Raw genomic sequence first — 61,775 nt, 5'->3', positions numbered from 1 at the left:
GGAGGACGCGATCATCTCTGGCATCATTCACTCCGGCACCTACACAACACCATGGACCCTGGGTGATCCCACAGCGGAAGACACGAGCCAGGACCAGAGCAAGAACCTCTCCGCCCCTCCCGGTCTTCGAGATCTCCACCCGGAACCGCTTCTCCCCTCTTCGCGAGTCGGAACGCGACGACGCCGTGATCATCGGCACTTCCATGGTCCGTCATGTCCGTGCTACCTCAGGTAAGGGTAAGGTGCGCACTCACTGCCTTCCTGGTGCTCGTGTTCTTGATGTCGCCGCACAGGTTCCCGAGATCCTGAACGGTGAAGAGCGCGTCGGAGCTGTGGTGCTTCACGCTGGAACAAACGATATCAGGCTGCGGCAGACGGAGGTTCTGAAGAAGGACTACAGGAGCCTGATCGAGACGGTACGCAGCACAGCGCCTGAGGCAACGATCATCGTGTCTGGACCGCTTCCCACGTACCGACAAGGACAGGAAAGGTTCAGTAGATTATTTGCACTAAATGAATGGTTAATGTCATGGTGTAATGAACAGAAACTGCTCTTTGTAAATAATTGGAATCTGTTCTGGGAGCGACCTAGGCTCTACCGTGCTGATGGCCTGCACCCCAGCAGAATCGGAGCGGCTGTTCTGTCGGACAACATCTCCAAGACGTTACACACCGTATGACTAGAAAATCAAATTCCAAATCACAGTCTTTGCTGTGCCAATTTAATTGATATAAGTAGTGTAGAACATTATATAGAAACTGTGTCTATTCCTCGTTTAGTAAGGCCAAATAATAAATCCACTGTAGGATCTAGGAAAAATCTTATTGTAATTAAACCTGAAAATCTAAATATCAGTGAACAAAAACAATTTCTAAAACTAGGTCTTCTAAACATTAGATCGCTCACACCTAAGGCGGTTATTGTAAATGAAATGGTCACAGATAATAGCTTCGATGTACTTTGCCTTACTGAAACCTGGCTTAAACCAAACGAGTATTTCGGTCTAAATGAGTCTACCCCGCCAGGATACTGTTATAAACATGAGCCCCGTCTGATCGGTCGTGGCGGCGGTGTTGCAACAATCTATAGAGATATTATTAATGTTACTCAGAAAACAGGTCACAGGTTTAACTCGTTTGAAGTACTTGTGCTAAACGTTACGCTCTTAGATGTAAGAAATAAATCCCTATTATCTCTAGCCTTGGCTACTGTATATAGACCTCCAGGACCATATGCTGATTTCCTAAAAGAGTTTGCAGACTTTCTCTCAGATCTATTGGTCAATGCCGATAAAGCAATAATTGTTGGAGATTTTAACATACACGTAGATAACACCAACGATGCGTTAGGGACTGCGTTTACAGATTTATTAAACTCCTTTGGGGTCAAGCAGAATGTCAGTGGTCCCACTCATCGTCTAAATCATACACTAGATTTAATTATATCATATGGAACCAATCTAACTGATATAGATATTATACCGCAAAGTGACGATCTCACCGATCATCACATGGTAACTTGTATAATACGCACTGCTGAAATTTGTCATGTTGCTCCACGTTATAGACCAGGCAGAACAATCCTTCCGACCACTATAGATAGATTCTCAAATAGCTTACCTGATCTATCTCAGCTGCTCAGAGAACCCAAACAAACAGATGAACTAGAGGAAATGACTAGCAGTTTGAGCACCATTTTCTCTAGTACATTAGATATTGTTGCACCAATTAGATCAAAAAAGGTTAGAGAGAAAACTAAAGCACCATGGTACAACAGTGCTACGCATGCTATCAAGAGAGAAACTCGTAACCTAGAGCGTAAATGGAAACAAACTAATTTAGAGGTCTTTAGAATCGCGTGGAAAGACAGTATGTCACGTTATAAAAAAGCTCTAAAAGCAGCCAGGGCTGAGCATCTCCGCAAACTAATAGAAAATAACCAAAATAATCCAAGGTTTTTATTTAACACCGTGGCTAGACTAACAAATAAACAGACATCACCCGAGCAAATTATTCCGTTACAGTATAGCTGTAATGATTTTATGAACTACTTCAATGAGAAAATAGAATGCATCCGAAACACAATTGTAAATGTACAATCCTCTATGGTGTCTTATGATTCAGCCTCAATTATCGCCCCTCAAGAACAACTACACCGCTTTACAACTGTAGGACAGGAAGAGCTAAATAAACTTATCATTGCATCTAAACCAACAACATGTTTATTAGATCCAATACCAACTAAATTTCTGAAAGAAGTGTTACCCGTAGTGGAAGAGCCTCTTCTTAATATTATTAACTCGTCTTTATCTTTAGGTCATGTTCCAAAAATATTCAAGTTGGCAGTAATAAAACCTCTCATTAAGAAACCGCAATTAGATCCAAATAACTTAGCAAATTACAGACCGATTTCAAATCTTCCATTTATGTCTAAAATACTAGAAAAGACTGTGTCCGCTCAATTGTGCTCTTTCATGCAAGAAAATGAGATATATGAAAAATTTCAGTCAGGATTCAGACCGCATCATAGCACAGAAACTGCGCTAGTTAAAATTACAAATGATTTACTTTTAGCTTCTGACCAAGGCTGTATCTCAATATTAGTTCTACTCAATCTTAGTGCTGCGTTTGACACTATCGATCATAAAATACTCTTGGATCGACTACAAATCTACACTGGTGTTCAGGGACAGGCATTAAGCTGGTTCAGATCGTATTTATCAGACCGTTACCATTTTGTTTGTTTAAATGGGGAAAAATCGAAGATAACGTCAGTAGACTATGGAGTGCCGCAAGGATCGGTGTTAGGCCCTCTGCTATTCTCAATATATATGCTGCCACTTGGTAATATTATAAGAAAACATGGAATTAATTTCCACTGTTATGCTGATGACACTCAATTATATATTTCATCACGGCCAGATGAAAACACTAACTCATCAAAATTGACAGTGTCTTAAAGATATAAAATGCTGGATGACGCATAATTTCCTGCTACTAAATCCAGATAAAACGGAGGTATTACTTGTTGGTCCAAAAAACTATCCACAAAACCACTTACAATACAACTTTAATATAGAAGGATGTCCTGTTACTTTATCCTCTACGGTAAAAGACCTGGGAGTTATACTAGACCACAACTTGTCTTTCGAAAATCATATTTCATATGTTACAAGAACAGCCTTTTTCCATCTTAGAAACATTGCTAAATTACGTAACATGCTATCTGTTTCCGATGCAGAAAAGTTAGTTCATGCATTCATGACCTCGAGACTAGATTACTGTAATGCTTTATTAGCCGGTTGTCCTGCATCCTCAATAAACAAGCTACAGTTAGTGCAAAATGCAGCCGCTTGAGTTCTTACTAGGTCAAGAAAATATGATCATATAACACCAATTTTATCATCTCTACACTGGTTACCTATCAAGTTCCGTATCAATTACAAAGTACTATTACTGACCTATAAAGCCCTAAATGGTTTAGCTCCTGTGTATTTAATGGACCTTCTATCGCCCTACAATCCATCGCGTTCTTTAAGATCCCTAAATTCGAGGCTTCTAGTCATTCCTAGGATATCTAAGTCCACTAAAGGAGGGAGGGCGTTCTCACATTTAGCTCCTAAACTCTGGAATAGCCTTCCTGATATTGTTCGAGGCTCTGACTCGCTGTCCCAGTTTAAAACTAGATTAAAGACGCATCTCTTTAGCCAAGCATTTACATAATGCTTACCTTTTATAATACTGCTGAATCAGATCAAATGCATTTAATACTATAAAACTTGAAGAGACTGTAGGTTATCTGTATAGGTTGCATAGTATTTGCAGTCATTACGTTCCTGTGTATATTGCGTGAATGACGGGTGGTTGGGCAGATACTGTGTTGCGGTAGGTAGTATGCCATACGGAACCGTTGTCCACTGAAACTGCCTATTCACGCACCAGTGGGGCTCGACAGCCTTAGTCAACGGGTTGGCGCGTATGGTTGGGTTGCGGAGAGATTGTGAGATTGTGGTTAGGTCTCAGCAGCAGGAGGGACGTAGAGGTCAGTAAGCTGGGCTGAGTTGAGTGGGGGACGGAGGGGGGTGATTTTGGGACGCAAGAGTCACTGTCTTCATGTTTTGTCATTTACGCCTGTGTTATGGAAATCATCATTATGAACAGCAGCTACGCTAATTATTTTCCCTTTGCTTTTCTGCTGTTATCTCGGGACGCGAGTCCCGAGAAAATGGCGTTCGTCAGCCCCAGTTTGTATCCAGCCTCTCACGGAGACTTCAGATGCTCCAATCGCAAAGCCTATGAAGTGACGACTCAACACGGGCGATATGGACTCTCTATGGTGGACGGCACTGATCCTCAACAACTCGTCTTAAGACCGGCGTGCATACTTGGACTTCCAAAAAATACTCTAAATGTTCCGATCCAATCTGACTTGTAATGCTGCCCGAATCATGCACTGTTCCTTCGTTGGCCAGAGGAGAACTGGCCCCCCGACTGAGTCTGGTTTCTCCCAAGGTTTTTTCTCCATTCTGTCACCTGATGGAGTTTTGGTTCCTTGCCACTGTTGCCTTGGCTTTTGGCTTGCTTAGTTGGGGACATTTAATATTCAATAATATTATTGATCTGCCTTACTTAAGGTGGACGTTGAAGCAATTTCTTTTAGAAACAAACTTTGTTATATTGTTTTCATGTTATCACTGTGAAGCGCTTTGATACAATCTGTATTGTAAAAAGCGCTATATAAATAATGGTGACTTAAAAAATAAAGGTGACTTGACTTGACTCTCTGTGTGTGCGCGCGTTGCAGGGAGAATAAAACGATTCGCGGGACTCCCGCAAACTCGAAATATCTATGAATAAAACATATAAAAACAAATACATTTTTGCAGAAAAGCAACAAGAACTGAAACAAAATAGAAACGATTTACAGGCCAGAGTTTCCCTTTAAAACACGTTTGCAGCGTTGAGCGATGTAGCCAATCACAGACATACGTGTTGATTTCTTTAACGCAAAGGCCAATCAGAAGCATTTAAGATAGACTGCTTTTGAAGAAATGTCATAGTATCGTGCATTCTATCAGTTGCAGTTCTGGCGCCTCCGTCACAGCATAGGCTACAACGCGACGTATATTCACATCAAATGTTAACGCAGAGGAACGGGACAATGCAGTTCACATAAGTTCATTATTTGCATGTGCTAACAAGTCATTCACGTGTTGATGCGCGGTTCTAACGAGCGCTTTTCTGAGCGCGTACACCCGAAGCGCACGTGCACTAAGCCTGTCTAACAACAGCGACAGGTTACTGAACTAAGTTATCTTTCTAGTCTTATTGCGCGAATACTGTCAAATACACACAGGGTTTACATAAACAAAGTTGGTTATGTATAAAGTGAAACAAACAGAGAAAATCTGCTTCCTAGCTAATGCGTCAGTATTGTAGACAGTACTCGACAGGTACTCAAGATGGCGGCAGTCAACTGGAAAAAGAGCGGATGACGTAAGAGGTCATGTGACTGATATTCATGTATAGTAGACCATCCGGGTCTCTTTGGGACACTCATTTCAACATACTACGATTTGGGATGTACTAATTCTTTTTTCGAATACTATTTAGGACGGATAGTATGCGAATTGGGACGCAGCATCTGAGTTTTCGGTTACAGAACAGCTGAAGTGAGTAAGTTCAATCAACTCTAAGTTGACTGACTCTGAGTTAAGCGCGTGCACCACAATACGGGTGCACTAATATGCATTAATTCATGTTTAACTAATGCACAGATAATCATGAGTTAATGTATGACTCATGAAGAACTAAGCCATTAATTAATTATTATTGCATCAGCAACTAATAAAGAGTCTATGTGATTAATAGATTAAGTAATACATGAATTGCTATTAATTCAATGTGTCATTGTGTATTAATTCCTTAATAACATATTTTATTAACAAATAGTGTAAATTAATGTGTTAATTACCACAATTAGTCAAAGCTATGCACTTCAACTTCCAGTTGTCTGCTTTAATTAATCATTAGCTAATGATTTGCAAAGGTATCATTATGTTATGACTTTACTAGTTGAGGCACATGACTATTAACTAATAGTTAAGTAATATGTAATTATGGTTATGTAAAGTGTTACCGTAATATTTTATGGAAATGTGTTTTTGGAAAGTGTTTAACAGCTTTTATAAACTCTAGTGATGGTCATTAATGATAAATTAATCATTAGCTAATGGTTTGCAAATATATAATTTTGTTGTGACTTTACTTGTTGAGGCACATCATTATTAACTATTTAGTAATTGTAATTTACACATGAATTTGCACTAACAATGAATTAATTAATCATGTATTAATGCATATTAGTGTACCTGTATTATCTGGAAGTTGAAATACAAGGCTTTGGCTCATTCTGGTAATTAACACTTTTAGTTAAAAAATGAGTTATGGGGAATTAATCCACAATTACATATTTAATTAATAACAATTCATGTATGAACTAATACATTAACCATACAGACTCTTAGTTCCTAATGTGGTAATCATAAATTAATAGCTTAGATAATCATTAGTTACACATTAATTCAGTATTATCTATCTGTGCATTAGTTAAGCATGAATTAATGCTTATTAGTGCACCCGTATTGTAAAGTGTTACCAAAAGCCATTATCAATGGAGCGCAGATACAATGAGTCACCATGGTAACAGCGCCAGACAACAAGAGGTCTGCATATTTCTCACCAGCAGTACGCAAAAAAAAAAAAAAAAAATTAAGTAACACGGCAGCAGCGGCGATCGAGAGAGTTAGTTTGGGAGAAAATAGTTGCTCGAATAAATGCGTAAGTTTACATTTTAATTACTGTTATACAGTGTTGGGTGTAATTACCAAGTAATCTAAATACTGTCATTTAGTTAAAGGGATTACTCTTAATTCTGTAATATAAAGTAAAATATGATGTCATTGCATTAAATACTGCATAGACTATAGAACAATTCTGTTTAAAACAATAGTGGATTTAACATAACATTTTTAAAAGGTATATTTTTAATGTAACCTTCACTCTCTACACACTTTAGTCAATTCAAGAATAATTCATGCAATTGTATATTGTTAATTTGAAAGCATTAAAAGTGCAGTTTTGTCTCTTTTTGTATTGTTCAAGTGGTTGAGGTTGATATGGGATTTAGAAAGTAATTAGTAGGCGAATAAGTAGACCAATACTTTCTAGAGATAGTAATTATTACATTAATCTAATTACACTGTTGAAGATGTCATTTGTAGTTAGTAACTAATAACTATTTTAGAGTAACTAACCCAACTGTTATTTCAGAGGTGAAAGTGGAAGAACAGTATGTTATTCAACCTAATTTTAATTTTCATGTAGGTGCAATCCTGCAGGCATTAAAAGAACATGGCAGCAGCTGAAAATGAAATATAAAAACATAATTCAATCAGGTAAGGCTTGAGCATATCATGGATGTAGGGTACCTGACTTTAAAAACATTTGACATATTAAATAACTAAATAGCATCCAGTGTTAGCAGTGCAAAAGCATTTTTGACATAGGTCTAATTAACACAATTAAATGTTCATTTTCATTTGACTTCTACTCAGCCAACAGAAAGAAGGAAGAGGCTCACAAAGATGGAGATGAAGATGCAGAGGAGATGGAGATGAAGATGAAGAGGAGATGAAGATGCAGGGGAGATGGAGATGCAGAGGAGATGAAGATGCAGAGGAGATGAAGATGGAGATGGAGATGCAGAGGAGATGAAGATGCAGAGGAGATGGAGATGCAGAGGAGATGGAGATGCAGAGGAGATGGAGATGAAGATGCAGGGGAGATGGAGATGCAGAGGAGATGGAGATGCAGAGGAGATGGAGATGCAGAGGAGATGGAGATGCAGAGGAGATGGAGATGAAGATGCAGGGGAGATGGAGATGCAGAGGAGATGAAGATGAAGATGAAGATGCAGAGGAGATGGAGATGCAGAGGAGATGGAGATGCAGAGGAGATGAAGATGAAGATGCAGAGGAGATGGAGATGCAGAGGAGATGGAGATGCAGAGGAGATGGAGATGCAGAGGAGATGAAGATGCAGAGGAGATGAAGATGGAGATGGAGATGCAGAGGAGATGAAGATGCAGAGGAGATGGAGATGCAGAGGAGATGGAGATGCAGAGGAGATGGAGATGAAGATGCAGAGGAGATGAAGATGGAGATGCAGAGGAGATGGAGATGGAGAGGAGATGGAGATGAAGATGCAGGGGAGATGGAGATGCAGAGGAGATGGAGATGAAGATGCAGAGGAGATGAAGATGGAGATGCAGAGGAGATGGAGATGGAGATGCAGAGGAGATGGAGATGAAGATGCAGGGGAGATGGAGATGAAGATGCAGAGGAGATGGAGATGGAGATGCAGAGGAGATGGAGATGGAGATGCAGAGGAGATGAAGATGCAGAGGAGATGAAGATGCAGAGGAGATGGAGATGCAGAGGAGATGAAGATGCAGAGGAGATGAAGATGGAGATGGAGATGCAGAGGAGATGAAGATGCAGAGGAGATGGAGATGCAGAGGAGATGGAGATGCAGAGGAGATGGAGATGAAGATGCAGGGGAGATGTAGATGCAGAGGAGATGGAGATGAAGATGCAGAGGAGATGAAGATGGAGATGCAGAGGAGATGGAGATGGAGATGCAGAGGAGATGGAGATGAAGATGCAGGGGAGATGGAGATGCAGAGGAGATGGAGATGCAGAGGAGATGGAGATGAAGATGCAGGGGAGATGGAGATGCAGAGGAGATGGAGATGAAGATGCAGAGGAGATGAAGATGGAGATGCAGAGGAGATGGAGATGCAGAGGAGATGGAGATGAAGATGCAGGGGAGATGGAGATGAAGATGCAGAGGAGATGGAGATGGAGATGCAGAGGAGATGGAGATGGAGATGCAGAGGAGATGAAGATGCAGAGGAGATGGAGATGCAGAGGAGATGGAGATGAAGATGCAGGGGAGTTGGAGATGAAGATGCAGAGGAGATGGAGATGGAGATGCAGAGGAGATGGAGATGGAGATGCAGAGGAGATGGAGATGAAGATGCAGAGGAGATGCAGATGGAGATGCAGAGGAGATGGAGATGGAGATGCAGAGGAGATGGAGATGCAGAGGAGATGAAGATGCAGAGGAGATGGAGATGCAGAGGAGATGGAGATGAAGATGCAGGGGAGATGGAGATGAAGATGCAGAGGAGATGGAGATGGAGATGCAGAGGAGATGGAGATGAAGATGCAGAGGAGATGAAGATGGAGATGCAGAGGAGATGGAGATTGAGATGCAGAGGAGATGGAGATGAAGATGCAGAGGAGATGGAGATGGAGATGCAGAGGAGATGGAGATGCAGAGGAGATGAAGATGCAGAGGAGATGGAGATGCAGAGGAGATGGAGATGAAGATGCAGGGGAGATGGAGATGAAGATGCAGAGGAGATGGAGATGCAGAGGAGATGGAGATGGAGATGCAGAGGAGATGGAGATGCAGAGGAGATGAAGATGCAGAGGAGATGGAGATGCAGAGGAGATGGAGATGAAGATGCAGGGGAGATGGAGATGAAGATGCAGAGGAGATGGAGATGAAGATGCAGAGGAGATGAAGATGGAGATGCAGAGGAGATGGAGATGGAGATGCAGAGGAGATGGAGATGAAGATGCAGAGGAGATGAAGATGGAGATGCAGAGGAGATGGAGATGGAGATGCAGAGGAGATGGAGATGAAGATGCAGAGGAGATGGAGATGAAGATGCAGAGGAGATGGAGATGAAGATGGAGAGGAGATGGAGATGGAGATGCAGAGGAGATGGAGATGGCCCTGAGCCTGAATGCTGGAAGGCCAATGGCTGAGGGAATTCCTGGAGGGACTTCATCAGAGCCAGTCACTCCCGAAGATTCAAGTGCCTTCATAAAATGTATAAGAGGTCTACATATGTGTTATTTTTTATATAGGCTGTTTTTGATATTTCCATATATTTTACTTTGGGTTGGGTTTTTTGTTGCTCCCAACCGATTCTGATGGTAATATCTGTCTTTTGGAGCCTCCTGTCCCAACAGAACCCCAGACAGTTGTAAGTAGCCTACTCAATACACCAGAAATTATGACAAATAGTATTATAAAATGTGCTCAATCAAATGCTCATCTTCACAGGACAATGGGGATGAAGAAACAGTTTCTGCTGCCACAGAGAGGCCTGCTAGGAAATGTTAATATTGTCTACACATCAAACAATCTACACATTCAAATTTCTTCACATTATTTATGTAGAGTAGCCTATAGAATCTAAGTTTATTTCTAAGTATAAACGGATATTCTTATCTCTCCCCCTGTCCCCAGAGTGTGGAAGAACAGCAGGAGGAAGGTCCATCAACTTCTGGTGCACAGATGAACACACTTCAGTGATTTTCAGTGAATGCCACAGTTTAATTCTGTAGAATGTGTTTAGAACTACATGATGTAACTCTAATCTACTGTATTTTCAGTTGCCAGTTAAGAAGTTATATTGACTTCATCTTATTAAAAAAATTGGAGAAAAAAAAACAGCAATGAATAAATGTACCGAAAGAATGAATGAGGTGTTTAAACACCGCTTCCTCTTTAAAAAAGGGGAGGAGACCGAAATAAACTCTGGGTTTAAGGAAGTAAACCTGCTCCCGACCAGGTTAGGTTCACAGAGTAAGTTACCATGGTAACTGACTCTGAGTATAAGTTACCTCTCTTTCAGAAACGGGCTTTACTTACCCTGCTTTCTCAGGTTTGACTTACCTCCCATTCTGAAACAGAAAACCCAGAGTTTCCCTCATTTCAGGGTTAACATACCCAGAGTTTTCACTTAACCTCCTTTCTGAAACAGGCCCCTGAAGTTCAGCAATGGCCTACCTAAATACCTTATGTTTAAACAATAAGAAAGCTGTAAAATGTGTTTCCATTTGTAAACATTTTAATATTTTTATTTAACTTTAAGTTTGTCACTGTTGTTTTATTTATTTGTCTTATTTTGTGTTTATTCAAAGTTGGAATTCTTTAAAACCAATAAAACAAAAACAAAGTATAAAGCGACATCTAGTGGTGGAACGTTGTAGTAACATTTTTGCACAAAAACAAGCAGCAGACTGTAAACGATGGAAATAACTGAATAAATTACAAAAATAAATTTACTTACAAATTTAGAAGACAAAACAAACTTTCAAAATCATATAGGCGTAAATAAAGTAATTTTCATAATGTAGGCATTATTTGGTGTTGGCTATAGCGTGGTACTGACTGTAAACAGTGCGATATTTATGGTAAATAAATAGTGGTAAAGTAGAACAATGGGTAAAGTGGGACAGCTAAACTTCATAATTTCTATCTGTACATATGCTTTCATTACATTACTAAAAATCAACATTGAGCTCATCATAATTAAGTATGTGATATATATATATATATATATATATATATATATATATATATATATATATATATATATATACATATAGGTTATATGGCTATGGCATCACTTGGCATAACAACAACATAACAACCTTGCAGTGAACCATGATGAAAAAAGTTTGACAGTAGCGCCTGGAAAAAATGTGGTTTGGGGTCAGTGTGTGTGTGTGTGTGTGTGTGTGTGCGCATGTTGTTATAAATTAAGCCCCCAAGTTGTTTGTGCTTCTGGAGACTATTAGCCTATCTGGTTTTGGCACTTGCCTCAATTTCTTAACAGCATGTTAAAATATTTTGTAATTTTAGAATTGCTAAACATGTCCTCTAAATACCAAAAGAAGTGGAGACGACGAAGGGCAAGGGTTGATGCCTTGTATATTGATGTAATTTTTAATGGTACCCTTTATCTATTCAGGGGACATCACAGCCCACCTGTCTTTATCAGAAATGTCCTGTTCACTTTCTCACAGTTACACACCTCTTTCTTAATGGCACCAAGGTGGTATTGAAGAGGCAGGGGGCAAATGCTATAAGTGCAAGTCATTTACCTCCAATTTTTTTTTTTTTTTTTTTTTTTAAGAAATATATTCTCTTCCCTTATATGCTGTGAAGAGGTTGAGCCCAAATTCTACTCTGAAATTGACGCAGCAATGGCAGGACACCTGAAACACGCTCCAGGAAGAGCTGGTGGATACAAAAAATGAGCCAACTAATGTGTTTAAGGGATAGTTCACCCAAAAATGAAAATTGTCATCATTTACTCAACCTCATGTTTATATACCTTTCTATGTTATGCTAAACACAAAGACGTTTGGAAGAATGTTTGTAACCAAGCAGATGTCGCTTCCCATTAACTACCATCATCATTTTTTCTCCAATAACGGTAGTCAATGGTTGCTCTATTTGCTTGGTTACAAACATTCTTCAAAATATCTTCTTTTGTGTTCAGCTGAAGAAAGAAACTCAAACAGGTTTGGAACACGAGGGTGAGTAAATGACAGAATTTTCTTTTTTTTTTTTGGGTGAACTATCCCTTTATAATTTTAGTATTTTGTCATTTTAGTTTGGTTAACAAATGTTAAAAATTAAGAGACATTTTGGCTGTTCAAGATCAATAAAATGTTGTGCTTAATCAGAACATGCTTCTTTTTTGCTTATGTCCACAAATAATGTGTTCTTGTTTGTGATGCACAACGTGATTAAAACGGTTTATTGACGTTCAGGTCTCACTGGACCAATTTTTGACCTTTTTAGAACCTTTGTCAAGATGTGTAAACCTCAAGACGTGATTGCCTTTTACGATGTTACACAATAGGTGTGTGATATTTTATATGCAGGTTTATATACACTTAAATTATGCAACAACACATTTAAACACACGACGACGCATTTAGACGTCCAGGGACGCGCAGAAGAGACGTGGAATTCACGGTCAGATGACGTCGAAGACGTCCGTTCAACTTTCATTTTGGAACTATTTTTCAACCACGACGGGACGTGTCGATCGGACGTCTTTTCAACGGTCATTAAACGTCCAAATGTTTGCTGGGAAGTAGCAAGAAGATGTGGAGAAATCTGATTACAGTCACCGACGCATGTAGGCCTACTGTATACAAGGGTAATGTGCTGCTAACCACATTTTTTTTAGTTGTGTTGCAGGAGTTTTCATGCCAAGAATAGGCTATGGCGTTTTTTGAATGTCGTCGCTGCAGACTCCTGACACACGCCTGCATTGAGCGAACTGCAGTTTGAAGTGAATGACAAAACACAATTATGTTATGTTTGTGTCTCCAAACCTGATCTATCCAGCGAGAATTATGTTATAAAAGATGAGTTATAAAATTTTTAAATTGTAGGATATTTCTAAATGTATAAACAGTTTTTTGAATGTTGATGCATTGAAGTAGCAGAAGTAGTTGAGACAAACCTACACTGTAGCCTATGAAATGTAGGCAGGACTGCAACCTTGCGGCCAGAATGAATATTTTACATGCGTAATTTTACACCTGCTTAAGATTCTTTTAATCGAAAAAAAAAAAAAAAAAACCTGAGTATCGACCTTTTTATAATTGGCCTACTTTATGAAGAAATTAAGAAGTTAACGTGTAGCCTACGTAGGCCTAATGGGAAAAACTAAAGTTAAACATGAGGTAACGAAACTTGATCATTACAGTACATAATCATTTAACTTAACGGGATCCCGTTAATCTTTTTTTATCTTTTCTTTGAAAATGCTTTTTGACCGTTCGGATTTCTTTGACCGTTACAATGAGGTCTCTACAGATTAGCGTCTCGCACCAGAGCTTCACGTTCAGCAATAAAACTTAATTTCAATTTGCTAAAAGTTCTACTTTTTAAAAAAAACACGTCTCTTACATTCTACTCCTGTGTGTGTCTGTGTTGCTTGCCCTCAGTTTTCTTAATGCTGCTGCACTAAAAAACTGTTACTTTCTTAAAATGCAATGCGGTATTTTGTAATGAATTGCACTGTATTAACACATTATATATATATATATATATATATATATATATATATATATATATATATATATATGTTGTATAGAAGCCTAATTATATTATAGTTTTCAATGTGAAGGGGTTGGGTTGGAATGTTGGCTCTTATCCCCAGCTCTGGGCCCCCTAGTACTCAGTCCCACTTTTCCCCCATTAGCGACGCCTTTCTCTTGATAGTTGCTCTTATAGAGTTACTATAAAGTGTCAAGATGGGCAGCTGTATTAAAACCATTATTAGTTTGTCCTTACGAATTATACGTTCAAGTAGTATTCTTAAGGACACAAAAGTTTAAAGAAATGTTTTGTATTATTTTAGATTTACGATGCAGCTTAAAAGAGACTGAATGATTCATGGAGAATACTCAAACATTCAGCGACAGACATTTTCCTCCAGGATGCAGGTACATCTTAATATGATCTTAATGAAAATACATTGTATGCTTTTTAACAGTGTAGGTATGGATCAACAGAAAGACAGATACAGGGTTCCCACACATCCTGGAAAAGATATACAAACTGGTCTGGCAATCAAGCCGCTCCACTCTCAGCTTGGTTGTCCGATAGAAAAGTTTATCTACATGTTAATTCAGATATATGAAGTCTAGCCTCTATTGCACAGGGCAAGATCAAACCCACTGGTGTCCAGCTGTGTGTCCATGAAGAGTGACCAGTCTATGGGCAAGCCCATACAATTTAAAGCTGCAGTCCGCATTTTTTCCTTTTTGTCGCCATCTCTGTTCGAAATCTACAATTGCAGTCATTCGCGGAATTATCAACTTTACGTGAGTTGTAGTTCGACACCGCACAGTGCGGATGAACACATTGAGGAGAGTGTGCAGCTGTCAGTCACCGTGCCTGTGTCGATACTGGCATTCAGAATCACAGATTATTCTTTTTGGAAGTATGACCAACATAATAATTTTCACCAGAAAATGTCATCTGAACAAGTAAGTAACATCCACTTTTGTTCTGGTTCTGACATTGCAGTAAATCACGCTGATTAAATCTAACAATCGCTTATCATCACGTAAAACCGTGCAAATTATACTTTGTTCTCAACTTGTTAATGTTAACAACGTCAGCATTGTGTGACTACATGTAATGTCCTTCCGATATGTATACTTGTTTTCGCATGGGCCGGTTGCCGACTCTTTTTTTCTGTAAGTTAGCCACTCCGAAGTCCGAACGAAGTCTTTTGCATTTTACAACGGGTGAATCTGTTGTCACTGGTGATTATCGTTTGAACCTTTCTGGATCCGCCATCAAATTGATAAGTTTAATTATATCAAGTGCTGTGAGAAAAGGCTATAAATCTCCACCTCCAACATCTTCACTCACAATATAGCCTACTAGCCGAGACTCTTTCTTTATGTGTACAGATGTGACGTAATGACGCAAAGACATGCTCGAATCTCCCGCGGAAATCCACCAGTACCACTGGAATTAAAAACATTATTACACAAGCTTACCGTTTTGAATCGAGTTAAGGCAAGCAGATAGTTTTGAACACTGGCTGGTTATGTATTTTCTCAAATGTATTTTGGATCATTTTTAACCCCAAAAAAGCTACTTTATGCTAGTTTTAGTTAAATCCACTATATGAATTCTTGTCTCATTTTCTAATGTCTCTATGATATTGGTCTTTATTCGAATGCTATTGCACAGAGAGAGATCAAACCCACCGGAGTCCAGCTGTGTGTCAATGAAGAGCGACCAGTCTATGGGCAAGCCAATACAATTTAAGGGAAGACACACATCAGCTGATCTGAGGTACATTTCTGTCTACATTGACAGGACAGATAGATAGATAGATAGAGAGATAGATAGATTCCAAATGTGACGTTTATGTTAAATCCACTATATGAATTCTTGTCTCCTTTTTTTATGTCTCTATGATATTGTACTTTATTCGAATGCTATTGCACAGAGAGAGATCAAACCCACCGGAGTCCAGCTGTGTGTCCATGAAGAGCGACCAGTCTATGGGCAAGCCAATACAATTTAAGGGAAGACACACATCAGCTGATCTGAGGTACATTTCTGTCTACATTGACAGGACAGATAGATAGATAGATAGATAGATAGATAGATAGATAGATAGATAGATAGATAGATAGATAGATAGATAGATAGATAGATAGATAGATAGATAGATAGATAGAGAGATAGATAGATTCCAAATGTAACGTTTATGTTAAATCCACTATATGAATTCTTGTCTCCTTTTTTTATGTCTCTATGATATTGTACTTTATTCGAATGCTATTGCACAGGGAGAGATCAAACCCACCGGAGTCCAGCTGTGTGTCCATGAAGAGCGACCAGTCTATGGGCAAGCCAATACAATTTAAGGGAAGACACACATCAGCTGATCTGAGGTACATTTCTGTCTACATTGCCAGACAGATAGATAGATAGAGAGATAGATAGGTTCCAAATGTGACGTTTATGTTAAATCCACTATATGAATTCTTGTCTCCTTTTTTTATGTCTCTATGATATTGTACTTTATTCGAATGCTATTGCACAGAGAGAGATCAAACCCACCGGAGTCCAGCTGTGTGTCCATGAAGAGCGACCAGTCTATGGGCAAGCCAATACAATTTAAGGGAAGACACAAATCAGCTGATCTGAGGTACATTTCTGTCTAAATGAACAAGACTAACGGACAGACGGATAGATAGATAGATTTCATATGTGAAGTTTATCTACATTGTGGCATCGGCAGAGGGTGTGTCATGGAATGAAGGTATGTGCCATCGAGGGTTGTGTTTAACCCTCAGGTGCTCTTCGTTTCGGAGTCACACATCTTCCCGGTCAGAAGTGACCGGACACCTAAAAATGAAACTTTCTTCATCCCAGTAAAACCAATGCAATTTATTTTTGTTTAATAATATTTTTTCTTTTTAATTTTTAATTTTGAGAGAATTTGATGTTACTTATTAATATTTATGCAATATTTATGGTCCATTTTTGCCATTGAAAATAATAATAATAAAAAAAAGCTACGTCGTTCTTAAGTTACACCTTAAGCTGTACCTTATTATCGTTAATACGTGTTTCCCGAAACGCTCTTAGTTAAGTATACCTTCTGTAAGTCATACGTTCGGAAGGTTGGTCTGGACCACTCTTAGCTTTACATTATCACTGTTAAAGGTCTATATGAATATAATTCTGAAGTTTTAATACACCCAGACAGTGTTCAATTAGGCTAATTCAAGTGTTTTCATGCAAAGAATAAAATTGTCATTACACTGATTGTTGTTAGAATTTTAATTATATTATTATATATAATACAATTTTATAAATTTATTTTAATTAAAGAGCGCTTTTAAAGGCCAGTGAAAGCATAGGCTACTGTCAGTTAAGTCCTATTCGGACGCTAATATTGTTTATCATGGGCTCGTACGGTATTTTAAACATTTACAGGGGGTAAGTCGGTTATTTTAGTGCCGTCCGAATCCATAATATCAGTGTTTTTTCTCACCCAACCCGCGTAAAAATCTCTGTGCAAATTTTTGACAAACAGGTCGTGTGGTAATTTAATTGCCGTCTGAATCCACATCTCTGAGTTTACAAGAAGAGATTCAAAATTCACTGTTTAAATCCTTTTTGATCACTGCCGAGCACCGTAGCTACATGACGTACACTTTTATTACTGAAATGCTTGAAAGTATTTACAAGAACAATATTTCATCGCAGCTCACCTCAGCGAACAAAAATGGGAAAGAGAAGAAAGCACATAAAAAATTTAAATGGTTATTATGGCAGCAATATATGATACAATTTTAAAATATGTAGGCAAGGCTATTATAGGCTGTTATAGTTTGGATTATTTTTTATAATATCCCATGAGTCCTAGTAAATGCAATTTCAACTATTTCTGAAGTGCTTCTTTTATAAAGAACAGCGCTTTCTCACATAAACAGCCCTTGCACGAGAGAATAATTGATTCTCGAGTCATCGATATCAACAGATTCAGCACCATCGCCATGGACAGCACCCGGTAACGTAGCACGTAAGAAGGTATATCTTAAGCAGCTTTCTAAGGTTTAGTTCGGGGAACACGCCTAGAAATGGTATACCTTCAGTTAAGTTATACCTTAAGTTAAGAGTCTTCGTAGCGCGCTAAGAGACAACGTTATCGGGAAACTCAGCCCTTACCTTTTAAATCCAATTTTTGAAGTCAGATTAGCGCCATCTGTTGAAAGAAAATAAAATAAAACATGTAATTTCATGGTGTAACCACTAGATGCCTGTATAGCTCTCTATGGAGAGGCTTGTGAATTCTCTAGTTGTTTTGGGACAAAATTACTTACTTTTAAGATGTGGATTTGAATGTATTTTTTTTAAATTCTCAAATAATACTTTTTGCCATGGTTTATAAAAAAAATGTAAATAAATTTGATGTGAAGTGTACACGTTTTTGCATTATTACTACAGTCAAACCTGAATACAGAGAAAGCATTTTGTTACAGGTAACATTACAATTCAATAAAAAAAATAAACAGTAATGCTTTTTCACAGCTTATTATTATTATATTATTATTATTGTTATTATTATTATTTTTAAACATATTAATTTATTATTATTTTTAAACATTATATTAATTATTTTAATAATTTTAATAATAATTATATTATATATTATATTATATATATATATATTAATTAAAATAATTAATTATGTTATGTTTTTCACTATTGATGTTTTTTTCTGCATTGTGGCCGATTTGTAGAGAAATTGTGTTTGTCAATTTCCCATTCATTTGTGTGTGTGTGTGTGGGTGAGTGTGTCTGTTTTGCACTCTTGGTGTTTTAGAGTGTCACCCCTTCATTGTTGAACACTTTTTTTCTGCATCGTGGCCGATTTGTAGATTGTACACACAAAAATTCTCAGACCTTTTGTGTTTTTGTCAATTTCCCATTCATTTCCTATGGTCGGTCATTTTTGACCGAAGAGCACAAGTGTGACTATTTTTTTTACGACCACTTAGCCTGCTCGGATCATGACCTCAATTTTTTTGTGTGTTCACATACCTAATGCCATAAAAGTCACCAAGTTTCGTAACATTCCGATGAAGCTGTGATTTTTAAAATTTCAAAACAAAAAATTCAAAACAAAAAAATTCAAATTCGCTCTTTCCTCACTTACCTCCCTCCGTCTCGTTCACTCGTATGTATGTCATTGCTTATGTTGCACTAGTGCCCACTACTGACGGAATCCTTGGAATGTATTTAAATGGAACACCCTAAGCCCTTGATCATTTGGAATAAAATATAGAGCGGATCTAATCTTTACATAAATTACCTGTAAACATGACCTGCTGTGACGTCTCAATCGTGTTTTATTGTGGTCTATAGATCTGCCTGAAGTGTACATATTGAGTAGACTCGCTCCCTCTGTCAAATTCGAGGGATCGAGGGTCTGTCCAAAGAAACTTCCCCTGTCCACTTGATGAAGTAGAACGCACTTTAAAATGGAGTTGGGGATTCCCTCGAGCGGAAAGGCTTAGGGTTGTTTGCGAGTGTATGTCTAAATGTGGAGTTAAAAGCAGCCTAGGGCTCCATTTAAGTCCAATTGTTTATGTCCTGCTCTCGCTAACTTCCCTACATCTCATTCACTCTGATGTACGTAATTGCTTACATTGCATGAGTGCCCACTAGGGTTGTAACGGTATACCGGTATGGCGGTTTATTGCGATATTGACATGTACGATTATCATATCGTGCACATTTGCTTATCCGCGGTTTAAAAAAAAAAAAAATATTAAACCAGAATTCACCCGCACTGCCGCATGCACTACGCACTAATGGCGGAACCCTTAAAATGTGTTTAATTGAAATGGGAAATTAAGGTGTGGCGGATAAATACAACAAAATAAAATGATACGACCAGCTTAAAAACTGGGGTATTTTTAAAATATAATAATAAACGTGAAACCAATGTGTAGGCCTACTCGCAACTTTATTAGCAGCGTCCTCGTAACATCGCACCAACAACATAACATGAGTAACATCCTCTTTGCCCCCTAACTGTGCGTTCACACTGCCGCCGGCGAGAGCGGCCACGCCGCCCTGTCAATGACGCCGTGGAAAGATTTGTGGATGCTCTGACGTAGATCGAATGCTTGGTCTTTTTTAAAACTGTATTTAAAGGGGCCGCAAAGCAAACAAGCATGTCGATCGTTATTTTTGCAGACTGACCAAGTAGGGTATAAGTTAACCTCATGGAATCTTTTAAGGACACCAATTTTCTTTGTGAATGAATAATGCATCATGAATAAATAAATGTTCTTCCTTAAAATACAGGGTGCATAAGTCAGGACACCCCTATGTTAAATTCCCATAGAGGCAGGCAGATTTTTATTTTTAAAAAGAGAGATTTCAAATCCACCGGAGTCCAGCTGTGTGTCCATAAAGAGCGACCAGTCTATGGGCAAGCCAATACAATTTAAGAGAAGACACAAATCAGCTGATCTGAGGTACATTTCTGTCTACATTAACAGGACAGATAGATAGATAGATAGATAGATAGATAGATAGATAGATAGATAGATAGATAGATAGATAGATAGATAGATAGATAGAGAGATAGATAGATTCCAAATGTGAAGTTTATGTTAAATCCACTATATGAATTCTTGTCTCCTTTTTTTATGTCTCTATGATATTGTACTTTATTCGAATGCTATTGCACAGGGAGAGATCAAACCCACCGGAGTCCAGCTGTGTGTCCATGAAGAGCGACCAGTCTATGGGCAAGCCAATACAATTTAAGGGAAGACACAAATCAGCTGATCTGAGGTACATTTCTGTCTACATTAACAGGACAGATAGATAGATAGAGAGATAGATAGATTCCAAATGTGAAGTTTATGTTAAATCCACTATATGAATTCTTGTCTCCTTTTTTTATGTCTCTATGATATTGTACTTTATTCGAATGCTATTGCACAGGGAGAGATCAAACCCACCGGAGTCCAGCTGTGTGTCCATGAAGAGCGACCAGTCTATGGGCAAGCCAATACAATTTAAGGGAAGACACACATCAGCTGATCTGAGGTACATTTCTGTCTACATTGCCAGACAGATAGATAGACAGATGGATTTTTTTATTGTACTGTAAATATTTTTTTACCCAACCAGTATATGGGCAAACCAAAACAATTTAAGGGAAGACGGACATCAACTCATCTGAGATACAACATTTTTGTCAAAATCTACAGACAGATAGATTAAATTCTACAATTCTATGGTACAGTTCTACCATCTGGTCTGGATACAGACTGGATCCAACTGAATGCAATAACCTAGACATAATGAGACAGAAACTAATATAAGTGTAAATGCCTATCCTCTTTCGAAATAAAGTACATTGAGTGGAACCAGGAGAACTTCACATAACACTCAATCTAATTAATGGATCATAACAATCCCTTTTGAGTCAAAGAAATATGATAGTGTGTTATAAAATGGTCATACTAGACTATGAGCATGCAAAATTTCTTTGGACACTGCAACTTAAGTGATATGATTTCACTCTCTGTAACATCTTTTTTTTTTTAAACATGAATTCAATATATAATAAATAATTAAATCCAAAATGTAAAACTATACAATCTACTCCAATTTCCTGCAATGCTGCAAACATGCAGCTTTAAAGTTTTTGTTTAGTCAGCTTAGAGGTCACACCATGATTTATCAATCTTTATTGGTCACACGTCATGACACACATGATACAATTTCGCAGGTCAGAGTTCACTAAATTTTGGAGCAGAGGTAACGTCCGAAATTGCATGCTGTCTTGAGTAGGTACTTATTTTGAATAAGTAATTACTTCATGACCGTTAGAAAAGTATGTTCTCTATAGTATGGATGTGTGTAGTATGAATGTAATATGGACGTACTACATTCACCCTGTTTACATTCACCCTTATCATGTGACCTACCAGCATCAGTTGCGTCGCGTCACCGCCATTCACAAATCCTATCCCGTGGCCACAAGAAATAGTAATATGTCCACACTTCAGAATCTCGCTGGAATAAGTAGGTCATCCAGGTACTTTTTGCCTACTCTTTTATGAGTAGTGTGAATTTGGACATAACTCTTTTGTCATATACTGTTTTTGACTACTATATAGTAGGGAATTATGCGATTTTGGATGCAGCCACAGTGAAATGTGAAACTACATGTCTAGATAGATAGATGGATGGATAGATATGTTTACTATCACTTGTCAGAGTGTTGTAATCTATTTATGAATCTTCATTTAATGGCACTCAACTGGTCCAAAGCACATTCAAATCAATTCTGAAGAAGAAGTTTCAGTGTCTGTATGAAGGAACAGCAAAAGACGGAAGCCCAACACTCCTAAATGAGATCTACACAGAGCTCTTCATCACAGAGAGTGAAAGTGGAGGGATCAATAATGAGCATGAGGTGAGACAGATTGAGACACTATCCAGGAGAGCAGCAACAGATGACACACCAATAAAATGCAATGACATCTTTAGACCTTTACCTGGACAAGACAAACCCATCAGAACTGTGATGACAAAGGGAGTCGCTGGCATTGGAAAAACCGTTTCTGTGCAGAAGTTCATTGTGGACTGGGCTGAAGGGAAAGCAAATCAGGATGTCCAGCTAATTTTTCCACTTCCTTTTAGAGAGCTCAATCTCATGAAGGACAAAAAACTCAGTCTTTCATATCTTTTTCAGATTTTGTTTACTGAAGCAAAAGGAATGCAAATATGTAGTGATGAATATAAAGTTTTATTCATCTTTGATGGTCTGGATGAGTGCCGTCTGTCTCTGGATTTTCAGAGCAATGTGAGGTTGTGTGAAGTAAGTGAATCAGCCACAGTGGACGTGCTCCTGACAAACCTCATGAAGGGCAATCTGCTTCCCTCTGCTCTCATCTGGATCACCTCAAGACCAGCAGCAGCTGATCTCATCCCCTCTGAGTGTGTTGATCGAGTGACAGAGGTGCGAGGCTTCAATGACCCACAGAAGGAGGAATACTTCAGGAAGAGAATCAGTGATCAGAGTCTGGCCGATAGAATCATCACACACCTGAAGTCATCAAGGAGCCTCCACATCATGTGCCACATCCCAGTGTTCTGCTGGATATCAGCCACTGTTCTTGAGGGAATGTTGTTGAAATCGTGGAAAGGAAAGATCCCCAAGACTGTCACTCAGATGTACACACACTTCCTGATCCTTCAGACAAACATTAAACATGAGAAGGACTATGAGAAGGAAGCGAAAGATGAAGACATGATTTTCAAACTAGGGAAATTAGCTTTCCAGCAGCTTGTGAAAGGCAACTTGATCTTCTATGAGGAAGACCTGAGAGAGTGTGGTATTAATGTGACAGAAGCATCAGTGTACTCTGGACTGTGCACTCAGATCTTTAGGGAGGAGTTTGGCTTGTATCAGGGGAAAGTCTTCTGCTTTGTTCATCTGAGCATTCAGGAACATCTAGCAGCTCTATATGCGCACCTCTCCTTTACAGACTACACAAATGTGTTTGATCAAACCACAGAACAAAATATCTTATCTAAGGTTTTAAACTGGATGAATAGTCATTCATTATCTGGGCTGCATAAAAAAGCTGTGGATGAGGCTTTACAGAGTAAGAATGGACACCTGGACCTTTTCCTGCGTTTCCTGCTGGGTCTCTCACTGGAGTCCAATCAGACACTCTTACGAGAACTACTGACACAGACAGGAAGCTGCTCCTACAACAAAGAGGAAACCATTCAGTACATCAAACAGAAGATCAGAGAGAATCCGTCTCCAGAAAGATCCATCAATCTGTTTCACTCTCTGAATGAACTGGGTGATGATTCACTGGTGCAGGAGATCCAAGATTATCTGAGATCTGGAAAAATAAGTAAAACCAAACTCACTTCTTCACAGTGGTCAGCTCTAGTTTTTGTGTTGCTGACATCAGAGCAGAAGATGGAAGAGTTTGATCTAAAAAAATTTATTGGAGGACAAAACACAGCAGATGAAGTTCTTCAAAAACTGCTGCCTGTGATTAAAGAAACCAGATCAGCTCAGTAAGTAAACAATCACTGCACAATAAACATATAATTTCCATATAACATATAATGGCCATTGCCATTATAACATTTATGATTATAGCATGTGCTTTCTTACCAAAGCAACAACAACAACAAAAAAAAACAAAAAAAACTTGCAGTTACCAGCTGAGGATTTTTTTTATGTGGTCTGTGTGGAAGCTGGGTGATAGAGGTCAATTTGTCAGATGTGATAAAGGATTTAATTTGAGAGGGATCTGGCAGCAAATATCAAAATGTCTTGAAGGGCCAGTTCACACAGAACGTATTTTTGCTGTTAAAAAGCTGTCAAAGACGCCTATCTAGCGTGTGTTTACAGAGAAAAACAATGGAAAAGTAGCGCAGTGGAATGGAAAAAACGCGTTCTGTATGAACTGCCCCTAACAGTGCCATTTTCTATATTTTAATAATGTATGATTTGGACTGTTTTCCTCTAATGATGTTTATGACCCCATTTACATCCGGCATTAACATTCATTTTTTTGATCGGATGATCAAAGTGGTCAGTGGTAAATACAGGTGTAAAATAGGGTCTAAAATGTTTTGTGATTGGAACACTGAATCCACATATGGAGGTAGTCAGAAAGGCATGTGACCACATTGCATGTGTAGTGTAAACACTAATCCGTCCTGAATGTGTCCCGCAAGTACCGCCTGCTCCCCTCGCCACCCGCTCACATAATAGGCTGTTGTGAGAAAACGCAACAAAATAAATGTTTCAGTCTTTGCTTTGTTGTACCAAAACATGGACTACCATTGAAAATGCAGCTGCCCTCCTTATCCTTTTCATTCATTTCCATTTCCCCTCACGTGTAAGCCGTGCATCATGGGTTCATTCATGCAATAGTATTTGTGTGCCGCAGCTCGTTTCACCAATGAAAGTTATGTAGAATGTGACTCAATAGGAGGGGAGTGTCTTAACGAAATCTGATTACAAGTGGTCACTGGTCAGAGAAGACTCATACCAGGTGGAAGCGGTAATGCGCCTCGGTTGACCACTTGTAATCGGTTCACTGAAAACGCATCTTGAAGGGAAACGTCTCTCATTTACTCACCCTCATGCTATCCCAGATGTATAGGACTTTCTTCTGTTGAACACAAACAATGATTTTTAGAAAAGCAATCTAATGCAAGTGGATGGAACCCTCAGTTAACACTTTAAAAACCACACAAAGTGAACACAACATGAATCCATACGACCCCAGTTTATGAATCAATGTCTTCTGAAGTGATACGATAGGTGTGTGAGAAAAACACCAATGCTTCTGTTACACTTCTCATGTGAGCATCAGAACACATTACACCACGCTTCACAACACTCTCATGAACCCATGCATGACATTTGGCGGGAGGCAATGGTTTATAGTAAAAAAGTTTAAAATTTGAGTTTATTTTGCTTAGTTTTTTGAAGCGTCAACTTTGCACTTGCATTATGGACTCACATATATGGATTATTTTTCTAAAAATCTGTTTATGTTTATGAAACAAAGTCATACATTTGTGATGGTATAAGGGTAAGTAAATTATTTTTTAGGTGGAATATCCTATTAATATCTGGTGTAAACAGGGTCTAAGAAAATGTTTTACTGTATGTATGAATTAAATTAGCATTTTGCAAAGTTTTCACATGATTTTCTTAAACTGCAGCTGGTATCAGTTCATCACTCACTTTCATTTATACAGGTTGTGTAGGTGTGGTGTCACAGACAAAGGTTGTAATGTTCTGGCTTCAGCTCTGTCATCAAACCCCTCGCACCTGAAAGAACTGAATCTGTCTGGAAATAAACTACAAGATGCAGGAGTGAAGCTTGTCTCAGATGGACTGAAGAATCCTCACTGTACCCTGGAAACACTGCGGTAAGATTGTATAAAAAATCATCCTCAACCTCATTCTCCACCTACTGGGGTCAAGTCAAGTCACCTTCATTTATATAGCGCTTTTAACAATATAGATTGTTTCAACGCAGCTTTACAGTGATAATAGGAAATAAAAGTAACAAAGATTGTTTTGGTTTTACAGCAGCTCTAGAATAAAGTTATTGTCCAGCTAAAGTTAGTGATTCTTTGGACACTGCAACTTAAGTGATATGATTTCACTCTCTGTGACATCTTTTTTTTTTTAAACATGAATTCAATATATAATAAATAATTAAATCCAAAATGTAAAACTATACAATCTACTCCAATTTCGTAAAGTTTTGATTGATTCACTTCCGTTGCAAAGATCATTAGTTATAAACTTAGGGCCGCAAACACGACACCGTTCTAACAGAAAACCCTTAACGCGCTGTGCCTGTTGTGCCTTAAACTCCCTGGTGGCTCGAGTAAGCAAACCTTGAAATAGGTTCCAAGGTGCAATCCTTGAAAAACTTTGTGGAAAAAAAGTTATCTCTGTGCAAACTTCAAAAACGCGAACCTGTATTACGTGTTTAGTCTATAGGTATACACGTTTGTATGTGCGCAGGCATGTAGTCTTTACAAATTGACCTCAACAAATTACTTGTCTGGCCTTAATTTTATAATACAGAATATGTTATCGCTTCCACGTAGCCATGTGAACTGGAATTATTTTGACAACGTTTTATCTGTACAGAGGTAAAGGGAAGGGAAGGAGGCCTTCACGGGGAGAGACTAGTTGACACTTCAGGACTCTTGTCAACTAGAATGGTAGACGCCATTCTTCTTATGATGTAACGAATACATCAGGATTTATGGGAAGTGTTCCCGGTTGAATTATAGAAGTCTATAGTGTGTTATGTGTATGCTAGGTCAAAGAGATGTGTTTTTAGTCTAGATTTAAACTGACAGAGTGTGTACGCTTCCCGGACAATGTTAGGAAGACTGTTCCAAAGTTTTGGTGCTAAATAGGAAAAGGATCTACCGCCAGCAGTCGATTTTTCAGCATAACAGTGAAAAATGTTAATGCCATGCTTCCTAATGATATCTCCCAAGGGTAGCATGTACAGAGTGAACAGCAGGCCTAGTACTGAGCCTTGTGGTACTCCATACTGAACTTAGGATCGATTAGACATCTCTTCATTTACTACTACAAACTGATAACGGTCAGATAAGTATGATTTAAACCATGCTAATGCAATTCCACTATTGCCAACAGATTTAAAAGAATGTTGTGGTAAATAGTATCAAATGCAGCACTAAGATCGAGTAACACTAATACAACCACGATCGGATGATAAGAGCAAATCATTTGTGACTCTGAGAGCTGTCTCAGTACTATGGTATGGTCTAAATCCTGACTGGAAATCCTTGCAGATATCATTTCTTTCTAAAAAGGAACATGGTTGTGAAGATACTGCCTTTTGTAGTATCTTTGATAGAAAAGGTAGATTCGAGATCGGCCTGTAATTGACTAATTCTGTAGGACCATGTTGCATTTTTTTAACTAGCGGTTTAATCATAGCCAGCTTAAAAGTTTTTGGTACGTATCCTAATGACAAAGATGAATTAATGATGTTAAGAAGAGGATCTATGACCTCTGGAAGTATCTCTTTCAATAGCTTAGTCGGTATAGGATCTAACATCGAATTTTTCCTCAAGGAGACTACAATGCAATCCCTGATGCGATACTGTAGTAGACGGTTGCATAGTTATAATTTTCTCCCTGATATTATCAATCTTGTAAGTAAAGAAGTTCATAAAGTCATTGGAAACTTGGGTTGAAGCTTTATTTTTCGTTAATTTAGCCACCGTTTCAAATAAATACCTAGGGTTTTGTTTATTTTTTTCTAAGAGGGTTGAAAAATAAGCAGATCTAGCAGTTAAAGGGATACTCCACTTTTTTTGGAAATAGGCTCATTTTACAACTCCCCCAGAGTTAAACTGTTGAGTTTTACCGTTTTTGAATCCATTCAGCCGATCTCCGGTTCTGGCGGTACCACTTTTAGCATAGCTTAGCATACATCATTGGAGTGGACAAGACCATTAGCATTTCTAAAAGAAAAATGACCAAAGAGTTTCGATATTTTTCCTATTTAAAACTTGACTCTTCTGTAGTTACATCGTGCACTAAGACCGACGGAAAATGTAAAGTTGCGATTTTCTAGGCTGATATGGCTAGGAACTATACTCTCATTCCTGCGTAATAATCAAAAAACTTCACTGCCGTACCATGAGAGCAGCAGGCGTAATGATATGACGCAGCGCCTGAAAATAGTTCCGTTGTGTTGACGGAAGGTGGCCTATTTTCAGGCGCTGCGTCATATCATTACGCCTGCTGCTCTCATGGTACGGCAGTGAAGTTTTTTGATTATTACGCAGGAATGAGAGTATAGTTCCTAGCCATATCAGCCTAGAAAATCGCAACTTTACATTTTCCGTCGGTCTTAGTGCACGATGTAACTACAGAAGAGTCAAGTTTTAAATAGGAAAAATATCGAAACTCTTTGGTCATTTTTTTTTTTAGAAATGCTAATGGTCTTGTCCACTCCAATGATGTATGCTAAGCTATGCTAAAAGTGGTACCGCCAGAACCGGAGATCGGCTGAATGGATTCAAAAACGGTAAAACTCAACAGTTTAACTCTGGGGAAGTTGTAAAATGAGCCTATTTCCAAAAAAAGTGGAGTATCCCTTTAAAGCCTCTCTGTATGCAATCGAGCTCTCTTTCCATGAAATGCGAAAAAAAATTCTAGTTTTGTTTACTTCCAGTTGCGCTCCATTTTTCTGGATTCTCTCTTAAGGGCCCGAGTGTGCTCGTTGTACTACGGCGTTGGACTATTTTCTTTAATCTTCTTTAAGCGCAAAGGAGCAACTGTGTCTAAGGTGCTGGAAAAGAGAGAGTCAAATGTTTCTGTCGCAATATCGAGTTATTCTAAGCTATCTGGGATGCTGAGGAGATGAAACCGATCAGGAATATTATTAATAAAGCGATCTTTAGTGGCAGAAGTGATAGGTCTAACATATTTGTAACACGGAGTCAGCTTTTCAGCCTTGGCTAAATGAAGTATACACAAGACTAGATAATGATCTGAGATGTCATCACTCCAGAATTTCAAAGGCATCAACACATGTGATAATATTAGATCTAGAGTATGATTACGACAATGTGTACATGTTGTCTAACTCCAATAGAGTTCAAAATGTCTCTAAATGCCAATCCCAATGCATCTTTTTCGTTATCTACATGTATATTAAAATTACCAACAATTAGGACTTTATTTGCAGCCATTACTAACTCGGATAGAACTCAGCAAATTCTTTGATAAAGTCTATATGGTGGCCTGTATACAGTAGCCACCACAAATCTCAAATATGATTTATCATTTACACTAGATAGTGTAACATTAAAGGGATAGTTCACCCAAAAATTTTAATTAGCCCATGATTTACTCACCCTGAAGCAATCCTAGGTGTATATGACATTCTTCTTTCAGACGAATACAATTGTTATATTTAAAAATGTCCTGGCTCTTCCAAGCTTAATAATGAGAGTGAATGGCTGTTTGACTTTGGAAGTACATTAAAGCACATCTATTCATGATTAGATTGCCCGGCCCTGTTAGTTTGAACCGTGAGAGGCGTCAATTGCCGTCATTACGTTGTGCGTCAAGTTCAAGGGTTACTGTTTTGGCATAATACGCCTAATTTTCATTTTTGAGTGAACTATCCCTGTAAGCACCAACAATTCGGAATTACTGAGAAGTCTTGTTTCAAATATAATTCTTTTGAAGATATTGTACATCTATAATATATTTCGGACGAGCCTCATGTTTATAACAGTAATCTTGGGGGGGGGGACTCATTTAAAATAATGTAATTGTCTGGTTTTAGCCAGGTTTCTGTCAAACACAGCACATCTAGGTTATAATCTGTAATCATATCATAAACAATAAGTGCTTTTGAAGTAGGCGACCGAATATTCAGCAACCCGAGCTTTATCATTTGTTCTTCTATATTATATCTGTTTTTTATTTGTTGAACATCAATTAAATTTTTACCCTTAAATGGGTTTGGGAGTTTTTTTATTCAGACGGTCGGTTTAGCCAGTCTGTCTGCATCCTGACCTGAGTCTAGGGTTGGGTACCGAAACTCGGTGCCAATAGGGAACCGGTTCCGACGTAAACGGTAGACCGAATAAGAACGAAAATTTCGGTGCCTGATCTCGGTGCCTAACTTCATTAGACACACACGCACACACACAAGGTCTCTCGCTCTCTCTCTCTCCGCCGTGCGTGTGCTACACAGTTTGGAGCACAGTCTCTTCCGTCTCGCAAGCGCGCTCTTTCTCGCAAGGTTTGGCTGCATTTCACGTGTAAAATTACGTGTCAGAACGCCCTCTGGGTGTGCCGATAGTCTGAATCCCATATAGAATCAAGCCAATTCATTGGCTGATGGCGCGGGCGCCGCATCGACGCACTTACGTCGTCATACTATGTTGGCGCGCGCGCGCCATCTGCTCCTCAGATTTCTTTGCCGAAAAAGGAAGCTGGTCGGCAGCGCGAGGAGCTTGGCAGCGTCTCGTTCCCTATTGAGAGATATGTTACACCAGTAACCAGAGATGTTCTCTTTCATAGGTTCACTCAACGCTGCGTAGCTAAGAAGCAGTGGATTTGTAGGCTGCTGTATCACGTGCCGTTTGAACTGACGCGCTACAGCGATCTGTCACATTTCAAAGAGCCAAAACGTTATTTATTGTGTGAATCTCGTAAAAATATTGACAGAATCTGACAGCTGTGGATTTGTTCCATATCAAAAGTAACCTTCTCTGTCTTGTCTGTCCGTGTCCTCTTTGTCCGCGATTTTTCTGTGTGAAAAGGGTCATTTGCGTGAGTCTCACGGTCAATGCGTGAGAGTTGGCAGCTCTGCCTGCTAGTAATCTCTATTAATCTCCAGTATTATTACATTGTTTGATACAATATTGTTTCATTTGATATTATGTAAATATGAATTTTTATTTTATATTGGTTTTATTATTACCATATGTTACTTGTATTTATATTGTTTAAAGATTTAAGTTAATATTGTGTCCAGTTTGGCCCTGTAAATTAAAGGGTATTATTTTTTGATAAAGTGTGTGCGGTTTCATTTTCTTAAGTACCGATTTAAGAACCGTTTAAGCACCGGAACCGTTTAAAAAATACCGAGTAGGTACTGGAATCGGATAAAACCCAAATGATACCCAACCCTACCTGAGTCCCAATTTGTCATTGAATTCTATATTATTTTGCGTGAGGACAGTCTACTAAGTATCTCATCAGTCCGGCGAACAGGAAGGGGGCCAGAGCAAATTACAGTGCCTGACATCGTACTTGCGAGTTCACACACCTCTTTAACGTTAATTTTGGTGATCTCCGACTGGCGAAGTCGAACATCATGAGTGCCGACGTGAATAATAATCTTAGAGAATTTACGATTAGCATTAGCCAGCACTTTTAAATTTGCTTTGATGTCAGGCGCTCTGGCTCCCGGCAAACATGTGACTATGGTGGCTGGTGTCTCTATTTTCAAGTTCCGTGTAATAGAATCGCCAATAACTAGGGCACATTCAACAGGATTCTCAGTGGGTGTTTCACTGAGTGGGGAGAATCTATTTGTTATTGTAATCGGAATGGAAGAGCGGTGTTTTGTCCCGCGACTACAGCTTCTCACGGTCACCCAGTTGCCCTGCTGCACGGGTTCTACAGCCGGAACCGAACAATGTACAGAGTTCACTAAGCTAGTCGCATCCAAAGCACTATCTAAAGCCCTTGCACTCTTACTATCCTTGATTAAAGTTTGGATGCGTGTCTCTAGTTCTGAAAACTTCTCCATCAGCCTGACTATCTTCCTGCATTTTTCACATGTAAAGCCCTCAGTGCTGACAGAGAACGCTATACTATACATGTGACACGAAGTGCAAGTGACAATAACAGGAGAAGACATTACTCACCGTGTTTGTTGACTGATCCTACTCACCACAGTTGTTTGATAGACTCGTAAAAGGCAAAAAAGACAGTAAGCACGGATGGCAGGTTAACAGGCTAGCGAGATACTAGCGATAACGATTTAGATAAAAGCTAGTGATGTCAGATTAATGTGATAGACAATATTAAACAATATCTAATATATGTTGATGAGTAAGTTATATTTAGCAATATAAACAACATGGAGTGATAGTAAATAGAGATTCAAAACAGAAAGCTATATGGAGCTTATTTGCAAACCAGCAGCAGGCAAACAGAAGCAATCGATCCGCAGACAGAAGCGATCCGCAATCCAGCAAATTAGATTAATGAATGATATGCAATAAAATAAATTCAAAACAAAAATTTTGGTCTAAAAAGTGTCCTGTCAGATAAGGCTGTTTTAATATGTATTAGGTCCTTTTTAAGGATTCTGACATGGTATCTAAAACTGTCTTTATAATAGTATATGATTGGATAATGCATAAAAATAATCAGACAAAAAAGAAATCTGACTTGTATGCTATATTATTATGCTAATATTGCAGTTAACACTATCAAATACCTGTGTTAAAAAAAGAGAGACCACTTAATCCAGTTAGGTCCAGTCTAAGGTGCAATTCAGGACTAGGCCTGTTGATTGTGCAGTGGATTAAGTCTCTTTTTTATTATTGTGAAGTTCCTGCTTATCTGAGCTGTACATCCTGAACTGAGAGAGTGAAGAGAGTCAATGTTTTCTACAGGTTGAGTGATTGTGGTGTCACAGAGGAAGGTTGTGCTGCTCTGGCTTCAGCTCTGAGTTTAAATCCCTCATACCTGAACCTTCTGGATCTGACTGGAAATAAACTAAAAGATCTAGGAATGAATCTGATCTCTGCTGTACTGGAGGATCCTCAATGTAACCTGAAAACACTGCGGTAAGATTGTATAATTGTGTCAAAATCCTCTTCCTGTGGTAAATCATTTCTTCTGTGGTAAATAATGAACAAAATTAAAGCAAAAACAAGACTAAAAAGGGTCCTGTCATATAATCGAAGAGGATGTTGTTTTAATCTTCCTTATATTCTTTCCAAGAGTATAAAGATATTTGTGTGTACTCGCATAAAAAAAATTCCTGTGGTAAATCATTTCTTCTGTGGTAAATAATGAACAAAATTAAAGCAAAAACAAGACTAAAAAGGGTCCTGTCATATAATCGAAGAGGATGTTGTTTTAATCTTCCTTATATTCTTTCCAAGAGTATAAAGATATTTGTGTGTACTCGCATAAAAAAAATGTATATATATATATATATATATATATATATATATATATACAGTAGTTGCTCAAAAGTGATCCATTTATTTTAAAGATATATACAAGTTTGATTAAACCAACAAAATACAGGGAAATATTTTATATTTTTCAAATATTTTAAATATCAGGGAAGAACAAAACACATAACTTGGTCTACTGCTAAGGTTTTTTTTACTATGCAAAAAGTAATGCATAGAAAAACAAAAAGCTCAGGAAAAAAGTTATTAATATTTCGTTGGTTCTCTCTTGATTTTTGCATGCATTTATAATTTCGTTGTATGACCGCCTGGCCAAAAATTATGTCAGCACTATGTGGCATGTTTCATTGCGTTATAACAAATAAAATAAAAATGACTCCAAGCACAACTATGCAATAAGCTTACAAAATCTTTAACAATTTTTTAAATAATATTTGAATAAAGGGTGAAGGTGTCAATTTTCTTACTGTATATATTGTAATTAACACGCTCAAGCATTTAAAACCAGGTCTACACCTTAGACTGGACCTGTTAATTTTGACATGGATTAAGTCTCTGTTTGATTCTAAAATACCTGCTTATCTGATGATCTGTACATCCTGAACTGAGAGAGAAGAGTGTCATTTTCTTCTACAGGTTGATTGATTGTGGTATCACAGATAAGGGTTGTGCTGTTCTGGCTTCAGCTCTGAGATCAAACCCCTGCAACCTGAAAGAACTGAATCTGTCAGGAAATAAACTAAGAGCATCGGGAGTGAATCTACTCTCTAATGGACTGGAGGATCCTCACTGTAATCTTGAGATACTGTGGTAAATCATGTTTCTGAGAGTCATACACACTGTTACTCACTAAAACATATCCACAAAGAATTAATATTTAATAGCAGTTCTGACAATGATGTCTATAGAGTTTTATCCACATCAGAATATGTCCCAAGTGTAAAAAGGACAGGCAAATCTGTGTTTGAAAACTAATTAATGCCTCTCAATATTCCTCAGTGCAGGGTTTCCTAAATGGGAGCTTGTTGAGGAAACTGCAGAGGGTTCATGAGATGATGAAAAGCTAATCATCAAATCAAATGTAAAATAAATTAATGTGGCAGTAAAATGAACCAAAATAAAAATAATTATTAGGCCTATAATTATCAAATATTCTGTTTTTATTTTACAGGACAATTGTAATTTACAACACTAATATATTTGTATTTTTATAATTAGATAAAACGTCTCTGGTTACTCACGTAACCGTAGTTCCCTGAGAGGAGGGAACGAGACATTACGTATGGGAAATCCATTTTCCTCGAATCATGAAGTCTGATAGAATAACTCTTTTGCCTGCAAATAGCCAATGGCGGTCCCGCCATCACCTGATTGGCTGACACTCCTCAATATAGGTGACGGCGGGCGCCAAAAACCTTTTAGAATCTTAGCTGAACGAGAGTAAGGAGACTGTAAGTCTTTCCCACACGGCAGGTTACGTAATGTCTTGTTCCCTCCTCTCAGGGAACTACGGTTACGTGAGTAACCAGAGACGTTCCCTTATCGAGTCGGTCTCTCGACATTACGTATGGGGAACAATAAAACCCCCGCCGCGTGGGAAAACCCTGCCCAGCTCGAACGAGCTAAGGATAGCACGAGCACTAACCCCTACACAGCTCAGGAACAGGCACCAGACCTGGTTGAAACACCTATTGGCACAGAGCCAACTCGGCATCTGCACCAACGAGGCCCCTCCCACCTAGCTAAGCACGCTGAACTGAATGAAAGGGGATTGCAGCAAAGTGATTGGTGCTTAGGAAAATACTGCCGGCTTATGAATGCGGACATAATAAGGACACAATATAAAGAACATGATAGCTATTGCTAACAACTCGCACTGTCTGACGACTAGTCGAAACCATGGCTAGAGCGCGCGCCATCGGGGCATGTCTAGCCTAGTCCAATGACAGCTCAGCATTCTCTCTCTGCACTGACAATACATGTGGTGCGAATGAAGGAATATTCAAGTTATAGAATCTCGCGAACGTATTACGAGACGACCAGCCTGCCGCGAAACAAATGTCCTGAATAGACATATCTTTCGCCCACGCCCATGATGACGCCAAACTCCTAGTGGAGTGGGCGTGCACCCCTATAGGGCAAACGGCTTCTCGGGAAGCATAAGCCAGTCGCACAGCCTCCACTATCCAGTGAGATAGCCTCTGTTTCGACAGCGCGCCGCCTTTCTTGGCACCCGCGTAGCAGACGAAGAGCTGCTCTGAAGTTCGAAAATGGCTAGTTCTGTTCACATAAGCACGCACGGGGCACAAAGCGTACTTCTGAGACTCTGAAACACTGACCTCATCGGGGCAAAATGCTGGAATTGTAACCACCTGGGCTCTGAACGGCGTTGAGAGCACTTTAGGCGAGTATCCGCACTTGGGTAAAAGTCTAACCATGCAATCGTCCGGTCCGAACTGCATACATGCACTGTTTACTGACAATGCATGTAAGTCACCCACCCGCTTCAAAACTGCCCGGCACGTGCACTGCTCGAATCGACAGTAGAATTTTGTCCGTCCATAATAACAGCCGCCTCGCTAGCCCCTGCAGGGATCGCGAACGTAACCCTCCCTGGCGATTTATGTACGCCACCACCGCCGTGTTGTCCGTTCTGATGAGAACATGACGGTCTTTCAGAAATGGGAGGAAAACCCGCAGCGCTAGATGAACTGCTTCCATCTCCAAGCAGTTTATATGCCAGCGCGTCTGATCTCCTGTCCACGTACCGAATGCCGGTCTGCCATCGCAGAGGGCTCCCCAGCCTGACAGCGACGCATCCGTAGTGACCACTACGCGTCTGACCACTCTGCCCAAGGCAGCCCCCTGCTCGAACATGGTCGTGTCGAACCACGGCGCTAGAGTCTCCAGACATGAATATGATATGATAAGGCGTTCCGTTCCCGCTCTCCACGCCCGCGGCTGTACGCGTCTCTGTAACCAGTGTTGAAGTGGTCTCATGTGCAATAAGCCCAGTCTGCAGACGGAGGCTGCAGCTGCCATCAGACCGAGTAGCCTCTGAAACGTTTTTAAGGGGATAGCTCTGCCTTGAACGAATAGGGCTAACGTACTCTGAATCGACTGGATTCTCGACTCTGACAGCTTTGCAATCATAGTGCGTGAGTCCAGCACCATCCCGAGGAATGTGATGGACTGGCACGGTTGAAGCACGCTCTTCTGCATGTTCACAGACAGACCCAAACCTGTTAGGTGGGCGAGGAGTCTGTGTTTGTGTTCCCCAGGACACTCTCCGACCGCGCGATGACTAACCAGTCGTCGAGATAGTTGAGAATGCGCATTCCACTGAGCTTCAGGGGAGCAAGCGCTGCATTCATGCACATTGTAAATACACGGGGGGCCAGGGCCAGCCCGAACGGCAACACTTTGAACTGGTATGCCACACCCTCGAATGCAAACCAAAGGAAGCGCCTGTGATGCGCGGCTATCTGAATGTGGAAGTATGCATCCTTTAGATCCACTGCAATGAAGTAATCGTCGGGCTGAATGTGCGCGAGGATCTGCTTCACTGTTATCATTTTGAATGCGCGTTTCGCGAGTGCTTTGTTCAGTAATCTCAGATCCAAAACAGGGCGCATACCTCCGTCCTTCTTTGGTACTAGAAAATAACGGCTGTGGAAACCTGATTTTTTTTGCTCTTCGGGTACTGTCTCTACTGCTTGTTTGGCCAGGAGAGAGGAGATTTCTGCCCGAAGTAACGGAGCGCTCTGTTCTGACACCTCTGTCAAAATCACACCGCCGAAGCGGGGTGGTCTGCGAGCGAATTGGAGCGTATAGCCGCGTTTTATCGTGTTTAACACCCAATGTGATGCCGTCGGTAGTGTCGACCACGCGCTCTGGTGACTCAATAAGGGGGGCTTTAATGAACGCTGCGGCGGGGGCTGAGCGCCAGCCACCGGGGAAGCATTGACCGTTATATGAATGGTAGATAGCTCGTCCGCGGCTTTTTGCACGGGGACATAAATAGCCATCTTCTCGGGTTTCCCCGAGCTTCCGCTCTGCGAAACGTCTCCCGGGGGAGAGGCTTCGCCTACGACGCGGGTAATAATGTTGGGAGGAAGAAAGCTCTTTTGCTGAGACATGTAATGCACTTTGTTTATTGAAACAGAACACAGCGGTTTCAAAATAAACACATTCTCGTCGAACTCTGGGCGGGAACATGCCCTCTTCGCAGCGGGTCCGACGAACACGTCCTGCGCTCTCTCCTCCCCGACACGCACATCAGGAGCGCTGCTCTTTTTTGCCCGCCGGGCGCCCTTTGGCTGCTAGAGGCCGGCTTCGCACCAAAGTGGGGCTTCCTGAACTGCCTCTGGCGGAAGGGAGGCTCTGGCTTGCGACGTTCTGCCGCGCTCGGGGACGCGCGTAGGTCCCGCTGGGCGCTGCGCAGAAGATGATCTCGATCTCACCGCCGGCGGGGCTTGAGACCGTTTCGGCAGTAGATGAGGCATCATCTTAGATTGCTTGACGGTCTCGGCGTACTTGTCGGATAACGACACCACCGCAACACCGAAAAGTCCCGTGGGGCTTACCGGAGCGTCCAGGAACTGCCTTTTGTCAGTCTCGCGCATCCCGACAGCGTCAGCCACAGATGACGATGTAGGGCCACAAGACTGCCCATATTGCGGCCGATTCCCTGAGCGACCTTTTTAGACGCCGCCAAAGCAAGATCTGCGGCCGTGCGCAGTTTCCTGAGCAACTCGGGGTCCGGGCTTCCCATATCCAGGGACCCTAGGAGTCGCGTCTGGAAAACCTGCAGAATTGCCATCGTGTGGAGGGCAGATGCTGCATGTCCAGCTGACGTGTAGGCTTTCTCAGCCATGTGGGCAGTAGCGCGACATGGTCTGGAAGGCAGTTGGGCGGTCTTCCAGCCGGGAGAAGATGCTAAATGAGCCGCGATGGCATCTTCGACGGGAGGCAATCGAGCGTAGCCCAATTTCTCCGCCCCTTCCACTGTAGTCAGTAGCTGGGTACCTTGTGCATGGGCTCGGGCTGAGTAAGGGGAGCGCCATGATCTGGTGAGTTCCTCGTGGTCCTCCGAGAAAAAGGGGGCGGGTCTCCGCGGGGCTTCAGCTTGACGGCCCGCGCCGAGGAAGAAACCGTCCATCCATCTTTTCGACGGCAGCTCCTTGGGCGCTGTCCACTCCAGCTCCATATCTGCCACCGCCTCAGTGAGAATGGCCATAAGCTCCGCATCCAAAGAGGCTGGGGGGCCCTCAGACGGAGACTCGGACCATGCTCCCGGGTCAGAGGCACTGGTGGACATGGCGTCGTCATCGTCGTATCCAAACGAGATAATTTCCCGCGCTTCCTTAGGAGGGCGGTAAACGGCCTCAGAGTAAATCACGTGCTCTGCCACGTGAGGATGGCGTGGGCCTTGGGCCGACGTCAGCGCCTCGACAGAACCCGCGGATGGAGATCTCTGCCGTCTCCCGGTCCGCGGCTCGACGGCGGCAGACTGGGGAGAGGCAGGAGACACAAGGTCGTCGCTACGTGTAACGGCCAGCCTTGCACGAAGGATCCTGATGGGAAGCTCCTCACAGGCGGGACATCCCGATCCCTCGAGCGCCGCCTCCGCGTGGTCCCGACCCAGGCACAGCACACAAAGTTTGTGTGCGTCCGGGAAGTCGATGGGTCCACCACACATGCGACAAAGAGACATAATATAATCCACTGGAACGCGAGGGTTAGGAACTCCTTAATATACTCCGCTCTGAATGCGTACATCAACGGTGAAACAGACTCGAGTGAAGAAAAAAGATTCTGAGGTTTTTGGCGCCCGCCGTCACCTATATTGAGGAGTGTCAGCCAATCAGGTGATGGCGGGACCGCCATTGGCTATTTGCAGGCAAAAGAGTTATTCTATCAGACTTCATGATTCGAGGAAAATGGATTTCCCATACGTAATGTCGAGAGACCGACTCGATAAGGGAACTACTACTAATAATAAGCCCCATATACGTGCACCCCTATATTTAATTTAAAAATAAAATCACAAAATAAAATAAAAACACTTACTTCATTTGCATGTCATGTGACCATTAACCAACATCTGAGAACTATGAACATGTGAATGTTGTTACATTTTTTTTTATTTTTTTTTTATTTTTTTATATGAACTTAAAATGGCTGAAAGTGATGTCCGGAGGTGATATTTTGTTTTTAAGCCAAATTTAAGGGGAAAAAAATTACATTTTTCAAATATTTTAAATATGAGGGGTGACCAAAACACTAAACTTGGTTTAAGTATGTATATGACAAAATTATTGGCAAACTACAGCTACAGGTTTTACTATGCACACAATGTTGCCTAGCCCTAGACAGCATTCTAATGTAGTTTATTACATAACAATTAATAAAATTATAACCAATAATAATAATAATATACAAATATTAAATAAAAAGAAACGATCAGTAAATGGACTCAAAAGACTGGGATGGCATCGATAAAAAGTTTTGTAGGCCTATATTATTTTGTTCTTACATATTATTTTTAACATTTATTGATAATAACAAACTTAATTTGAATGCTGTCTATAGGCAACATCGCACGCAATATAATATAGGCCTAATATAAATAATGGTATAATAAAGGTTAAAACAATCCTTTCTTAATTCCATACTTTTTTGTCATCTTTAAAAAAAAATCTAAAAATAATCCCAGATTGCTATGGTCACACAGGTTTGTTTGCGTATTAAACTCGTGGCCACGAGAAATAGACGTCGTGTCCTTCCCTCAACATAAGAAGTCGTAGTCTCAAGAAAAATGTTGTTCCCTTAATAGGATATTGAGGCCACAACTTCACATCATGTGGCCACAACATAAGAATGTTGTTACCTCTGAAAAATTATCTTGTGGCCTCTACATATCACGTTCCCACAATTTAATATCTTGTGGGCATGACATGTTATCACATTCCACGAGTTAATATATCCTGGCCACAACAAAACTAAGTGAACCGAACATGTCCCCTCCTGGCAGTGATGGGAATAACGGCGTTATAAATAAACGGCGTTACTAACGGCGTTATCTTTTTCAGTAACGAGTAATCAAACGAATTACTGTTTCCCCCGTTACAACGCAGTTACCGTTACTGACAAAAAAAAATGTGGCGTTACTATAATTGAACTCACTGAAGCGGTTTTCATCCGAGTAGGCTCTCTCTCCGCCATAGGACCTGCAAAGTTTTTTTCTCTGGTGTGTGTGTGTATGTGTGTGTTTATGAGGCGCCGGAGTGGACAAAAGCGAAGCGAACGCCGCGAGCGTGCTCAATGCGCGAGAGAGACCGAGTGTGTCCGAGAGCCCGCTCATCAGTTGCGCAAGAGAGACAGAGGGTGTCCGAGCATTATATAGTTTGTTTATAAATAAATGACATATTTCAGCATTAGACAGCATTATCTATAGCCTATTGGTATCATCTGCAACGTTAATTAATTTACATGGTTATACAAATAAAATCTAAAAAAAATTACCTACAGGGAACGTTCTGTTTAGGTTTTAAAATAAAACCCGAAAATAACCTGCAGGGAACATTCACAGAAAACATCTTTGTTTGACCGGTTGTAAACAAGTGCGCCAAACATGTCTAGAATTTGGCTTAAATAACCTCTGATGATGACGTTCGCTATAGGTTATAAAAATAAACCCCCAAAATATTATATTTTAGTATTATATTTTTTGGGGGGGTAAATTGTTCAGTATTATATTGAGAGAGCACTTGTTAAACTGTTTACTTTTGTTAGGAAGAAAATACTTAGGCTACAGTATGTCTAATAGTTGTGAAGTTGTGTAACAGTTTTATCATTTTAATATGCACAAAGAGTATGTATTTTATTTATTTATTTATTTTTATTCATTTTTGGTACATTTCTTAAGAAGCATAATTTATTTTTAAACTTATTTGTTGGCCAGTTGGGGTCTGTGTGCGATATTAAGTATAAACCATCTATAATGTTTTATTGTTCTACTATATTAATGCTAATATTTAGAATAATATATTGAATTTAATAGGCGTCTCTCACATTGTCCCACAGCAACATTAAAATAGAATAAATTATTATTATAAAACATTGAACACTAATCTAGACTATTAAGTGTCCATTTCATTAATTTAACATATTTAATACTGGGGGCATCCAAATTATTTGATATAGGCCTATTTGAATTTTTTTTTTTTAAAGTAACGCAATAGTTACTTTCTCTGGTAATTAGTTACTTTGATAATGATGTAACTCAGTTACTAACTCAGTTACTATTTGTGAGAAGTAACTAGTAACTATAACTAATTACTTTTTTTAAGTAACATGCTCAACACTGCTCCTGGTCACCGTATATTTGAATAAAGGGTCGAAGATGTTAATTTTTACTAGGCCGGACATACCTTTTTTTTGGCCACTACTATATATATATGTACAGAGAATTGTATCAATTAAATACAGCAGAAAATATTAAATGGACATGGAACATTGATTTCAATGCAAATTATCTAGTTAAATATTTTTATTAAACTAGCCGAGCTATGTAGGAAATTTGTAGCCTGTGTGTCACGATGTGGGTTCATGTCTTGTTCCTGTCTGTCTTGTGTTCCCCCCATTATTGTGTATTTGGTTTAGTCCTTTCTAGTTTTCCCGCTCCTCGTTTGTGTTCATGTTTTCCACCTGTGTTCTTAGTTAATTGCCCAGCTGTGTCTTGTTTCACTCACCCGGTCCTCTGTATTTAAGCCCTGTGTTTTAGTTCAGTCCTTGTGAGTTCTTAATGTTGTAATGGTTGCTTTTTTCTGTGGTCCTAGTCTGAGTTTCTTTTGTTTGTTTTATTATTAAATGTGCTTGCAATTGGATTCATCTCTCCGCTTCATTCCTGCCTGCTTCGTTACACTGTGTCAATGGTCAATTAAATACATTTATATGCAAATAATTATCAACATGTATAATATTTTCATATCCTGACATTGTAAGTACATGTTTTACAGTACGTTTTCATATCATTTAGATGTGTTGAGGATTTTGGAGTACTTGCATTAAATATTTAAATATTCTAACATTTATTATGAAATTAACTCCCTCAAGCATGTAGAATTGGGTTTGCATCATACACTGGACCTGTTGATCTTTCCTTATATTTAGTCTTTCTTTTTGATTGAGAAGTTCCTGCATATCTGAGCTGTACATCCTGAACTAAGAGACTGAAGTTTATTGTTTTCCACAGGTTGATTGATAGTGGTGTCACAGATAAAGGTTGTGCTGCTCTGGGTTCAGCTTTGAGATCAAACCTCTCACACCTGAGACATCTCAATCTGTCTGGAAATAAACTACAAGACAAAGGAGTGGATCTGCTCTCTGCTGGACTGAAGGAACCCGAATGTAAACTAGAAACATTGTGGTAAGGTTGCAGTTTTCTTCCTATGGTTATAAAAGACTATGTTCTGTCAAATAACTATAGCGTATGTTGTTTTAATCTTCATTAGATTCTTCCCAAAGTGTCTAACATCATTTTACTGGTGATACTTTGCAAGTATAGACTGTTTTCATATCACTCAGACGTGATGAGGAAAATAAGGTTTCTTACTGTTTTTTTTATGATATTTAGTTTAGTTTAGTTTAGTTTATTTCTTTATTTGATCAGGGACAATGCACAAAAAAACATTAGTCTAAAAAAGAAGAGATGTCATGTGCCAGGTTATAGCAAAAAATGCTAATTTCCACCCGCTGTCCCTGGACAGGTTGATGTTATACTTACAAAAATTCATAAAATATATACAGAATAATACATGGAAGCATTACTTCACTCACATCATAAAAAAACACTCTCTACTTCAGGAAACTATCACTCACTCATTCACAGTTTACATCATTCATATCACAGTCATTCAGTGCGTACAGGTTTGCTTTGATAATAACCACTGTTTGGTCAAGCGTGTAAATGTACTATAGTTTGTACATAAGATAATTTCGTTTGGAAGAGTGTTCCAAAGGCTCGCTGCTTTATAAGAGAACGATTGTTGACCATATGTTGTTCTACGTCTCGGAACGCTGCACTCTCCTCTGACTGTGGACCGTGTGGCTCTAGAAATTCTCCGAATTTAGTGTGACAAATTTTCTCAAAGGGGGAGCAGCGATGTTATGGATAATTTTAAATAAAGCAGAAATTTGATTATATTTAATGAGGTTTTCAAAACTCAAAATGTTATATTTACTTTGTACTTTAATGATGGTACTGGCGAGGCTTTTTATCATGAATTTTCATAGCCCTTTTATATAATGATTCAAGTAATTTTAACGATGTTTTACACGCCTGAGACCAACTAGACATGCAAAACAGTAGATGTGGAACAATCATAGTATATATCATAGAGATATATTTGAGGCTTCCGTAGTTAATGAGTTTCTAATATGTTTATAGTTCATCAAATTAAATTTCAATTTATTACCAATTTTTTTTATGTGACTTTTAAAACCGAGATTCGAATCAAGTACTAGACCTAAATATTTTGTTTCATTTACATTTTTCATTTTTTGTCCATTTACTTGAATTTCTTGAGTTTGTTGTAATTTACGTTTATTTGAAAAAAACATTGAGACCGTTTTATCAACGTTTAAGGTCAAACAAGAAGTCTGCAACCATTCTGCAACTTTTTGCATCTCTTTTGATAATTTGTCAGTAACCTCCAGCTCGTGTCCCCCAAATGTGAAGATCACCGTATCATCAGCGTACATGATTACGTCAACGTCCGAACACACTCTAGGGAGGTCATTTATATAGATGCTAAAAAGCAAGGGTCCCAAAATAGACCCTTGCGGCACTCCCATCGAGGTAGCTCTAAACGCAGATTGGATGTTATTCATTTGTACACACTGGTGTCGGTCGCTCAAATAAGATCTTATCCAGTTTTGAGTGTGCTCAGAGAGACTATATTGATTTAGTTTACTGTAGAGTATCTGATGATTGACAGTATCAAAGCTTTACGCAGATCAAGGAAGACTGCTCCCACCACCCTTCCCTGATCCACATATGCCCTGATAGTTTCCAGGAAGTAGCAACAGGCAAAGTCTGTTGAATATTTCCATCTAAAACCGAATTGCATTGGATTTAAAAGAGATTGTGAGTCAAAATGGGTGGTAAGTTGCTCCGCCACTGTCTTTTCGAGCACTTTTGACGCAGCTGGAAGGATGCTTATTGGACGATAATTATTCATGTCTTGTTTGTTTCCAGACTTAAATATAGGGGTGACAATCGCAGGTTTTAGGGCTGCTGGAAAAATACCCTCACTAATCGATTGATTGATCATTGTTGTCAACGGATCAGAAAAAATATCCTTATATTGTTTAAAAAAAGAAGTATCAAGTCCATAAATATCCTTTGCTTTGCTGCTGTTTAGCACAGTAATTATTTTTTCAACTTTAGTTTTAGTTATTAAGCTAAGATTAAAATCAGATTTGTCACTGATTATGAGAGGGGGATGAGCAATTTGAAAATTCAGAGCCAGTTTTTGGACAATGTTTAAAAAATATTCATTAAAATTTGTTGCTATTGCAAAAAAGTCATCAATAATTTTTCCATTAATATTGAGACAAATATTCTCACTTTTTGATGTTTCTTTTCCAATCAATTTATTAATAGTTTTCCATATTATTCTACTATTACCTTGTGCATTTCTTATGATTTCAAGAAAAAAAACTGGCGCCAAAGCCTACTGTCTTTCTAAGCTCAGCTGTAACTTTATTTCTTTGACTTGTAAAGGCAAGTCGATCCGTTGTTAGTCCTGATTTTAGAAATGTTTTTAGCGCCACATCTCGCTTTTTCATCATATCCCAAATAATTTTGTTGAACCATGGCAAATTTCGTTTTGTATGTCGCTTTCTTTGCTTATTTTTTGTATATTTGGTTAAGATGTCATTTACGGCCAACATAAGATCATGACAGCCCTGTTCACAAGATTTTTTCTCCAAGATGTCTGGCCACTTTGTTTGTTTTAAATCTTTTTCAACCAGTTGTAAATCTTTCTTTGGAATGAATGTGATACACATTTTACTATTTATTGAATTTTCGTTCTTGCACCTTATTTTTTATCAATTTTCTAGCGTTAAATTGTGGTCAGACATACCTGTAATTAAATTATAAGTTTTAATTATTCTCTCGGGTTTATTTGTCAATATTAAATCTATTAAGGTTTGAGAAAATCTTGTTATACGAGTTGGTTTACTTAATAGTTGTGTCATTTGAAAAGGTTTTGTTATTTCTTTAAGTTTGTTTCTACATAATTTCTCAGACCAATTCAAATTAGTCACCTAAAAGAATGACTTCTTTTCCATCACATTGTTTAAGTTACCAAGAGAAATAAAGAAATCATTAGTAGCTTTGGGAGAAAGCCATTTGAGGAGATAAAGTAATAGTAGTCCCCACACACTCCAAGTTACAATCACTGATGTCCATCAGTGATTGTAACTCACTCTGATGTCCATCCGTGAATATTAACTCCCTCAAGCACTCTGTAGAACCAGGGGCCCGTTCTCCGAACGTGGATTACTCAGTAATCTGGATTTTACTGTTGACATGATCAAGGATTGTTAGGTTCTTCGAAGCTCATCCCAGAGTTGCTGTCATAGCAACAGGTCTGTGAAACTCAAACCTGCTCGGCACTCGGGAGAAGGCCTTTTTCATGTTAACAGGATTAGATTGCATTTTTTTTAAGCAGAGGTGATACTTAACCCTTGTGCATCAATTAAAAAAAGTTACACATAGGTCCATAGTGGACAAAAATGTCAGTGTCAAAAAAACTTTCATAACAATTTGAAGCTTGGGAGAACAGACCAGTCTCATTTTAAAGAAGACCCTTGGCAGATTTAAGTAAAACACGTTTTAAAAGTGAAACCAAAAAAAGTTATGGAGGTTGGTGAAAATGATTTATGAACATTATTTTATATAAAATATATATTTTATGAAACATGTTGAACTCTAAAACTGAAAATCTAAATTTGAGGTTGTTATCTCAAAACGTCTCAGGTTACGACTGTAACCATAGTTCCCTGAGAAAGGGAACGAGACGATGCGTCATCGGCGCTTTGGGAACGCCCCCAGCGTGAATGCGTCTGAGCATCAATGTCAACTAGTCCAATGGAAAGAATGAGCGTCAAGGGCGGGTGACGTCATGACCAGGAAGGGATAAAAGCACATCCGGTGAAAACCGGCATTAGCTTAAAAAATGTCGAAGCAAGCCGATCACAGGGATGCAGGAAGTATGGCAGGTTGACGCATCGTCTCGTTCCCTTTCTCAGGGAACTATGGTTACAGTCGTAACCTGAGACGTTCCCTTTCGAGGGAACTCGCGATGCGTCATCGACGCTTTGGGAACGAGAATACCCAAAACGCCAGAATTCCAAGTACCTGAGTGTCAGTCTGTTGGAACTAAGCACTAAGCACCTGAGAACCTGGGGCAGCATCCAGGTCCAAACTGTAAAACCTGACGAATGTGAGCGGTGAGGACCAGCCTACCGCATCACATACGTCTTGAAGAGAAACTCCAAATAATAAGGCTTTAGAGGCCGCCATACCCCTCGTAGAGTGAGCTCTGACCACCAAAGGACACGGCTGGTCAGAGTACTCGTATGCAAGTGAAATAGCCTCAACTATCCACTTACTAACCGTCTGTTTAGAAGCAGGAAGACCCTTCTTAGGTGATCCAAAGCAAATAAATAACTGGTCGGACTTCCTCATTGACGATGTCCGATGAACATAAGTATCCAGTGCTCGCACTGGACACAAGAGGTTTAGCCTTTCCTGGTCCGCAGATGTAAAAGGAGGAGGACAGAAAGCCTGCAGCACAATAGGCCTCGGAATCAAGGTCGGCACCTTAGGGACGTATCCCTGTTTCGGATATAAGAATGCCTTGACCATCCCCGGTGCAAACTCAAGGTAAGTGGGGGAAACCGAAAGGGCCTGAAGGTCTCCAACTCTCTTAAGGGACGAAATAGCTAGCAGAAAGATAGTCTTAAGGGTAAGAAATTTCTCTGAAACCGAATCTAAGGGCTCGAATGGAGCCCTAGACAGGCCTTCTAGTACTATTGCCAAATCCCAAGCTGGCACCCTAGTGCGAGTTGCAGGCCTCAGCCTCAATGTACCACGAAGGAAACGTGTAATCAGGGGGTCTCGACCCAACGATGTACCCCCCACCAGGGCATGGTAAGCCGCAATGGCCGCCACGTAAACCTTAAGTGTGGAAGGACATAAACCTGACGTAAAGCGCTCCTGCAAGAACTTGAGTACTGTGTTCACAGAACAGTTAACCGGATCCCACTGATGTCGGTGACACCATACAGAAAAAACTTTCCATTTCAGCGCATATAGTTTCCTAGTAGCTGGAGCTCTGGAGCTTAGAATGGTCTCAACAACCTCAGTTGAGAGACTACTCTCTATGAGTTGGGCCCCCTCAGAGGCCAAACCCACAGGTTCCAAATCTCTGGTCGGGGGTGAAATATTGTGCCCCCGGCCTGAGACAGAAGGTCTCTCCTGATCGGGATCTCCAAGGGAGGACCGTCTAAGAGATGGATCAGGTCCGCAAACCACATCCGACTCGGCCAGCGTGGTGCTACTAGCAGTAGGCTTATTCTGTACTGGCGGACTCACTCCAGAACTCCTGGGAGCAGAGCAACAGGGGGAAATGCGTACAGACGTAGCCTCGGCCACGTCTGCACCATAGCATCCAGCCCCAGGGGGGCTGGGTGAGTAAGGGAGAACCAAAGTGGACAGTGCGTCGTATGCTGAGACGCAAACAGATCCACCTCTGCTTGGCCGTAAAACTCCCAAATTTTCTCCACCGCCTCGGGATGGAGTCTCCAGTCCCCTGGCCTCAGCTCCTGCCTCGACAGGATGTCTGCCCCAATATTCTGGTCCCCAGAAATATACACTGCCCTCAGGGAGAGTACCTTCCACAGAGACCACAGGAGGATCTGGTGCGCCCGCTTGCAAAGCGGACGCGACCGCAGACCCCCCTGACGGTTCAGATAAGAGACCACCGATGTGTTGTCTGTACGGACGAGCACATGATGGCCCCTCAGGTCTGGGAGGAATTGCTTCAACGCACTGAGGACAGCCATCATCTTCCGGGAAATTTATGTGCCAAGAAAGATGATGACCCCTCCACCGACCTTGAACCGAGCGGCCTTCCATTACCGCTCCCCAGCCGGTGAGGGAAGCATCTGTCGAGATCGCAACTCGATGGCAAAGAGCTCCCAACACTGGACCCTGGGTTAAGAACCAGTGTTTCCTCCATATAACCAAGGCACGAAGGCACCGCCGCGTGATCTTGATTATACGAAGTGGATTTCCCCTCGGGGAGAACCCTCTGGTCCTGAGCCACCACTGCAAAGGTCTCATGTACAGCAGGCCAAAAGGTATCACGTTGGACGCTGCTGCCAAGAGACCCAACAGTCTCTCGAACTGTTTTACAGTGCGTGACTGGCCTAGCCTCAGCTCTTCTGTGGCTGCCAGGATAACAGCTACACGAACGGGCGATAGAGTGGCCCGCATCTTCACTGAATCCCATACCACACCAAGGAAAGTGGTTCTCTGTACTGGAAAAAGAACACTCTTCTTGGCATTGAGCCTCAACCCCAACATCTGCATATGAGCGAGAACGACACCTCGGTGCCGAACCGCCAACTGCTCTGATTCCGCTAGAATCAGCCAGTCGTCGATGTAGTTCAGAATACGTATGCCCTGAAGCCTGAGCGGGGCTAAAGCTGCATCTACGCATTTCGTGAACGTGCGGGGTGATAGAGCTAGACCGAAAGGAAGTACCCGATACTGGTATTCTTTGCCCCCGAAAGAAAACCTTAGGAACTTCCTGTGCTGAGGGAGGATGGAGACATGGAAGTAAGCGTCCTTCAGATCTATCGTGACAAACCAGTCCTCGGATCTGATTTGAGTCACGATCTGTTTGAGTGTCAGCATCTTGAACTTGAGTTTCTGTACTGAACGATTCAACAGACGAAGATCTAAAATGGGACGCAACCCTCCATCCTTTTTCGGAACCAATGAAATAACGGCTGTAAAAACCCGACTCTCTGTCGGGTGAGTACACCTGTTCTATAGCTTCCTTTGCTAACAGGGCCTTTACCTCTTGCTCCATTACCAGAGCCTGCTCGGGATGCACTACTGTGAGCAACACCCCGTTGTAGCGAGGAGGACGAGAACCGAACTGGATTCCTTATCCTTTCTCTACAATTTGCAGGACCCAACGAGAAATATTTGGCAGTAGCTTCCACGCTGCCAGAAAATCTACTAAGGGAACCAGCCTCTCGAGGCTGGTCTCTGGTGTTAAACATAATGGCAGGAACTACCTGAACTGGCTGCTCTAAAACCCCCCTCAGAGGGCGCGAAACCGATGCAGTGCCGCAGCATAGCATCAGCGACTCGCTGGAGACCGCTGCGCCCCGAAGCACCAAGGGTGACGGGGTTGGCAGAACGGTCCCGTGAGGACCCCGAAGTGGAACGGGAAACCGTATTCTGAGGTGTACACCGCTCCACTTCGGTCGGGGCCGTCCTCACAGGTCTGACGTCATTGACGTCAGGACCTCTTTTTATGAGCCGAAGTCTTCTTCGCCTGAAGAACGGTCCTCAGATCCGGCTTCGACTTAGAAGACTTCGACTGAGAGTGTTGCGCCTGTTTCCAGTGTTTATGTGGAGGTGCACGAGACGAAACACTCTCTTTTTGTTGCGCACGATATGAGGAGCTCGACGGCTGGGGCTGCTCACGCCCAGCAGCCCCAGGGGGCTGGACACGGCGAGGGAGAAACTTCTTAAATGCCTCCGCTTGCTTCTTTGACTCTTGAAATCTCTCGACGACCGCATTAACTGCGTCGCCGAAGAGACCAGAAGGCTCAAGCGGAGCATCCAATAAAAAAGCCCGATCTTTTTCTCTTATTTTGGCCAGATTTAACCAAAGGTGTCTCTCAGTAGCTACAAGGGCTGCCATAGACCGCCCAATTGCTCTAGCGGTTTCCTTTGTAGCTCTGAGAGACAGATCGGTGGCCCGACGAAGTTCTCGAACTTCGTCAGGACCAACTCCCTCACTTTTATCCAGATCCCCCAGCAAATCACCCTGGTAAGCCTGGAGCACCGCCATAGTGTGCAGACATGCTCCAGCCTGACCTGCTGCCGTATAGGCTTTGCTCACTAAACCCGATGTTGCTTTAACCCTTTCACGCGTACGATCACACCGGTGTGATCAGTCTTGGCTGGTCCCTGGAGCGTACGATCACACCGGTGTGATTAGAACGGTCAGTGCATCACGTGATCAACTGCTAAATTCAAACGTGCTTTCGCGCGTTGGCTGGCGCTGAGCCAGAGACGGACGCACTCAGTGCTGTCATATATCACAAGTTACTATTGAGTATTTTAAACCACATGTTTATTTTAGGTTTCAGACATTTAAATACACATAAGTACTAGCAAAACAGTGATTTTGAATTAGTAAAATAGACACTGATGTCTATGGAAACGGCTACAATAATCATTTCCATTATAATAAGACAAAACGTTTTATTCATATCAGATACACATTGTGTAAGTAGCTTTACATTTTACCCTATTCTTCTCCTAGTTCACCGGCCACTTACTTTCATGTATTTCGTGAGAAACAACAGATCCGATTCTCTGAACTGTGAAAAAAACTAACATGGCGCCGCCCATCGCGCATCCAGCTCAACTAACGCGATCGTTATAAAGACGTTTAAACAACAAAACACATCCACTTGCACATATTTGACAATCGGAATATCAGTGTTTCATGCTATAGCTAATACATGTGTGAATATTTTGAATAGAAAAGGAAAAAAGACATAAGCAGATCATCACTCATTCAGCTCTGTGTTGTGATTGCGCTGTGTCACGTGACAAGAAATGACGCGTCACCATGGAAACATTAAAGTGACCGGTTCTAAATAACGGTCGCCTTGAAAAACTCACGCTGGGGGGTCAGTTAGAATATTTTAAACGTACGTGCGAAAGGGTTAAGTGGTCTAGTAGGCAAAGCTGAGGCCTTCAGAGACGATGCTGGGCCAGGTGATAAATAGCTCGCGAGCGTCTGTTCAGCCTGGGGCATCTCCTCATAACCGTACTCTTTCAGCCCTCTTATACCTGAATATAAATGAACTTGAGGACTGAAAAGTCGTGATGAGTACGGTTTATCCCATGATCTAGATAACTCATTATGTAAATCAGGAAAAAAGGGAAGGCCTCGTGGTGGAGATGATGTAGCTGAAGAAAGGAAGCGCTCATCTAATTTACTTTTCTCAGCTGGCCATTCAATATTTAATTTCTCTACAGCCCTAGACATCACATCCACCAGCTCCTCATATGCTGGGGAAACAGGTGGCGAATCTCTTTCCCCAGTGTGTGTGCTTAAACTCTCCATACTCATCATATCAACCTCCTCAGAGGAAGAACAATGAAGTAATGGAGGGCTCTCTCCCCGGGCGGAAGAAGCCGCAGAGCGGGCTTCCGACACCGGGGGGGAGCACTGGATCCTCCGGGTAAGGAAGGAAAAAAGGCCCTCGGACCCGTCTCCAACCCCTCCGAAAGATCCTTTTGCGATCCCCAGGAATGCATTCTCCGTGCTGCTTCGGCAACAGCGGGTCCTGCACCCTGAGGATCGCGAACCTGACCACTCTCGTCAAAGAGTGACAGGCGAGAGCGGAGCATGCGAAGCGGAAGCATCTCACGAAGGCTCGAAGGCTGAGACCGCATGCTCCACTCCCAAACAAATAACACAAAGCTCGTGTGTGTGTCCACCCGTTAAATAACGCGGGCAGGGAGAAGCACACTGCTTGTACATTTGTTTCACCATAACTCTTCCAATATAAATGCAACAGACAACAATAAATAGACAGAGACAGAGTAACACAGATCGCTTGCTGAGACACAGAAGCTAATGCCGGTTTTCACCGGATGTGCTTTTATCCCTTCCTGGTCATGACGTCACCCGCCCGTGACGCTCATTCTTTCCATTGGACTAGTTGACATTGATGCTCAGACGCATTCACGCTGGGGGCGCTCCCAAAGCGTCGATGACGCATCGCGAGTTCCCTCGAAAGGGAACATGAGGTTTCAGCCAGATTTTGTTTAGGGGCAGTACCACATTTTCCCCATTAGAGGCAGCAAAACTCCACTGGGACACGGTTGGATTTTAGATTTGCAGTTGGGTTTTTCTCTCAAATATTACAAGCACACACACACATTTTTTTTATTACACGCATACCAACACACCCACACAATTATCGCTGCATAACCTATCCAACTAGCTCTATAATATGCAGAAGCAGAAAACAGGAATAAAGCGAGTATTTGGTTTATAGGCCAAACCAGAAAAAAATGGCACCATCTGGTAAAAAATACCGTAGTAAAAATTTACATTTTGAAGCCTTTCCAACAGAATGAAAGCCTCTTAACAAAGATTGCATAATTTTATAGTTACATGGCCCTGGCTGAGATAAAAAATTGCAAGAGTTGAGAGTAAAAATGGGAGTGGCTTGATGCAGTGCAGGAGATGCAGATAACTTGGTAAAAACATGCTGTCTGCTGTGCCATTAGAAAAAAGTTCTTGACCCCTAAGAAACTTTAATTAATGCTGTCACGTCAAAAATGTAAAGCCTGTACAAATACAAGTAATCGTAAAATAATGGGAATAATTGGGAATCATGTAACACACAGTACACATTTAATTTATCTGTTATAACTTTTATGTCACTTTGGTCGTTTGGCTGTTTCCTTATAAAGGTCTGCATTGCTGATCATGGTTTTGAGTTTCGATATATCTGCCCTTTCCAATGAACTCAAGAACGTGCAGTAATCTCCGACAATTTAAGACAGATATTTTAATAAAATCTGCAAATACAAATCTGTTTCAATAACGAAATCAGTTATCACGATTAAAAGATCTGGCATCTGTCAAATCATCTCAGATGTATTAATCGAGGTACAAAGAATGGACCCCAGGTCTGCACATTATCTGGGCCTAGTAATCATGACATGGATTAGGTCTCTTTTTGATAGTGAAGTTTCTGCTTATCTGAGCTGTGTCATTGGTTTCTACAGGTTGATGGATTGTAGTGTCACACATAAAGGTTGTGCTGCTCTGGCTTCAGCTCTGAGATCAAACCCCTCACACCTAACAAAACTGGATTTGACTGGAAATTTTCTTGCAATGTCAGAAGTAAATCTGCTTTTTGCTCTGAAGGATGATCCGCATTATAAACTGAAGACACTTCTGTGAGTAGTGATTATTAAAAATGTTCATATTCCATTAAGCAGAATTGTTTGACATTGTCATAGTTTAAGGGATACTCACCCATGATCATGTCCATTCCAAACCAGCTTGTTTATTTTCGAAATACAAAAAAATATATTTTTAATGAAACCTGAGAGAAATCTCTCTCTGCATTGAAAGTCCATTCCACCAAAACTTTGACCCTTCAAAAAATTATAAATCACAAAAGTAATCAATATGAATCAAGCAGTTTAATCCAAGTCTTCTTAAGAAACATGATCACTTTATGTGATGACAGATTTCATTTAGGCTTTTATTTGCCTTTTTTCAACAAATTAAACATGTATTCTAATGTTTTTTGTTTGTTTGTTTGTTTGTTTGTTAGAATAAGAGAATAGCCATTCCCAAGTGTTTCACCTAAAATTATGTACAGTCATACTTAATTATAGATAAGGGTCTAAGGTTACAAAGTAAAAAGGTTCCTAAATGGTTAAAAAGGGCACTGCTGGCACCATGCATCACAGGTTTATACTATTATCTCTTGCTAATAGAGTATTTTGAAGTTCTTCTATAGTGGACAATTCTCTCAAGCATTTGATTTGTCTGTTTTACAGATTTTAGATGTTGTATGACCTTCTCTGGATCAGCTGAATAAGAATAAAGAGCCACTACAGAAACATCACATTCAACGGAATCAACAGAGACAATTCCATAGTGATCATAACACATGGATGTGTTTGTGTAACTTCTCATAATGATCCTTGATTTTTAAAGGGAAACAAGGTTAACTTTTGATACTTCTTTAGAAGTGACATTTGTACTGGTACCCAATTTCACATAATATTATCTTCTGTTCAATCAATACATTTCATTTCAATACAAAAAGTTGAAGTCATTGCATGTTAGTAATTAATTTAAGTATTACAAAACATAATTTGTGCTCATATGTATTATTGTACCATACAACTCAGAGGAGCACTTGACAGTGTTGAGTCAACGAAAACCAAAACACAAATACAAATGGATCACATTTAATTGTGCACTGTGTTACTGCCCTTGGCATATCACATTGTTGCACATTGGGATTCAAAAGAAAACATCTCTTTAGTACCGTAGTTTGATTTAGGTATCATAGAACTGTTGCCATTAATTTATTTAGAGAACAAACATCGAGTGATTGATAATCAATTACATTTTTTCAGTTGAAAAACTGTTGAAAATCGTGAGCTGACCACAGTGAGTTGAAGCTGTAGGGGAAGCTTCCTTACTATTAATATGCCAGGAGGTGAGCAATAAGACAAAAATTGTCAAATTCATTCAGTATTACTTGACCTACACCACCAGTACCAAAATTACTTTTAAAGCAACACTAAGTAAGAATTTTTACCTTAAAATAATGTTTTCAAAATCGTTTCAGTGGTTCATCAAGTCGTGACATGGTGAAATGCACTTATGCCACCGCTTTGCGGTCCTTTATCTGATATATCCACGCTATGTAAGATTGCCAGATCGGGTCGCGTTTCTGTAGTCCGAATGAGACATAAGAAAACTACAAATTTGACTTGCTTTACGGCAAGCGTTACATCATACTTTCATAAAATCATGCATCATACTCTACCTTGTCTGTGGCCATTGTTGATTCCAAAGCCGGTGCTGGATAAACAGAGCATGTGCGTGCGCGTGCGACAGTAGGATGCGGTAGGCTAAATTATTTACTACAGCAGTAATGGACAATTCCGCTTCCAACCTGTAGGGTGACCGCAGAGGAAAAGTTGCTTGGTGTTGCTTTAAAGCTGAAGTAGGGAGTTTTGAGAAAACGTTGACTTAGCCTGAAAATTTGAACAAGCACAACTTACAGGTCCCTACAGCCCTCCCTCCACAGCGGAGCCTGCCGTGAACGCGCAGGCTAGTAAGCAGGGCCACCGATGACGGCGGATAACCAGTTATGGCACATTCACTAGTAGGGACGAAACATAAAAAAATATGCTTTACAATGACTAAGGCCTGCCCATACTTTGACTACAAACTTGGTCCTCAAATCATTACGTATTTTGCAATACATGTAATGTAACTTTATAACGTTGCACCCTTTCTATAAGTTATAAATAGCTATTAAGATAATATAACGGTAACTAACGTAACATATATATAATATAATTCAAGGAATTATACTAGCGATATGTAGGCCTAATGCTAGATAAGGTTTGCTAGTACATTTGTAACGGGGTTCAGTTGTTATGTGGAGGAGGCGGGAACCGGCGAACGTTCAACAAGTTTAATAATAAATAAACAAATACAAAATGAAAGTATAAGCCAGCAGCCCCTCACGGACAATACACAAAACAGAACATCAAATCACAACGTAAAATCAGGCCTGTTCTTCTCTCCACTGTCGTCGCTCCTCCTTTATGCTACCGCTCCTCCGTGAGAGATACGAGACCGGTGCGTCTCACAGGTGTCGTTCATTATCACTCACGCCACCGGCCTCGCGCCGCTCTCATGTCCCTCGGCCTCGTCCTGCTCGCCACAATATTATTTCAGCAACATGACAAGCCAGTGAATTAGCAGGTTTAAATTGTTGCTTTGCACAGTGCGTGACATTTTATCTACATGTTACGCGGCTAGAGTTTTGACACCGAGTCAATGGGCTCTGTCTAATTCTTTCTTTTTCGCTTGTTTATCGTCATCGTTTTTTTTCCTTTTACCCGTCTTTGTTTTATGAGCAGGTGCCACTCGAGAAATTGTCAGTTTAGGTTGTTTCTCCGCCATTAGCACAGCTGCAGCACACCGGCAATCTTGAGTTTGGTTTGAACGACGGTAAGAGAGGGGTGTGATCAGCGCGTACACGAGCGTGATTGACACTGCTAAGACATTCCTCCTGGCTCTGATTGGTTGTTTCTGACCGGGAGCGGTGTATTTCTGCAAATGGTAAATGGTAAATGGACTGCATTTATATAGCGCTTTCACAGACCCAATGGCCACCAAAGCGCTTTACAATTTGCCTCACATTCACCCATTCACTCACTCATTCATACACCAACGGGCGACGGCAATAGGAAATGGCAATAGGACCACTGGGAGAAGCCAGAGGAGCTTGATTTTTTTTCTCAGATTACCTGTCTCATATTCTACTGTCAGGACATAATGACAGTTTTAACAAATATGTAAAAAAAATATTTGTTTACAAAAGTTACCTACTGCAGCTTTAAGTACAACTATTTGTACTGATTTAGTGCATTCAACACAACAGTCTTTTAAATAAGTTTTTTTGTTTTTGTCACAAGAAGAAATGGTATTGTGTTTCAACTGTATATTAAAAAATGGCACTTTTTGTGTTGTCATTCCCCATGTAGCACGAAGCACGTGACGATTCTCTGTCAACCAATCAATGTTCTGCAGTAAGTCTAGCTCCATCCTTTAGTACCGGACTACTGTGCTAGGTACCCCAACGGAAGGATCCCAAAAAAGGGGTACGGTACTGTTCGGAATTAGGGTAACATTCACAACTTCTGACAATGGAAACAGCAAAACATTATGTACCGTACCGTACCACTCAGTGGAAACGAGCCATAAGAGCCACACCCTTCTGATTTGAGATCAATATAAATCAAGATCAGGAGGTTCGCTTGGTGTAGTTGTGGAAGTGATTTGGTTTAATTTAGAAATAAATTCTTCATTCATAAGTCTTCATTGATCTGGAGCCAAGCGTTGTTGGTAAGACTGAACTCCCTTCAGAATTTTTATTTTATGCATATTCAAGACTCTTGTCCTTGTAATTCCGGTGTACAGTTTCTTAATGTCCTTATGTTTTATTTGAAATGCAGATGAGATCTGTAAGGGACACCATCAACAATTGTACCACCCTTGTACCAGCTCATCAGTAGCAAAGAAGGACGCAGCCAATAATTATGCATGTGGTCACTATAGCATTGGCAAAGAGATTGTAGACTCTGTGCTCGACCGGATGTGCAAAATGGTAACTTTAGTGAACCTCTAAAGCCCTTTAAATTTCTGGCCGTATTTGAACTTCCCTCTTTCCTCTGATTCTTCTCTAGGCGGACCAGTGTACTGGTCTGCAGGGGTTCCTGATCTTCTACAGTTTTGGTGGTGAAACGGTTTCTGGATTCACGTCTCTGCTGATGGAGCGACTGTCTGTCGATTATGGTAAAAAGTCAAAGTTGGAGTTTCCGGTGTATCCTGCCCCGCAAGTCAGCACTGCTGTGGTTGAGCCCTACAACTCCATCCTTACGACCCACACCACCACTCTCGAGCACTCTGACTTCTCTTTCATGGTCGATAATGAAGCCATCTTTGACATCTGTAAGTGAAACCTCGACATCGAGTGGCCTTCCTACACCAATCTGAACAGGCTCATCACTCAGATTGTGTCCTCCAGGCATCACTGCATTTTGATGGGGCCTTAAATATGGACCTCACGGAGTTCCAGACTAACCTGGTTCTGTACTCTCGCATCCACTTACCACTGGTCACCCACTCTCCCATAATTTCGGCTGAGAAGGCCAACCACGAGCAACTCTCTGTACCAGAGATCACCAATGTCTGCTTCGAGCCAGCAAACAAGATGGTGAAGTGCGACCCTCGTAGTGAAAAAAACATGGCCTGGTGTTTGCTGTACCGTGGTGACGTGGTTCCCAAAGATGTCAAGGCCGCCATAGCCAAAATCAAGACACAGCGCTCCATCCAGTTCGTAGACTGGTGTCCTACCAGGTTTAAAGTCGGCATCAACTACTAGCCACCCACCGTCGTTCTGGGAGGGGATCTGGCCAAGGTGCAGAGGGCTGTCAATATGCTGAGCAACACCACCGCCATTGCAGAGGCATGGACCACCTGATGTATGGGAAGAGAGCTTTCGTGCACTGGTACTTGGGTGAAGGGATGGAGGAAGGCGAGTTCTCAGAGCCGCGCGACATGGCTACCCTTGAGAAAGACTATTACGAGGTTGGTGCTGATTCCACGGAGGACTGTGGGGAGGATGAAGAAGAATATTGAGAACATTTGTACTTTGAGTGAATAAATTTGAAAGCATGTGAACCAGTTCTTTAACCAGTTTTCTCTTTGGGGTTGTTTGGATGTTTTAGGGAGCATAATTGAGCCACAGTTCAGCTGCCATCACATTTCAGAGTGGTGTGAGGTTCATTACATGTAAAACTAGCTATTATTTTTAAATGATTAACCACTTGACACATGCTTGTGGTTTCTAATTGCTTCAAACATTCTCTTTGTGAAACTTTGGGGAGGTATGTTTATTTGATGCTTGCATTTTTTTTCCTTCCATGTCCCATAACACGCACCCTTCTAATGGACTTTCTTATAGTCCATCTTAACATCTCACTTATTTAAAATCTTTTTTTAGTCTTTAAGAAAATGTGGGACAGGACTTGATTTTGACTATCTGTAATTGATTGGATCAATGGATTGTTGAGGTATGCTATTGGTGCGATCCCATGAGTGTCCTGCTCTTGCATTGGTGAACATGTAACCAGAGAAGAGATCTTGCAAGTGGATGGGAAGTAATTTTGATTGAAGATTATGAGAGGGCATGAATAAAATATATATATGATGTGCACAAATAAATTATTCATAATGAACATGGCAATGGTCCATTAAAAATAAGACTTGTCCATTTTGATTTCCATGCTACTGCTGGCTATGACAACTTCACTCACTTGCTGCTGCACATCAGAAACTCTAATGCAGTTATTTGATTGTGCTGCACCCATTTTAACTCAGTTTACGCTCATTCACTTTATACACTCACCATTGCATTGTCATTTTAGTTATCTAAAATGTCACCTGTTATCCAGCAAGAAGTGACTGCATCTAATTAATACTTTTTATGTTATTCATTGGAATTTGTTATTCATTTTAAGTCATTATCTCTGTCTTTCTGAATAAGATCTTCAGCTTCGGTCACATCCCAAGTAGCCTGCAATTAGTAAGCTACCTTTGGCAGAAATCAAAGCTTATAAACATTTCTAGTTAGCCTTGAGTCTTGTTGAAATTCCCAACCTCTCATTTTACCTTTCAGCATTTGTTGGTATTTAGAATGTATTCTTCCTTCTATTTCCACAACATTTTCTGTGCCACTGACAGCCACTCCAAAGCATAACAGATCCATCCCTCATGTTTAACAGTTTGCAAGGTATTCTTTTCATCAAATGCTTGTTCCTGATATTTTCTCCAAAAATGCCTTTGGTGACTAGCCAAAGAGTTCAACTTTTCAACTTCATCTTCATCAGACCACAGCACTTGATTCCTAAAGGATTCTGGCTTGTCTAAGTGTTAAATCCCTGGTAAAGTTTCTTTCTGATGGTCCTTCCATGCAGATCATGTTTATGCAAGTGCAAGAGTTGAAATGGGAAGGTTTAAATAAAGTTACGCGAGATATCGCGAGCGTGAGGGAAAGGAAAAAAACGTGAAAAAGAGGAGGGGTCGAGGAAGCGGAAGAGGAGAGATGGGGAAAATAGAGAAATGAACAAGGTAATCGGGTGGAACGATGCAGAGTCGTAGTTAAGAGAAATGTTGAAATAAACACTGAGTTCTGAGCACAGAAGTCTTGTCTGACTCCTCTATCAGGTGACCGCGACAGATACAGAAATAGTCAAGAACCCACGCATAATACTCGGTAAGCACGGATTCCTCAAGACCCGCGAATCTGAGTATTACACTGGTGGCAGCGCTGGTTGGCTATTTTTATCTTTCTGTTTTTGATGGACATTTTCTGCTTGACTCTGCACAACGTGAAATAGCCACATTAACCTGCAGGCACGTTAATATTGCCCATAATATTTTACGTGCTGTATTTTTGCAAGTTCGGATTACAGACAATATTTTTTTTTTTCTCTTCTCGCCGTTGCTCGCACACACAAAATGTCTGATGGTGAGCATGATATCGTGGAGCGGCCGCAACCACAACCACATAACGTGACGGCTGGTACAAATTCACATGTGCCCTTCAGAATTGATCTCCCTGCTCCCTTTTCGGGCGATAACGCTGAACCATTCGGCTCCTGGATACAGAGATTTGAAGTTGCTCTTAATGTCTCTGCCACACCACCAGATAAAGCTAAACTTTGATGAGCCTGACCCATCAAACATTGAGAAAGTTAAGACGTGGCCAATTCCAACATCTGCCACGCAGGTCAGGGCTTTCTTAGGCTTATGTTCGTATTACCGAAGGTTTATAAAAAACTTCGCTCATACAGCAGAGCCTTTACACCGGTTAACACACAAGGGTGTTGCGTTCACTTGGTCAGTTCAGGCAGATGAATCGTTTTGCGTCTTAAAGGAAGCATTGACGTCGCCGCCTATTATGGCATTTCCGAACCTTGCGATACCCTTCCTACTTTACACAGACGCGTCCTTGTATTCAGTCGGCTCTGTCCTCTCACAGCACGTGGATGGCAAGGAGCATGTTATTGCATACGCCAGCCATGTACTGTCTGCGTCGGAAAGGAAATGGTCCACTTTCGATCGAGAACTGTTCGCCATTGTGTGGTCAGTGCGCCATTTCCGCCACTACCTTGCGTGCCACCCATTTACTATCATCACGGACCACAAGCCGTTGGTCGGACTAAAAAAACTCCCTTTGGACCATGATCCAACGGGTAGGCGCGCACGTTGGGCAGTCGAATTAGATCTTTATGATTGGTGCGTGCGCCACCGCGAAGGTGCCAAACACTTGAATGCAGACGCTATGTCTCGACGGCCACAGGGTGAGGTTGTTCAACAAGATGATGGCAACGAACGGGAGTCCGCCAAGTTTTTGGTCGCCACACAGACCACATTGTTCGACCCTCAGTCAAACCCTGCGTCGACACCTCTGCAAACACCAAAAATGGATGTTAATTCTCTCGTAGTCACGCCTGTTCCAAATTATGTCACAGCGAACCTAATTCAAATTCAAAGCGACTGGAAAGTAGCAGAACAACAACGGTCTGACTCTGACTTGGCCGCTGTCCTCTCATTGGTAGAAACGGGTCATAAGCCCCCTCTGTGGAGGCTCCGGAACGCGTCACCATACGTTAGGAAATTGTGGTCACAATTCAGTCGGTTAACTATTCATGAAAATGTCTTGTGTAGACTGTCGCGCGAATCTCCTGCGGACGACGTCCTCCAAATTATCATTCCGACGTCTTTGGTTCCAGACATACTGACCCATGTGCACGGCGATCCTTCAGT

General features: G+C 40.7%; 1 protein-coding gene and 1 pseudogene across 1 annotated transcript; both read left to right on the top strand.

The window, feature by feature from the left end:
• The first annotated feature begins 15,646 nt into the window (after positions 1-15,646).
• Positions 15,647-53,579, top strand: LOC130087739 (NLR family CARD domain-containing protein 3-like). Its single transcript, XM_056254222.1, has 9 exons — positions 15,647-15,765; positions 15,923-16,027; positions 16,269-16,373; positions 19,388-19,414; positions 22,297-24,063; positions 25,768-25,941; positions 33,895-34,068; positions 42,518-42,691; positions 53,402-53,579. The coding sequence occupies exons 1-9, from the start codon at positions 15,647-15,649 to the stop codon at positions 53,577-53,579; spliced, it is 2,823 nt and encodes a 940-aa protein (XP_056110197.1).
• A 1,640-nt stretch (positions 53,580-55,219) lies between these two features.
• On the top strand, positions 55,220-58,583 carry LOC130087826 (tubulin alpha-8 chain-like; annotated as a pseudogene).
• Positions 58,584-61,775: the final 3,192 nt, after the last annotated feature.

This window comes from Rhinichthys klamathensis, unplaced genomic scaffold (genome assembly GCF_029890125.1).
Source record: "Rhinichthys klamathensis goyatoka isolate OS25496 unplaced genomic scaffold, OSU_Roscu_1.1 h1tg000111l_1, whole genome shotgun sequence".
In the NCBI taxonomy this organism is placed as follows: domain Eukaryota; kingdom Metazoa; phylum Chordata; class Actinopteri; order Cypriniformes; family Leuciscidae; genus Rhinichthys; species Rhinichthys klamathensis.
The sequence above is the reverse complement of the archived record's forward strand: the minus strand, read 5'-3'. Positions and strand labels throughout refer to the sequence as shown.

Bases quoted from the DNA above. Each gene is read 5' to 3' on its own strand.
- LOC130087739 (XM_056254222.1), top strand. From the start codon at position 15,647: ATGCTATTGCACAGAGAGAGATCAAACCCACCGGAGTCCAGCTGTGTG. The intron at 19,415-22,296 runs ATCGAGGGTCTG...GGTCCAAAGCAC, and splicing joins CCCTCTGTCAAATTCGAGGG to ATTCAAATCAATTCTGAAGA. The intron at 42,692-53,401 runs GTAAGGTTGCAG...TGGTTTCTACAG, and splicing joins TGTAAACTAGAAACATTGTG to GTTGATGGATTGTAGTGTCA.